This window comes from Crocodylus siamensis, chromosome 1 (genome assembly GCF_052110815.1).
Source record: "Crocodylus siamensis isolate JL-2025a chromosome 1, ASM5211081v1, whole genome shotgun sequence".
In the NCBI taxonomy this organism is placed as follows: Eukaryota; Metazoa; Chordata; order Crocodylia; family Crocodylidae; genus Crocodylus; species Crocodylus siamensis.
Window position 1 is genome coordinate 206,962,497 of NC_143395.1, and position 72,089 is coordinate 207,034,585.

Genomic DNA, 72,089 nt, shown 5'->3' on the forward strand with positions numbered 1-72,089 from the left:
TTAGGATACAACATAAAAAAAAACAAAGAAGTTGTTTGGTGAACAACAGAAGTTTTTGTTTCATAAAAATTTATTAGTGCTGGTGACTATTGTTCTTCTGAAATAAATGCTTTTTGCCAAAATATTTTTTTTCGAAGTTAACTGTTTCAGCTTCTATTTATGACAAACATCCCACTTAGGGTTTTTTTTCAGTTTTTGACAACGTTTTCCCACTTAGTGATTTTCAGTTTTTGGATGTTGAAGATTTTCTCACCTCTTTTGAATTTCCAGCTTTTTTCCCAACTGGAAAGAAAGAAAAAAATATTAAAAGGGAAACAAAAACACATAATTACCCTTTTTATTTTTTCAACTAAGAGAAATATGGAAAAAACTTAATAAAGAAAGGAGGTGATAACATTCTCTCATTTCAGTTTCTCTCCCTTTTCACATGACAAAAAATAAAAATGAGAGAAAGTACTCCCCCACACACAATTCCTTACACTATTTCTCCTTTTTCAGTTACTTTGCCTTTTCATATACACAAATAAAAAGGTGTGAAAATACTCCCGCCCACACAGTTTCTTACACTATTTTTCCTTCTTTCCTATTTTCTAGTGTAGAAAAACTAAAGGAGTGACAGAAAAATGTGTATTTCCCATGTTTTCCTTTTTACCTTTTCCCTCCTTCTTTGAAAGAAAATGTAATAGAGAATTATTAGAAAAACAAAAACTGAAATGAAACAAAGTTTTTCAGCTGAGTCAAATCTAAATGCAAATGTCTATTTGAAACAAATATTTTCATTTTATTTTTACTTGGAATTTCTTGTGGAAAAATATTATATGCAATTTTTGATTAAACATTTTAATACAGTTTGTCACTGGGTCGCCAACTAGCTGGAGGGCTGCACCCAGAGAGTGGTGGTGGACGGGTCATTTTCAACTTGGAGGGATGTGGGCAGTGGGGTCCCCCAGGGCTCGGTCCTCGGGCCCGCACTGTTCACCATCTTCATCAGTGACTTGGACGAGGGGGTAAAAAGCACCCTGTTCAAATTTGCTGATGACACTAAGATGTGGGGGGATGTGGGCATGCTAGAAGGGATTCTAGCATGCCCACATCCCCCCACATCTTAGTGTCATCAGCAAATTTGGGAATAGGCTGCAATCGGACCTAGACAGGTTACAAGGGTGGGCGGGTGAGAACAGGATGGGATTCAACACTGACAAGTGCAAGGTACTGCACCTGCGGAGGAAGAACCAGCACCATACGTACGGGCTGGGGAACTCCCTTCTCGTCAGTACAGAAGCAGAAAAGGATCTTGGAGTCATCATTGATGCCAAGTTGAACATGGGGCAGAAGTCTGGGGATGCAGTCAGGAAGGCCAACCGCACCTTGTCATGCATCCACAGATGCATCTCGAGCAGGTCCAAGGAGGTGATCCTCCCCCTCTATGCGGCACTGGTCAGGCCGCGGCTGGAGTACTGCGTCCAGTTCTGGGCACCACACTTCAAGAGGGATGTGGACAGCATCGAGAGGGTCCAGAGGAGGGCCACTCACATGATCAGGGGGCAGCAGGGCAGGCCATACGGGGAGAGGCTACGGGACCTGAACCTGTTCAGCCTCCACAAGAGAAGGCTGAGGGGGGATCTAGTGGCCTGTTACAAACTAGTCAGAGGGGACCAGCAGGCATTGGGGGAGTCCCTGTTCCCTCGAGCACTACCAGGAGTGACTAGCAATAACGGTCACAAGCTGGCAGAGGGTAGGTTTAGGTTAGATATCAGGAGGCGCTACTTCACTGTCAGGGCGGCCAGGATCTGGAACCAACTTCCAAGGGAAGTGGTGCTGGCTTCTACCCTGGGGGTCTTTAATAGGAGGCTGAATGAACACCTTGCTGGGGTCATTTGACCCCAGTACTCTTTCCTGCCATGGCAGGGGGTCGGACTCGATGATCTGCTCAGGTCCCTTCTGACCCTACCAACTATGAAACTATGAAAAATATTTTGAAATTAACACTCCAAAACTCTGCAGTCATATGCACTAAGACCATGGTTGAAGGCAGCCTCCATAAACTTTCACCCATATGTCCATAGTGGGAAAACAGTTTACCACAACATTGCTAAGACCATAAACTGAAGGTACAAGCTGCGGTAGCTGACAGTGTAGTTACTGATCTATGCCTATCAGTGCTTGGCAACTATTTAAACAACAATAGAAATTCACCGCAAATGGGAAGAACAGGATCAGGAAAACGTTTCGATCTTATTCCAAGATAGGTGATGGATGTGCCACCACCAATGAGTCCAAGATTGCAAGCATGGTAGCTGAACTTAGATTCAAGAGACGGTAATAAAAGCTTGGAAATTCTTCATAGGAAGCAGATATTATCAATGCATTTATTAATGCTCCTCCTAAAAGAAATGGATGGTTTTACACAACAGGGATTACAGCAAAGATGGGGAAATGCTAAAAAATAAATTCAGCAAGAAATCATGTAAGATTCTGATGTAATCCACTCTGGCCAGTTCTAAATCCCCTGTTTTTGTTTGTTCTGCATGAGCATCAGGGTAAGAAAGCTTTAACTCACAAAAATTCTTGCAGAAAGCAAATTTTAAGCTCACTTTCTCATCTCCTCAGATGCAGCAAATTTTAAATGTGTACCAGAAATGGGATGAAAGTGGAATGGGTCAAAAGTTTAAAAGAGTTTACTCCTGAACAAATCTTTGGGCTTAAATGGTTCATAACTAAAGTTACTAAGGCTGGGGGGGTGGGGGGTTCAAGAGATCATCCAGTCAAAACAGAAATCAAACCTCCAACCTTGGGGACTATCAGGACCATCCTCTAACCACCCGAGCTAACCAACGCCCCCCTTTTATTTCTAATTACCATTCAAGAGAAAGGCTTGTCATTATTGCATTCTATGACTGTAATGGTAGAACATTAAATTTAAAACATGCTCTCAAATAGTAAGTCTTGCATTACACTAACATTTTCTATGAATGCTAGATGTTCCAGGAAAGGGAAAAAAATTAGAATAGTCTTCAGTCCTCTAATCTTGCTTCTCTGCTAGCTGTGCCCAAGTTGCCCCTCTCTCTGAGAATTCAAACCCCAGTGCCTTTTTCAAACCCATCTAATTACAGAATGTATTGTTCATTCAATCAGTGAACAGAAATGATCCATACAATTTTGAAGTGAATCACAGTTAACAAGGCAACTTTGAATTTCAGCTGGGAAGGAACCAATGCACAAACTGTACAGAAACAATTCATGATGCATAAAAAAGTACTCATAATCATGAACTTGAGTAGGTCCAAAATAATAAATGCATTTGAAGAAATTACAATCTGCTGAGAGATGTTCCATATACAGGAACAAAAACTAAAGAGTAGGGACAAGCTCTCTAGTCTGCATTGTTAACTCTGCTCTTATCTGTCACATTCTGAACACTGTTTCACTGTCATTTTTGCATGAGCTGTCCTGGATGTTCCTCAAGTTGAATTTCCTTTCTTTACAATCCCTTCCTACACTAGGAGCTGGAAGGTTTCCTGACTCTGGGAGTATAAGAAGAGCAGAACACCCATCAGCTATAGATGGACTGTAATTACGCCTTCTTAAAATGAACCCCATACAAACCCTTACCTGATATGTAGAGGGGGAGGACAGACACAAAAAGGTCCTATTATTTCTGCAAGGATCTCTCAACCTGCCTCATGATTGCTGCAGTCAAAAGAGGGTGCCATCCAGTTATGTTAAGGCGTGAATACTCTTAAGTGTCCACATGTCTGCAGGCATATTTTAAACTTTCCTAGGCCCATAAAGGGGAAACAAACTTGACAAACTTTATCATGCTGAGGAAACATAAAATGAGGAGTGAAGGGAGAATGAAGAGTCCACTTATAAGATAACACCATAGTCTCCCAGCACAAGCCACCAGTCTCTAGAAGAGTGGTACAGAGTTCTTGACTTGATGGAAGACTCCAGATGAAAGAAGGATCACTGAATAAACCAACTGAGATTCTAAGCTCTGTCAGGGACTTATCACTGACATCTCAGAAATACTAAATTCCAATCAAGTCTCCCTCTCTCTTACTTTGAAGGAAAGGTACCCTGGCAACTTCACCCCTGCCAGTAAGGAAACAGGGACAGCCACTGTATTCCTTCACTTCTCCTTTGGAGATGGCAGTCTGAGGTCTGTGATACTATGACATGATGTAACCATATACCATGTCACACATAACATTTCATCATGGTAGAATCTCCTGGTGACATGCTCAAGCTCAAGGCCCTGGGTTTGATGGACAGTGGGTACATCTACACATGCAATTAATGCAATGCAATAAACTCCGAAGTGGCTTTAGCTAGAGTAAACTACTCCCAGGCATAACATCTACATGTGCACCCGGGACAGCAGCAACTTGAGCTGGGGCAGAGTAGGCCCCCAGTTGGCTGGGCTGACCGACTGCGATTGATGCCCATAGTCAGCATCTACAAGTGTATTTCAGCACAGTAAATGACTCCACTGTAAGGTAGCATTTTCTCCCACAGTACAATCTTATAATGAAGTTAATTAGGTTACCGCACCTAAAACCAGCACATGTGTAGACAGCAGAGCTTTCTGTAGAGCTAATTAGTCTACTTTACAAAAGAACACATGTAGAAGCACCCAGTGAGACTAACTCAAAAACCCTGCTGAGAGGCAGACGATAGCAACACAGGGTGCTTCAGCACTATATAAACCCCGACATGTAGTTACTCCACTACTGACCTTTACCGTCCAGAACACTTCAGGGTTGCTCTTAGACTGCTGCAGAGCAGGCTGGCACAGGCTGATGAAGAACTAGCCTTATGACCCAAGAGCCACAGCGGGCAATTTTCTGTCTGCTCTCCTCAGTTGCACTAAGTGATTCTCTGAGGTAGCTGATGATCAAGGCTCCAGAGTTATAAAACTGTGTGTATCCCAGTCCCATTACCAGCAGAGTGAGTTCTCCCATCCTGCTGTTACCCACCATATTCCTCATTTGCACCTTGGAGTGACAAGTCAAAACTATACTTAGGTTAAAACTAGCCCTAAGAGAAAACTGCATGTTATTGATCTAGTTTCTCCCATGGCTCCCCATAAGTGAAGTATCTCAGAGTCCATTGCAACGGGTATATGCAGATGTTCACTGTACCTGATCTATGATCACATGGCTTACTTTAAGCTGCATTACTGTAGATGGGGTATAGCATCAGCACACATTCACCAGTGCTAGAAGTCTGGCCAGGAACCTGATCTAAATAAGTTGGGGTGGGAAGAGGCACAGGCGGGATGAGGGGAGGTTGCTGGGTCTAAAGTGGGGAGGGTAGGTAGGTCCAGGGGAGATTGGTGGGTTTGTGGAGGACTGTCAAGTATGTGTTGGGTTGGTGAGTCTGATGGGAGGGGGTGCTGGTTGTCTGGGGGTGGAGGAGTTGCAAGGCTAAAAACAGCCCAGTCAGGATTGGGGGTGGAGGGAGGGACAGTAGGAAGAGCACTCCAGATATATGTAGACATTTGTTAGATCGGGCTAACTCACTCCTGATCCAAAAAAAGGATAACATCTGCACATGTTTATCATCTGGTCAGTAAGGAAGCTATGAACTACGCATCTTTCATCCCTAAATTTAAAAAAATATATATATTCATACACTCTAAGGAAACCAGAACCCAACTCTGCCAAGTCCTTTTTCTGTCAGAAATTCCTACTTTTTCAGTGCTGGCAAAAAGAGCCTGACAGTTCTGAAAACTGAAGTTTTTTGGTATATTCACATCGAACATACACAGAAACAGCCCAATCTTCCCTGTACAGACCAGCCTGGATTTACTGTTTTCTCAGACGCACCTTCTCCAGGAACAAGAGGCTATTTCAGCTTCCACGTTTCAGTCAATACTGGTTCCCAAGCTGAGTACATCATTTAGAGCCAGCTTTGGGCACTGGTTGTGTTATAGGGATATTTGTACCCTAGGAACTAGACAAAAAGATATCAACACACCTTGCACACGTCTTAAAGAGTTATGCTACTGTAATAGTTTTCAGTCACTATTAGCAGACACTAAATTTAAACAAGAAAGGAAAGGGGAAATGATGCACATTCTATTACAAAGTCCAGGTCCCACAGAGCTGAGTTCATCGGGAAAAATCTTGAAGACAGTAAGCATAGAAATAGATCAAAGTAGAAAAAAAGGAAAGTGCCAGCTTAATATCAGGAAATATTTGCTAAAAGGCAGCTTTATTCAAATGTCCAACCGCCTCCCTAAGGAAGTGATGGAAGCCCTGTCACTTCAGTCAGTTAGAACTACAGTTGACAATACTCTTGAGAACAATTTTCTTGTACTGGACAAAGAAATGGATTAGATGGGATAAGCGGTCTTTTTCCATGTCTAAGTTTCAATTTTTCTTCTTTAAGCTGTTTTTCCCTGCTTAGCCTCCACAGCATGGTTTAAGGGTAGATAGCTCAAAGAATATAAAGAGTTGAGGAGACTCAGTATGAAGTCAGCCTGAATTTCCATATGCGCTTGAGTCCAGAAGAGAAATGGTTTCCCTAAAGAATTCAGGCAAGGTCATTATTTTAGTGTAATTATCTGCTTAATATTAAACAGTTAACTACAAGAGTTATCTGTATACATGGCAGTTTTCTATTTTCAGATCCTTTCTGTTTAAAAACGTAGTTCTAATGCTATTAGCAGATGGATGTGTGTTATTGCAGTACAGGGAACTGGAAATTCTCCATATACCAAGCTATAAATATTTCCTTGACATTTATTATCCTCACTTGAGTTCAGGTGCTAAAATACTTGGACTGAAATCATGTTTGTAGCAGAAAAAGTACAGCTTGAAGCATACCTTGTTGCTGGCTAAAATATTAAGAACAGACACAGACAGCAGGGAGAGGGAGTCCCTCACTTAACAGAGGTCACATAACCCTGAAATCAAATTAGCCAAAATTTAGACCTGTTTACTGATCCTCATTCTCAAGTGATCCCACCCAGACAATGTGATAGATCACATCACAGCAAACTTTTTTGAAGTATGTATCCAGTAGGCTTGCATTTGTGGTCATGTATTTGAACCTCAGTGTTGCCAGCTGCATTGGATTGTAAACTCAAAGTCATATGAATCTCAGTTCTCATTGCCCTAAGGGGAAGTATAGGATTATGTAAACCAGGAGATAATAGTGCTTATAAAATCCCTTCAATAAAATAAAATCAAGGCGTATGTATCACAGCTGATTAACAGGCTTTTTTAATTTCAGTTTGTAGTTTGACTTTTGAAACATGCCATGAGTTAGGGGTACACATCACCTGTAGATGAAATAAATGCATGGGTTTTGTTTCCCGCCCCCCCCTTCAATATATTGCCTGTATCAAAGAGTAACTAGAAGTAAATAGTGAATTCTCTTTTTTAACATTTATAGCCAGATCAAGCAAGGGATACAGAGCTTGACATCTGTTCCCACACAATAAAGGGACACCAAATGAATACCGGAGGAGAAAGGAATGGCACTCAACAGCTATTTCTGAAACAAAGAGCACCTAGCAGAAACTGCAAAAGAATTTAATGAAACAAAATCTAATTACCGGATTTGATATTTGGCTAGGACATAAGAATGGGAATCTTAACCCTTCAAAAAGTGCTTTAATAGCCAAAACCACACAAGTGCCTTGGCTTTATGCTTCAAGTGAGAACTGTAACTCCAGCAGTACAGGATTCTATAGCTACCTGCTCAAGCAACAGTGCAACACAGGTTTTATAGGGGGTGTGCCACCTGCTGACTCATCAACACCACTTCCTGCAGAATGAATGTCAGGAATTTTCTGCTGAAATTGTTCCTTTACTGGAAGATGTGATGTCTGAAAAATATAAATTTTCCATTGAAAAATGCTGATTGCATTTAATTTTATTATTATTTCCAATTAGGAAGACCAGAAAGCCCCATTTCATTTTTGGTCAGCAAGAAGTTAATCTTTGCTTTCGCTTGAGCCACTGATGTGTCTCTTGACCATCCTCTGCCACCAGCTGGGCTTACTAACCCATTCTTTATCTCCCTAGATCTACCATGATTGGTAACATAATGCAATGGCTTCACCAGAGAGAAAATGCAGTGTATCATGACAGGTCAAATCCAAAAGGGAAGCAAATTCCTCCAAGGAGAATGTGGACATAAAGACATTCAGAACTCAAATGCCCAGGAAGTCTATGACAGCTCAGGCAAGGTACGCTGATACAAACTAAACAAAATATTTTAATATTTACAAACTGAAATTTCTCATATTTTAACTTTATGTTCTAATTGAGAATGAAGAAACATGGCCAAATTTCAGAATTTCCCACAAAAAATTGGTAATTTGCAACCAACATGAAGAGGAAGGTTTATTTTGGAGGTATACCCCCTAAACACTGGCCTATATTCAGCCTTCCCATGCTGATGGGATCTGGCTTATAACACAAGACTGGAACATTAGAGTTGTCTAGCAAACAGTTCACATTAATTCTGTCCATGCTGCTGAAATTCTGGGCTCCATACTATACATATCGGTACGCAAGCACTGTAGTCCCTGAACTGACAGCATTTCTTGGTACTTTAACTCTGGGCACCTTTTTCTCCGAGTGGTTTAAGAGCTCCCAGTGGCTGTCACAGCTCTGAGAAACATTCCACTTATTTCCACTAGTGTTCTGTCCAGTGAGCAGAAGGTGTTCCTTCATTTTTAATCCACACTGCATCCCTTCCCTCAGTTAGACAGCACATGCCATGCAGAAGAGATTTATTTTTTACAAATGCAAATCAATAACAAAGTAGGACTCCAGCACCTTTGATTCTCAGCTTAAGGTCACTAAACGTTTCATGTGGAGCTGGGTGAAATTTCTGTTTTGTAAACTGTTTATTCACTTTTAAAAAAATGTAGTTTGGGGGCAACTGAACTTGTTTGCAAATATGGATCAAAAATTCACAAAAAATTAACCCCCCCCCCCAATGTCAGATTTCTGGCATTTCTTAAAACTACACATTTCAATTTTTTCATGGCTGATTCACACACAGACTTGATTGCTTGTCATAAAATGAAGTTAGCAGGTAGCCCTCTATACCAAAATTCTGTAACTCAGTGGTGAGAGCACTCACCTGGGATACGAAGAGCCCATTCCAAATCACTCCTCACCCATATTTGGAGCACAGACTCATCCTGGGTTTTCCTGCCTTTCCAGGCAATTCTCCTAAATACTTGGTTATAGCATACTCTTTGGTAGGTTCTCTTCAAATCTCTCTTGTTAAAAGCTGTTCCTTTTATTGTAACTAACCTTTTTCTTTAATAGGAACCAGAACTAGGGTGTCCCTACCTTCCTCTCCAGGCCTGCAAGTTATATGAAGAGTACTGTTATCACTTCCTCAGTTTTATGAATGGTGCCTAAGTCACTTTGTGAATCTTTGCCCCCTACTTGCTCCCCAAGATTTCCTTTGCTTTTATTAAAAATGCCCAAATACTTGGTTTGGGTTAAATGTTTCATTTAACCCTCTGAGCTGAAAAAAATTGACTCCTTGTACAGCTCTATGTTCAACCATCATTGTTTGAGCTCAACCTCTAGAATCTTGAAGGTGAAGTAGCAGAACTTTGATTCTTTGGCCATCAGGTCCAGATCATTAGTGGGTGCATCTACACAAGACACTACTGCTCAGTAGAGCTAATTACTGTGCAGCAAGCATCCATGTCTACACGTGCAAAACACCTACTGTGCAGTAATTGGCTCTAATCATCAGTAAATTTGCTAACTGCAAATGCAAGTAGTGAATTTACTCATGATTAGTAACTGCAGTGGCACACGTGTAGGTGCCTGACCAGGAGCAAATGTGCTCCCAGTCAGCTGGGCATGGGAGATTGCTCTCTGCCCTGGAATGCTGCTTGCTGCCAGGGTGGACTCCGCCACTGGAGCCCAAGTGGGGACAATGTCCCCCTGCCCTAGCAGCAGGGAGGTCCCAGCCCCCAACTCCAAGATCACAATCATAGGGTGTAAATATCTCCCAGCTGTGGGACCTGGGCTGGGAGATATTTATCCTTAAGGATCGCCCAGGCCCCTCGACTGCAGAGCTCAGGCTGAGAGATGGACCTCTCAGTACCAGTCCCATGACCACAGAGCTGGTGCTGGGAGATAAGGATCTCTTAGCCTGGGCCCCAAAACCATGGGACTCAGGCTGAGAGATAAGGATCTCCAAGCCTGAGCCCTGTGATCACAGAGTTGAGGACTAGGAGCTCCCTGCTGCTGGGACAGGAGGACATTGTTCCCGCCTGGGCTCCTGTGTCAGAGTGCATCTGAGCAGCAGGCAGCTCCCAGGGTCTAGGAGCAATGTCCAACCCTTCTCCACCCTGAAGAAGCAACTGTCTCCTGGCCTTTGGGCTAGTACCCAGGGAGAATCTAGAGCTCTACCTTGCTGCTGAAGGGGCCAATTGTAGGGCAAAAGGGAGTGGGAGCAGTCTACTTCTAGGAGCAGCAAATCTGCTCCCATGTCCCTGCACATGTAGACACATGCCTGGAAGCCTGGCAGTAAAATGCTGCTGGATCTTTTTCACATGTAGCTGCACCCTGTATGTAAGAATGGTGCACATGCTCAGAGTTAGGGGATTTATTTTTATGGATTTATTCTTTGCTTAGGGCTGCTGACTACCTCTCTCAATGAAAATAGAAAACCATTACCAGATAAAAATATGTAGACAGCACAAACAGTAGTCAGATGGAAATAATCAGGACAGCTCATGAATACAAATCCACCTGGATACACATCCACCTGTACAGTGTGTTTAGTGAAAACTATATATTCTAAAACAACAAAACAAAAGGCCATATAAATAGGCAGAGTGAATGAAGGTTACTTACAGAATAAGGGAAGTATCCTGGGAAGCAGTATTTCTGGAAAGGAGCAGCCATTAGAGAAAACCAACTGAACATGTATGCCCAGAGAACTGCAATGGCTAAAAAGGATTAGTACAATACTTCGCAATATGAACAACAAGAATATCTAGAAGCTAGAGGTGAGCACCAATGAAGTTTTTTTTGTCCAATATGATGGCTGATTATTAAATCAACCATATTGGCTGATACCAATCTGATTGTCAATATGCAGCCCAGCAGCTTGGAGAGCAGTGTCTGGCAGGCAAGCCTGTGACGGGGAAGGGGCATGGGGGAGTGAAGGGGCATGGAGTGGGTCAGCTCAAGGCCCCCAAGGTGAGGGATGGAGTGGAGCTGGGGCAGGGCAGGTGCTGCTGGGGCAGGGTGGGGCAGGTCACAAGCCAGAACTGCAGGTGGCTTATTGGGGTGGGGGAAGCGATGAGCAGCTCCTACTGCTGCACACACCCTGGGGGAGGTATGGGGGGGCATGTTCTCCCCAGATCTGTAAACGGTGAGTGCAAGTTGCCTGTTGGGGCTGGGGGCTGTGCCAGCCTCTTCCTAGCAAGGGGGACTGGGCTGGAGCTGTGCTTGGGGCAGGCAGTGGTGGCACTAGGAGTGGGGGCTACAGGGTGGGCTATGGCCACCCTAAAATTCGCTGTAGCCCCTGCTCCCATAGCTCCCTCCCAGTGCCACCACTGTCCGTCCTGCCTCTGCTTGCCCCAAATGCAGCCCTGGCCAAACCCCTCTGCCAGGAAGAAGTCAGCACAGCCCCCAGCCCCAAGCTTGCAGTGGGCAGCCTGCCCTTACCCCATGCACAAATCTGAGGGGCACATGCCCCCATGCAGTGGCAGGAGCAACCCCTCCCTCCCCAGTCCCTTACACCCTTCAGATGAGCTGCCCGCAGATCCATCCTGCACTCCACTCCACCTCACCCCAGCTGGGTAATGCCTGCCCCTGCCCCAACTCCACTACCTCCCTCACCTTGTGGGCCCCTATTTGTCTCCCTCCATGCCCCTTCCCTCCTCCTTGCCTCTTCCCCCTCCCCCCCACAGACTTATGGGCCAGACACTGCTTTCCAAGCTACTGGTCTGCATTCCTGGTTGCATGTGTGCTGCAGCTGAATGCATGCTCATGGTATTTATTGGTGACATTATCAGCCACATCGGCGAAAAAAAGCCAATTGCCGATAATGTCAATTTTCATTTTATTGGTGCTGATATAATATGGACCAATGCATCAGTGCACCTCTAGTAGAAGGGGAAGTAAAATGAGTTATTTGTTTAAGGCAGCAAGGAGACAATTGCTAGAATAGAATGATCCATTCTGGTGTTCACGTCAGGAAGGCAAAAACCATGAAGTGTTCAGAGGAGACCCACAAGAATAATACAAAATCTAGCCTACCCTACAATGACAGATTCTAGAAAAACTCAATGTATTCAGAAGTATAAGTTCATAATTCATAACTACTGACACAGGGAGAAGATATCTAGTACCAGAGAGCTGTTTAACTCACATGCAAAGGAATATTCAGATCTAATTTGTGGAAGTTAAAGTCAACAAAGACCAAGCTGGAAATAAGATGAAAATTTTAACTGTGAAGCAATAAACCATTGGAGCAGATTAACAAAGGGGAAGGGATGTGATAAATTCCCTATCACCTTGCATCTTTAAAACATATCTTACTAAAAGACACGTCAGCTCAGCCAGAAGTTACAGCACTCAGTGCAGAACCACTTTGTGAAATTTGTTGGTGTCTGCTATGCAACAAGCCAAACTAGATAATCATAAGTCTATGATAGCTTTAAAATCCATTAAACAATTAATCTCAAACCCAAAGTCCTTGCACATAATCATGTTGCCAGGGACTGAAATCACTCCTGAAGGTGCAGATGGACCCCCTAGCTGCAGTAAACATCTCACTCTACAGAGCTCAGATTAAGTAAAGGTATCTAGCCATAAGGAATGACCATTGGACTTGCTGCTTCCATAGCAGCTCAGAGGTCTTTACTGGTGTCAAGGGGGCCATGCACATCAGTAGGATAAAAGCATGCTTTTGCATGCTTATAAGTTATTTAGTGCTGCTGACATTTATGCTTCAGCCCTGAACTGTGCAATTGCACCTCCAATGCTGGCTATTTAACATCTACAGCCAGACTCCTGCTGAACATACCAGCTTAATAAATAAAAACTGACAGTTGCAGGATAGACTGCTTCATTCTTAGAAATTGTTTTACCTTTGAGGCATTGGGAAAAGTAACTAAAATTTGGCTGAGAAACTGAAGACAAGCATCCTCACTCTCAGTGGCTCTTTCTTTTCCTTTCTCTACACAGTATTAACTCTGCTGTGAACCATGTCTATTTTGTCAGAAAGCTCTCTGCCCCAACAGTCTTCTGAAGCCTAATTTCCACCATCCACCTTGCTTCTGGCTAGTTACCCTTCATATCATGTGCTTATTTTTAACCCATGTCACTATGTCAGACTAACAAGTAGGATCTGGGAGGCAGCTCTGCTGAGAGCATGCCTGCCAGCTACACAACAGAAAAAAGTAGAAGTTACCCTGAAAAGAGTTAAGACCTTTAGCCAGAAATCTTCCCTTACTAATCCCCTCCATCTCTCTGCTCTCAATTCTGCTTGCTTTCAGGTGTCATCTGCCTGGGAAATGGTCAATTTCCTAAAGGTTAAAAACAGACATATATGGATGTCTGTTCCTGATTATTTGGAAAATAGTCTTATCATTTGCCATTTTACTTTTAACATTTCATTGACTTTATCTTACCTTGTTTTTAATGTAATCTATCCTGAGCCTTTTCCAGTGACAGTAGCATAGAAATCAAATCAAATCAAATCAGTAAATAAATGTAGGATACAAAATTTCTGTCTACAGCAGTGGTTCTCAGTCTTTCTGGACTGAGGCACCATTCCATAATTTTTGTGAATTGAGTGGCACTCAATTTCAAAAACTTAATTATGGATTATAGTGCTTCCATGAAGAGGGGCCTGGCAGTGGGGATGTGGGACTGTCCAAGCAGGGACAAGCCTGAACCTCCCCTTACCTACTTAGTTTATCAGCTTATCTCCTAAAACCTTACTTACCTCCTCAAATCTTATGGTACCCTTAAAAAAATCTGGCAGCATTGCAAGGTAACCTGGTACCCTAGTTAAGAGTCAATGGCCTAGAGACAAACTATGGTTTTATTGTAATATTTCTCACTTAAATGTTTGTGTAATAATAATATTGCTGAAAGTCTCTAGGGACTCACCAGTGTTGTTAGGGTGGATTCATCATCAGTGTTGTTTTTTGATTCTATTAGTATTATATGGAGTTAGGTGTTATATCAGTCACATCTATCTCCCATAGTTTGAATTGTCTGCGTGTAAGTGATGACAAGGAGGGAGTAAGGGGAGAGGGTCAGGATGATGTGCCCCTAACAACCACATTGTTACAAGAAAAAGACTACAGGCATTAGTTCCTAGTAATGAAAAGCTTGACCAGGTTTGCTATCTACAAACAAGCCTATAGAGTAACATCCATGACCAACCAGAGTCCATGATGCTAGCCAGGTCATTTGCAGGCCTGGTACAGGCAGGAACATAGCCCTCAAGCCCAGTACAAAGTATTAAGGGTTCATGGGCTCCTTTTGTATACACCAAACAAAACAACTTCATGTTTACATCATAACTAGCCTAATTCTGACCAATTACTAAAATATCTTTTGGGGCCATCATCCACTAGTGAGTGCAGTCTTCCCATGAAATAGGGACACCTGTTTGCCAGGTCAGTCTGATATTTGTTTTTTGTGTCCTGTAGTCATATTATCCACTCATTCTCTCTCTGTTGGCTTTGGAGGCACATCTAAAACTAACAAACTACTTTTCCAGCACTTCCATTCAAGTCATATATGGTATGCCTAGTTTCATGTTCATCGAGGCCTATTTTTGTTCATGATGTTATCAGGGCCTCTGTGATTTGTAGATGCACTAATCAATTGTTATACACCAGCAAGACCTACAACTGCATGTTTAAGTTTCCCTGACTAGCTTGTACATGGGGAAAGAAGGGAGTAACTGCATTTGGAGCCAGAACTGTGGTATCTGCCTAAGCACTATATTAGTGTGTAATGGGCTATGAAGCAACAAGGAGCTAATTAGCCAATGTTGACACATCAAGTAGATACCAACTCAGCACCTGGAGAGACTCCCTGCTGCTTCTGGTACCAGTGAAGGACAGTGCAAGGAGAGTCCTGTAGAGGAAGACTCTCAGGGAGCCTACAGACATTTAGATGAAGTGCCATATATTAACCTGCACCCTGCCCCACCCCTACAACCCAGCAGGCCTGGAGCTTGCTGCACTGGCCCTGGCCAGCAGGTGGGGGTGCTACAGCAGCCTCTGAGGAGGCTGCCAAACCACATCTCCCCAGCCCCACCTTCCAGCTCCCTGGCTGTCAGCAGGGGAGGTAGGGAAGGGGGAGTGGCAGCATAGAGCTGACCTCTGCTTTGAATGCCCAGAGCTGGAAGAGGGCCCCCCCAGCTACCCTGGATGCAATATTGAGAGGAACTGGGCTGGGCCCACAAGGAAAGGAGGCTCCGTTCCAACCTGGCCCACCCCCACAGCCATTCAAAGCAGCCAGTAGCTCTGTGCTGCCGCTATCCAGAGGCCTGAATGGGAAATGGGGAAAAGGAACCTCCCCCTCACCTTGAGGGTCCAACCTGGCTCCCTCAGTATCACAGCTGGGGGAATTCATGACAGCTCTCTATTAACATGGCAGAGGAACAGTGGGCATTCAGATATGTCTAAAAGTTATTTCTCTTTAAACGTTGCCCCCAAAATTTTATTTCTGGTTTAGTTCTTAAAATAAGGTAGCTTTGGAAAAGGGTGGGTTCTTTTTTAAATCTGACCAGTGCTAACACAGCAGGCTTGTGTGACTGTCACTCCACACTCCATCTCCTTTTCTCTAATGATGAACCTGCCTTTCATTTATTGCTTCCTGTTTCGTCACTGCCACTTCAACAGAGGGCACATCTACATGAGACAGGTTAATGCGCGTTAACCTAATTTAATGCACATTAAAGGTGCGCCTCTACATGTATGCCCCGTTAACATGCATTAAAATGGCAAATTTAGGCTAATCATGCCTAAACTTGATATCTACAAATTCCTGCAGTGTAGGTATCAAATTTAGACACAGTTAGAGCACATTAACACACACATAGATGTGACCTAGCACTAAATTTAGTGCTGGGTCTGCCCAGCCACTTGGGGGTCAGCCTGAGTCCAGCCCCAGGGCTCCTGGATGGCTGCCTCTCCTCACCCAGGGCTGAGCTGCTCTCTGGCAGCTCCTATCTGCAGGCTTTAAAAGCCAGTAGCCATTTTGTGCCACACACTGTGAATCTTCCTGTAAAATTTGCTTTCTAGTAACAGTGCTGTAGGACACAAATATATTGAGGTGTATATGTATCTCATCACAGTAGAGACAATTTGATAACATACACAACTTTAAAAAGCCCTCTGAGAGATTGCAGCCCCACAGTCTACTTACTGCAACAGGGAAATATTTGGTAAAAGTATGTGAAAGCCATGTGCACAATCCAAGTGATTCAGCACTGACCTTCTCCCATAGCGTTTATTAGCTCCTAACTATTAGCATTAGCTCAGTGTGCTTCATTGGGTGACACTGACATAATCCAACATAGGCCAGTGTGGCATCTGGAGAATATTATCACACAGGTATGCATGCATACACATGTACATACTCAGAACAAATCAAAACATTGAGAAAGGGGCAAAAGCAGAACATTTTTCTTTTTAAAATCTTATCTTAAAAACTGAGAAGGCAGAACAGAAACTAAGTTTCTTTCTTTCCCTTTTCCTAAAACAAAGGGCAGTCAGTTTTAAGCACAGTACTTCTGAAAGTTCCTGGGGAGGCACAGAACAGATATCAGGACTTTTATGTAAGTATTGTAAAGGGGAAAGATTCTCATGGAGTTGCAGGACAACATCAACAGAGAATGTATCCAAGACAGGCTACAGTAGCAGCAAGCCATTGATGGAACAGGACTTCCTCACACTTGCCACGATGTCATGCCAATGCCGGTCCCTATAAACTTTTCCAAGCACTGCTGGGCATTGTAAAATAGCCAGAGCAAAGAATTTACTCTTTTGTTCCCTACAGAGAATGTGACATCACAATGGCTATCACACAGGCCTGGATATCAATCTCCCACACTGCCACTGGGAGAAAAAAAAACAGATCATCCCCATCAAAAACTAAGGTCACCGTTTACATGGGACATAATACATGTAAGCTGCAATGCTTGCCTGGCTGAGTCGAGTGGGTGAGCTGTGCTTAAGAGCTCTGCAAGAAAAGGATGACAAAACTTTCCAGAGAGTGCATACGCTTTACTAGACAGGAGGGTAGGCAGTGCACAATGCATGCTTCTTATTGGTGCATTTAAATTGTGACCAGAGCCCTCATTACAAAACAGGGGCTCTGATTGGCTGCTTCTGAGCCATAAAATCTGAGGGAGGGAAAAGAAGAGGAGAAGCTGGAAGGAGCCAACTCCAGCCCGGGGGGGGGGGGGGGGGCCGGGGGCGGGGCACAGACTCAGCCCCTAGCCAGGGAAGACTGAGCTGACACTTGCCCAGGAAGCAGGCATCAGGATAAGGGAGAGTCTGCCCATGAGAAGTTGATTCCCCCTGGTTCAGAGCTGTGCAACCAGGGACATAGGTGCCAGGGAAAGAGTAGGGAGGGGTTGGTAAGCAAAGCTGGTAGGCTTGCTGGGCTGGGAGAAGAAGAAGAATCAGAGACCTGCAGAGAGAAACACTTTTCTGAGCTGGGAAGGCTGGAGCTGGAGGGTTAGAAATATGCAAAGGAAAATCCCTGTCCAAGCTGGAAAGGCTTCAGCTGCAGTCAGAGACCTGCAGAGGGAAAACCCTGTCTGACCTAGAAAGGCTCAAGCTGCAGAATCTGAGACCTGCAGAGGGAAACCCCTATCTGCAGGTGGATGTGCTAGGAAGGGGAGACAGCCCTGAGAAGGAATGAGCTGAGAAAAAGAAAACCAGCATGGGTGTATGAGGGAACACATAATCACTAGTGTTTGCAGGAAGTGTATTTCCAGAAGGAAACAAAAGGGAACCTTATTGCCTGCAGCAGCTGTTCAGAGCCTGTTTCACTGTGTTATCAACAAGGATTAAAGGAGTCCATTTTCCCCAGAGCAGCATAAACCTCACCTCTGCCATCTAGTGGTGGATCATAGTTATAGCTGTATTGCTGTTTATTGCTATGGGAAGTAGATTGTGACCAGAAAGAAATCAGTAGGGTTATGGTGGGGAAACTTTTAAAAGGTTATAACAAGGTGAATTTAATTATTGTTTATGACAAGTGGGACCACCCAGTGTGCTGGAATTATCTACCTAATGTTGTAGTTGTAGATTTTATCTAAATTGTTAGTTTTACTATTAAGTATTGTAATTTTTTTGTTTTTCTGCAAATAAATTGGTTGTGTATAATAAAGAATAACATGTTCAACAGGTTCTAAGCAGATTCCTGGGTGGTGAGGGTGAGGAACATACCTCTCCATGGGATACCTCAGTCAGTAGTCTTCCTGAGGGGTTCCCAGGGCTACTGGCCCCCTGAGCACCCAAAATCTGGCGCATCATCCAGCCTTAGCATGCCAGCATGGGTTACATGCACATACAATATGTGCTGCTCGTTTAGAGGATTCTCACCAAATCTCTGCTATTCTGTTTTATTCAGACTTATACATAACACCCTTGATCTAAGTATCTTAGGGCTAAAAGCACCTAGCTGCCACTTTACATGTCTAAATCCAAATTTTAGACATCACTAAACCTCTCTACATCCTGTTGGTATTCCTATAATAACCCCAAATTAAATTAAAACAAAAGTAACAACAAAACAAAATAATTTCCATTAATGAATCACCTTTAATTTCAAAAGATTCTAATTTTAATATAGGGATCACATCACTCTTTCCCATGTAACCATGTACCATCCACATATGGGGTGGGAAATGTAACCATCTACATCTGGGGTGGGAGGCACCTGCTGTTCAGCAGCAATTTAGAGACGGAAATAAGGAAGAATACTGCATCCAAATGAACACTCCTAGAGGCATAAGTTCTCATGTGGGTTGCAATCTGGCCAGAATAGGTAACAGAATTAGCATTATGATCCTGGGGAGATGGAAAATTCACTTCATGAGAAAGTGTTGTGAAGAAACAATGGCCCAGGGCACTTGGGACTAAATGCAGGACTCAAAATGAGCATGGAGAGGCTCTTCCAGAACTGTCCAGTTCATCAGTTTCTCCAGAACCCACATTTTTTTCCCTTGAAGTGGCTTGTTTTTCAAGCCTTTCAAGCGTGAGGCTGTGTAAAGCAATTCATGGCTATTTTCCTAAGTCACAAAATCTGAACCATTAACTATTAAAGACATGTACTGCCTTCAGTCATATCCACAAAGATTAACTCTTAACACCAACAGAAGGAGACTAAGATACCAATATTAACAAGCCAAAAAACAGCTTGATAGTTTGCTTATTCATTGCATTTGGCCATCATACAAGACATTAGAAATGTTGTAGGAATTATAAACAAAAAGGCCTCTGAGGTCATTTTACACACTCTGTGTGATCACTGAGAAGCTGTTCCATATTGCTTTCTCTAGTGCTCTGCCCAGTGTTATGTGCCATGCCTTAAATGAGTCTCTGGCTCTGCTGCTTACAAAGCCTGACAGAACTCTCACCAGCTGAAAGATCTGTCTGAGCTCCTAAGTCTCAGTTTTCATTTTTTTAGTTTCATGCCTTCATTATGACCAAGGATCCTGGTTTTCTCTGATAAACCCCACCCACCCAAATTTTTGAGTTAAAAAAGTAACCCCAAATCCACATTTTTCCATGATCAAAATGAAACACCACCATATCTATATCTATATTATTGGTGTTTCATTTTAATCATAGAAAAATGTGGATTTGGGGTTACTTTTTTAACCCAAAAATTGGAGATTTATTTTTTTTACCAGAGAAAACCAGGATCCCTGATTATGACCTAGGCTCTAGATGGAGAAACCAGGAAAGAGAAGAAAAGCAGAAGTGAGCGGAGATAGGGTAAGAGGTGAGCATCCATTGGGGCTGAGGAGGGGAAAGGATTGACATCAGCTGAACTGGGAAAAAGGGAAAGCCCATGTAGTATTACCATAATTCATGATTCTTCCATGAGTCTCACAGTTGTTGGTATTTTTCCCATGCTTTCTTGATTTCCACCTTCAAATTCACGAAGTTCTGTCCTTGTCCTAAATAGCCACAATTTCCAATTATTGTCAGTAATTCTAAACGAAAATACCTGTAATTCCACCACAGTTTTTGATTGTAAAAAGTTGTATCATCCTTAGTAAATTTAGTTTCTGTCTAACCCTGTAGACACCTGAAACTCCTGAGACACTTCAGCTTCTGACTGTGAATATTTCCAAAATTACCCAAAGCCACTGAGTACACCGAAAGCTAAGCTCCCACCTAACATTTGGAAGGAATCTCAAACTTAACATCCTCAACACCTCTCTCATGGCCTGGTCTGGGGGCCATGCTGGAAGTCTGTGTACTAGATTAGGCTCTGCACAAAAAAAAGGACAGACAGGGACAAGATTGCTGGGGGGATGCCTGCCTGCATTGCATTCTTCCAGTTCTCCAGTGATTAGGGTACTTGCACGAATTTCATACGCCTGATTTGGAACAAAGACTTAAATCCAGGGCTCCTACATCTCTGGAGAGTGCCATGTGATACAAGTGAAACAGAGACACATGCAGCCATTTTGTGTGTGTTGCAATCTGCCCCTCCTCCCCTACTGTCCATCCATCTTTATTACTGTATCCCTAATACAGCCCTTTGGTCCTCTCCAGTAGGTTTGGAGGACCAGCACCCTACGATCACTCCACATATCCCTCTCTTTATAACAAACAGCATGAGATTATAATTCATTATGCATGATTAACCTGTAAAACTGTTTACACTGCTAGGCCAATCAACCAATGTAGACACCTAAAACTATAAAAAGATGTTTAAAGATCAAGTCTCTGAGCAGGGCTCATCAGTTTCCATGGCAAGGATGAGGGCATTTATGTGGTATCTCTTCAGTCTTTCCGATAAAGCTGAAATCACCTGAAGCCATTCAAACCTTCTGATCCAAAGCCAGCTGCTTGGATTCCCAGTCAAACTTCTCCAGCAAAGCCATCTGTGTTATGGCCTCTGTAGCTGCATTGGACTCTCAGCTTGTTTCCTCATTGATGCAGTGCACAGAGGCTCTCCATGATTCTGCCTTCACTCTGACAGTTTAGGGACTCTGCTTTCTCTCTCTCTTTTTCTTTTCTTTTTCCTAGAAAGAAGGATCAGGCTCACCTCTGACACCATGTGTGCTGAGGGAGATAGAGACATATTGAGCCACTTTGTGTGTGTTGCAATCTGCCCCTGTTTCCCAGCTGTCTGACTTTGTAACAGTCCCCCTAATATAGTATCCCTGTGATTAGGGAACTCACATGGATTTCACATGACTGATTTGGAGCAAAGCATTAAAGGGCTCCAATACCTCTGGAGAGTGCCCTTGCCTGTAGGTATTCCTGGATGAGGCTCCCCTAGTCCCTCTTGCCAAACTCCACTGATATGATGAATTAAATATTCACAGGGGCCAAGAGGAAGGGAATTATGGAACTTGGTTGACCCTACAGCTCAGTGGATTTGGGCTCTCACATAGGTCAATGCCTGTCTACAATGAACATTTTATAATTGGTACAAAGTGAAAGAGCCCCTAAGCTGAGCATTGCAACATCTAAATCAATTTGAGGGTTGAGCCCTTGGCACCTACCATTTTGTATGACCACTCCAAATCTATTCCTTAAATAAAATAATGGTATACAAAGGAGGGAAAATTACAACACTTTACGGATAACAAAAATAGGGAAATAAACACTGTTGCTTTAGAAAGGATAGTCCATGCCAGACTTGACCATTCTTTTCACAGAATCACAGAAAAGTAGGGCTGGAAGGGACCTCAAGATCATCTAGTCCAAACCTCTGGCTGAGGCAGGATCATCCCTGTTTAAACCATCACAGCCAAGTGTTTCAGATGCCACCACAAAACGTGTGGATAAAAGAAACACAAATGCTGAACTATACATCTGTATTCTATTAAAATACACAATATGGTATTTTACTGACTGCTCTTTTGTGGCTTTGCCACAAGCCCCATACACAGAGCGACAGATGGATCTGTTTCAGTTAGAAGGTTTGGCACCTCCAACCTCAGGAGCAAGGATTTAAATTTACCAGGGGCATTGCCCTTGTGACACTGGGACTTTATCTTTTGCCCAGCCCCTGGAAAAATGTGCAGATTCAAATGAATGAGGAGCCCTGGGAAAACAGCAGCTTGCACATAATCAGTAGAAATCCATTAGAGCTTGGCTGCTAGATCCTTTACGAGTCTTATGTACCAATCATACTCCAGCCTGGGGCTTACAGGGAACATGCCTGGATGCTTCCTGGAACTGCTCTTCTGGCAGCTGGCTCCCAGCCAAGAAATGAGAGCAAATTAATCCTTCATGCACACTCAGGGCCCTCTTCATTCATGCCCAGGCAGTGTGGAGAAGATGGAGGAAGCAGCCTGACTGACGTGCAAAGAGATGGAGAGCTGAGCCAGAGAGTGGGAAGGGGGGGAGCTTAGAACAAGAAGCCGGGTATGGGAATAGATATGAGGGAAATTAGAGACTGTTGGGAGTGGAGTTTGTGGCTGAGCTGATAAACCTTAGTGATAGAAAAAGGACTTGGATTTGGAGTCTAAGGAGGGGCTGAGCTAGGAATTTAGAAGTGCCTAATCTTCTCTGGCCACACAGAGGAGGACTAAACTATAACTGCTGTTAATTTCACCATTAGTGGGCTGAGCTCTGAAGGGCCCAGCCCTGCTGTTGAACAATTGGATGCAAGGCGACAAACTTTTTAGCAAATTCATGTTGATTTTGCCAAATCGTTTCAGTTGGTAAACAACCGAAAGAAAAAACAATCATAAAATCTAAATGCTCATTTCAACATTTGCAAAATGAAAGTCTTTCTAATTTACATAAAATGGTCAATTAGAAAATAAATTAAATTGTACTAAACAAATAAAAACCTGGGAAATAAAATGAAACAGCAGGTTTGACCTTAAACAGTTAAGCTTAACAAGGTAGACTGTTAAATTCTGTGAGGCATGGAATGGATTGGAGGGGTGTAGGGAGGCCACAGTGGAGATTCATGATGCAGGGTGACTTGTCTGGGGACAGTGAATGGAGTGTTGTCTGCTTTGGATCAGAAGCCCTTTGAGAAGAACACCAGGTTGCCCTATGATCTGACAACGGGAGCCACCAGAATCTTCTGACCTAGACTGAGGGCCTATACCAGCTATTACTGTTAAAGGCATCCAGGCAGTTAGAAAGGCAATGGTGAATGAGGCGGGATCTAGACCAAGGGTCCCACCACACAATCTGTCACATCATACACAGCCTGATGTGCTGTTTCTCTCCAATATCCCCATTTTATTAGGTGCACAGCTTGCATGTTGTTTAGAGGATGAATCAAGACTGTGTTGGCTAGGAGTTTATGAGCTTCCGAATCCTTCCTCAGCAGTTGTAAGACTTGGAAGCTGCTTAGCAGATAAGGCAATAGAAAAATTAATGAGAAAGAATAGTGTCATGGTTAAGACAACTGAATGTCATCCTGATAAACTAGATTCTTCCCCTGCATCTAACACAAAGCTCCAGTGTGATGCTGGTCATGTCTCTTACAAAAAACAAGTGATTTCATAATTATCCTGGAGCCTGTCCTGATATCTCATGGCCTCATTTGCAGAAGACCTCAGCACTCACAGATGCAACAGCAGTCAATAGGAGCTGGGCTCTGGAGAGACCATGTGTTACAAAACTCTTGGGAAAATCAGGGCTTCACAGTCTCATATTAGCATTTACATGGTATGGTAATGAGCTCCCCAGAAAAAGGCTATATGAAGATCAATAAGTTTGCATTCACACTAGGACTTGGAAGTTGTGCTATAAACAAAGCCTGGACCACATGCTGAACAAAATACCAAATAAAATATTGAGTAGGTGCTCATTTACTGTATATCCAACACCCAAATGGGGAAGGGGTCCTGTAGAAAGAGTACAACGTAATCATGTAAGCAAAGTCTTGTAATAGAAGTCTCATAACATAAAGCATATGAACAGACCAACCTAATTCTGGCATTTCATAACATTCAGTGCTTGACTTTTCAAATGTAATGTTCTTGATACCAATTTAATATGAGTTGGTAAACCAATACAAGCCCATTTTAAACAAAGCCAGGGACAAATGTTAGTACAGCAGAGATTTGGTATGGTTTTCTTAAAGCCACATTGGTTTATGTATAGACAAGATTTTTGTTCCGTACTCCGTTTAGCTAAACTGAAATCAGAGTATTCACACAAGAGTTTGCAGCAATTTAAATGAACTGCTTTCTTAAACCTAAGCATTTCAGTAAACATCAATTTAAGCATTAATTCTCACTGATAAGAAATAAACCAACATATAACAGCACCACAACTGCTCTGACTTTACTTTGCTTTTCATAGTCCCTGTAGTTTCCTTCATAATTCTTCTGCTATTCTCCCACTATTTCAGATCCACTCATTTTATCATATTATCTTCAAGAAAGAAAGAATTTGGAAAGGGGGGGGTTGGGGGGTAGCAATTTATTAACACAAATGCTTTTACAGTAAAAAAAAGGCCTCACCTTAGACACATTCTTCATACATGAAGGAATCTCCACCATCATGAACCCATTTCAGCTGTCTCTTCTTTAATTGCTGCTCTGTATATCTTTCTTTTTCCTCTCTTTCATTCTCATGTTTTCTTTGTTTTTAATCAGTGACTCCAGCCCAGCCATCTGGAAACAGAAATGAGAGAGAGGTTACAAAGAAACAAACTTTCTGCATTTCAACCAGTGCTGTCCTCAGAAAGTTGCAGTGGGAAAAGGTATGTTGGCATTATCAACACCAGTAAACTTTACAATCAATACTTTGTATACAATGCCTTTTGCTGAAGGGTCTCAAAGTGGTTTTCAATGCCACCATTTTATGTGGGAATCTGAGGCAGAAAGAGGGTAAGTACTTGCCATATACAGAATAAAGGGCAGAGACAGAAATAGAATTCAGGTCACCTGGCTTCCAGATCCCTGCTCCTAACTCCACAGTGATGCCTCCTTTAAGCAACAGTCCTCAGACAACACTAGCTTAGAGACACATTTCCAATGCTTTCCAGTATTATTTGCATTTGAGTGTGCACACTCCCATACCCATATAACCCTCACCCTTTAATTGTAATCAGGAGGGTTTCTTTACTCTGCTTCAACATTTGCTAGTGTTGGTGGGGATGGCACAAACCCTTGGCAAAACTTATAACAGATGTGGCTTGCGTTTGCTTTGACAGCTCAGGTGACTTGCATAAGGGCCATGGTACACATTGGTTTTTGAGCTGCTCAGATGTTTATTGGTATTAGTGTTAGCTGGAGTTTGGAGCAGTCACACCTTAAAGATAAAAACTTTCTCTGACTGTCCCTGATCTGCACAGCTGTGACTTGCCACTAAAGGGCTAGTGAGCAGTGGCCTCACTAGGAGCTACAGGTGTGAGTTGCCCCTACAGGGTTGGTGAGCCAGGATAGGCTTCTAGCCCTGCTTTAAGTAGGGATGTGTGGGAGATGGGTTGGGGGAGGGCAGCAGAAACATGAAGCTGGAGGTGGGGAGTTAATGGAATGGGAGTGGGTGATGAAATGGGAGGTGGAAAGGAAATGAGGGGAAGGGTGGTGAAATGAAGGAAGTCAGCCATTGAAGAATAAAATAAAAAGAAGTTAAAAAAATTAAAAATTTAAATGAAATACATTTAAAGAAGCTCTCATGTTTTAATAAATTAGGACTGGGATCAAGGACATTATTCCTGGAGTAGTTGGGAGGTGGGAGTGATGAGAGAAGGTGCTTTTGGGGGAGCTACTGCCCCCACCACAGGAAGGAAGCCCTAGCTCATGGGGATCTGCTGTAGCCCCCTACTTTGGTTGCCCCCACTCCCTTGACTCCACTCCTGGACCTATCCATGCCTTGCAACCTGGATAGCTGGCACATACTCTGCAGGCTATTTGCAGGGGGTTGCACCCCTGGGGGTGAGAGGGGGAGTTGACGTGGTGCCAGAACCATCCCCTTTATTCAGGGTGTGGAAAGTTTGCCTATAGAACAGAAGGATGGGAAGGGGACAGCACATCCTGGGATGCTGAAGGACTGCAGCTTGCATGGCTCGTCTGGTGGGAGTGGCCACACATTAATGGAACACCAGCTGGGAAACACAGATCAGAGATAAACCTGCCCTGGAGTGGCTTCACTTTAAGCTGCCTAAAGTGCATTTAAAACTAGTTTCAGGAGTTAATGTATGAATGATCCAGAGGTTAAGAGCTCCAGAAGCCACCTAAATATAATGTGTAACAAGGCCCTATTTTTGCTCAACCTATACAATGGAATAATTAGTAAGGGGAAGGCTAAATCTATAGAAAGAGCATAAGACTGTCATCCACAAAGACTTAAAAAACCCCCCTATGGTACAGACTTAGTTATCCCTTGGGGAGCCCTAGTGAACAACTGTTCTCCCCGATTCTGGTGCACCCCCCTTATATACTTATAGGCTTCCAGCAAGTCCCCCCTGAGCCTTCTCTTCTCCAAGCTGAAGAGTCCCATGTCCCTCAGTCTCTCCTTGTAAGCCTTGCTCTCTTGGCCTTTGATCATGCAGGTGGCTGTCCTTTGGACTCTCTCAAGATTATCCATGTCCCTCCTGAGTGGAAGGGCCCAAAACTGGACACAGTATTCCAGCTGCGGCCTCACCAAGGCTGAATAAAGCAGGAGAATGATGTCCCTGGGTTTGCTTGAGATGCATCGGTGGATACATGCCACAGCTTGGTTTGCTTTTCCGGCTATGGCATCGCATTGGTGGCTCATGTTCATCTTGTGTTCAACCAAGATCCCCAAGTCTCTTTTGGTCATGGTGCTAGTGAGCATAGTACTGCCAAGCCTATAAGTATGATGCTGTTTTTTCCTCTGAAGTTGGAGCACCTTGTACTTCTCTACATTAAATGCCATCAGGTTTTGGTCTGCCCACCTTGTGAGTCTGTCCAGATTGGTCTGTATCCCCAGCTTATCCTCCAACGTCACCACCTTCCTCTCATAGTTTAGTGTCGTCCTCAAACTTTGCCAGTCTGCATCTGATGCCCGAATCCTTCTGCACACAAAGTTGCATGGACTTAACTAAGCCAGCTTCTGTGTTGATTTAGCTTAGTCCATTAAGAATGAAGTTCAATTAAATGGCTGTGAGGTGTCTGTTTGCTGATCAGAGTTGGTCCACAAGCAGTATGCATTGATTTAACAAAATTGGCTATAATCTAATTTATTGTTGCAACCTTTGTGCCCAGGTAAGACTTAACATTAATAATTTTACTTGTGTTTACAAGTTTGGGCCAGAGCAAGAAAGAATAATTGTTTCTATCCTCCCAAGCAGACTTCTCTGTAGAGATAGAAATAGTTTCTTTCTGAAGGTTTTCATCCTTCTGATAGTGCAAGGTAAATTTGGAATAGAACAACTACCCTCCTCAAGACTTCTTTTTGTAGAGAGGCATGTGCTTGGCACAGAGACTTTTATACTGTATTATATTTTCTTTAAGATTGCTTTCTCCAAGCTATCTGACATCTCCAGAATAAGATTTATTCCCAATCCCTGTATAATATACTTAAAATTATCTAATGACCCTTTCTTCCAAACCTTTCCTAACATATCCAGATGCAAAATGCTATTTTGTCAAATGGTGGAACCAAAAACATTGAACGATTCCTTTTACTTTGCATTCAATCAACACCAATTATAGAGTCAGCTACTCATCAGTTGCTAAGTATTAGATATGGAGGATGTACATTGCTGTATGAGAGACCAAATAACATTCAGGCAAAAATCCAGCCAACCCATCCTCATCAGCTTTTAAAAGGAATTTTCTCTTAATATATTTTCTTCTTTTAAAAAGAAAGACATTTTTAAAGGAATTCTTGGAAACTGAAAATTATTTGGTATGATAGAAATGCAAGATAGTCTTCATTTAGTGCTTTTGTACTCCACCCTCCAAGAAAAAGCTCTGCTTCGAACAATTTGCAGTATACCTTTGTCATCTATTGGATGCTGTAGGCAACTCAGTTATACAGTCCTCACCTGGAGGATCATACCCAACTGGCAGCTATTGAAAGAGGCATATTTTACCCTAATGTGTTGAAGGGGGCTGATGCTGTGTGTCTTCTCTCTTTTTACTCATTGCACAACAGAAGCTTCTACCCTAACCCCCTAGGGTAAGTTAGGGTGAGCCAAACATGCTTTAGCTCAAACAATGAAACAGTAAAATAAACCAGAAGAAAATGGGCAGACAGCATCAGTGCCCTCACTAGCCTGAACTTCTGGATTTTGAAGGTTCTATGAGGAGCATTGAGGTGAGTTTCAAAGATTTTTTTTTCGCTCAGTTTCATTGAAACACACAGTCATTTCACTTGGCCCCTTGAGGTCTTAACTGCATATAAATTTAGGGGTGTGATTGAGACCTGGTTAGATAATGTTCTGTTGTCTTTACTGAGCCCAGGTGATTTGAGGGAGAGCATAGAAGCAGAGAAAATTGCTATCATTTAGTTTCAGTTACCTCTTAATATAAACTCTAGATTGGACCAGGACCCAAGAGTCTTAACTGTTTATGCAATAAGAAAGTGTCTGTGTGTGAACTTGACACAACATGGTTCAGTCCATGTGAAAGACCTGTGTTCACCTTGTAGCAGCACCTTAGTTTTATTAACCTGAGTTAATAATAGTTAATAATAGTTTTTATTAATCTGCATGAGGTAGATTAGTATTTCCTCTAATACTATACTGCACTTGCACCCCCTCATCCTTTTCTCCTCATGTTGTAGCTCTTCCTTGGTCCTTAATGCCATTTTCTTTTTCCTTTCTTTCATACCCAGCTATCTGCTTTCCCACCTTTTCCCTCCCCTGGATTTTATTTTCTTTTCCAACATCCCAATTAATACCCCTCTAAACCAGGGATGGGCACATGGCTGGGGGAGGAGCTGGTCTGGGGCCGGAATCTTGTAGCAGTGACAGCATGGCCCAGAGCTGGGAGTTCAATATGCTAAATTTGGATGCTGCAGCCAGATGAAAACATTTAGGCAATTTAAATGTTCCTGGGAAGTCCTTCTAAAACCAATCACATCATGGAGGTAACTTAACTTGTGGCCCCCTACAAGTCTGCCAAAATCAAACCCATTAACCTTTGAAAGGTACTGAGGGAATTATGAAGACCTGAAATAATCACATTGCATTGGAAGGTCTGTTTTTATGAGAAATGTAGATGCTGGATGGTCTCTTGGATGCATCTCCACTTTTCAGAAGCAAATGTTTAAATCAACAGAGAATCATTGCACCCAGATCAATACATCTGAAGTTCCATCTTTTCCAGAATGCCCAGTTATTTTGCACTGCCTTTTCTTAAGCTTCTGGAAATCCATGCATAGACAGCTAGAAACATTTTTATACTTTCCAAGTAGTGCTTATCTTATTCAATCCCTATTTGCCTGTTGTGGAACAGACCCATGCAGGACTGAGATATTCTGATTTGTTTTCAGACAGGTTTGCTGGAGTAAATACAGATAGGAAAGACTCACTATGCTGAGCTTTTCTTTACTTACTGTGCTTGCTTTTCTGTTTACACTCTGAGACCAACCTAAATGGTGTGGGTTTTTTTACTTCCACCAGAATGAGAGGAGAATAAGGTCCATCAAGTCCAAGCATAGTCAAAATGTAGGCTTCAGACAAACTTCTTTCTGCTTTGGTAGAACAGGGGCAACACTGTATTCTAAATTGCCTGGGTTCTGCCTCTGTTGACTGTGGGTGTGCGTAGACAAAATGATATTTACGTTTATGCTGATGCAACTGCATTTGCATGCCCTGGTATTTCCAGTTGCTGTAAAGTCCATTTAGCACCTTAAACTAACACTACTCAGAGATGTGTTAATTTGTGGTACTCTCCAGTTACGCTGCTCCAACTGCGGATTTGTTCATGCAAATAGCCAGAGACTCCAAAGACTTCTTATTAATCCACTTCACCATGAGGGGGCACTGTATTCTGGTCTTTAGCCAGTAGGTGCCACTGTGTGTTCTTTTTTACCCTCCTTCACTCCTCACTTCTCCCTCACAGCATGCAGTTCAGATTGGGATAGGTCAGCTCAGACCAATTATTATTTTAAAATGGGGGATACAAATAATCCCTTAATTTTCTACCCCCTCTTAATTCTCCCCCCCACCAATAGTCTATGCCCTTCCCCCAGCCCATGTACCTCCTGTCCTCCTACCCCCCCCACATTTACCCTCCACCTGTGACCCCCCACACCCCCTATCATGTGCCGCCACTGCAGTGGACATAGATTCTGATGATAGCTGCAACATCACCATAATCATAAGGTTTTTGCAACTAGTTTGAAACTTTGTACAGAGTGGTTATATGACTTCCTTCAGTATTGCAAACCTTCTGAACTTCATAGATTTAATAGATTTCATAGATAGGGCTGGAAGGGACCTCAGAAGATCATTGAGCCCAGCCTCCTGCCCCAAGGGTAGGCAGTCAGCTAGGGTCAAAGAATCCCAGCAAGATTAAGTATCCAAACACTTTGTTAAAGGAGTCCAGAGTAAGTGCTTGCACCACCTCTGGAGGGAGTCTATACCAGGCCTTGGTGACTCAGACAGAAAATAAGTTTTTCCTTATGTCCAGCCTAAAATGGTCTTGGAGGAGTTTGTGACTGTTGGAAACTTGTCATCCCTTGGGGCACTCTGTTGAACAAGCATTCCCCCAGATCTTCATGCACACCCCTGATGTACTTGTAGCCTGCCACCAGGTTACCCTGAGCCTGTGCTTTTCCAGGCTGAAGAGTTCCATGTCTCCCAGCCTCTCTTCATAAGGCCTATTCTTTTGTCCTCTGATTTGTTTTTGGATCTCCTTTGGAGTCTCTCAAGATTATCCATGTCCCTCCCAAAGTGGGGGGGCCCAAAACTGGACACAGTACTCCAGCTGCGGCCTCACCAAGGCTGAGTACAGTGGGAGAATGACATCCTGAAATTTACTTGAAATCAACTATGAATGCAAGCCATGGTTTGGTTTGTGTTACCAGTTGTGACATTACTTTGGTGGCTCATGTTCATCTTGTGGTCAATTATGACCCCCAAGTCTCTTTTGGCCACGGTGCTAGTGAGCTAACATTGCCAAGCCTATAAGCATCCTGTGGGTTTTTTTCGCCCAAGGTGGAGTACCTTGCATTTGTTGGTATTATTAAATGTTATCATGTTTGTATCTGCCCACTTTTTAAGCCTATCCAAGTCAGCCTAGATCACTAACCTATCCTCAGGTGTGGATGCTCTACCCCAAAGTTTAGTGTCATCTGCAAACTTAGCCCATCCACTTCTGACACCAGTATCCACATCATTGATAAAGATGTTAAAGAGAACGGGTCCAAAAACAGAGTCTTGAGGGACACCACTGGTCATGGAGCACCATGATGATTCACTTCCATTGACCACCACTCTCTGGGTCTGGCCTTGGAGCCAGTTCTGCAGCCATTGAACTGTGATGTAACTGAGGCCACAGTTGGCCAACTGTTCCAGGAGGAGATCATGAGACACAAGATCAATGGCCTTTTAAAAGTCCAGATATATGATGTAAATCTCTTCTCCCTTGTCCAAGTGATATGTCACTTGATCATAGAAGATGAGATTGGTCAGGCAAGACCTACCCACAACAAACCTGTTCTGGCTGTGCTTCACAATGTTGCCATCAGCCAACTTGTCAAGAATGGTCTCTATGATAATTTTTTCCAGAATCTTTCCAGGGATTGTGGTCAAGCTGACTGGCCTATAGTTCCCTGGATCTACTTTCCTCCCTTTCTTGAACTTCATCACATTACATTTCAGAACCACAACCAAAAGTCCATGGGCAGGACACTGCCTGCCAGACCTGATGCCCTGGATATATAGTGTCCCAGGTGAAATATAGGTAATATATCCCACCAAACCTGGGTGTGGGAGAGGGGCAAAAGTCCGGTTTTCAACTGCGTGTGACACTGTGCTCCTCTTCCTCTTTTTCCTTTTTCCTTCTCCTCGCAGAAAACTTTTGCAGGTGGAACTTGCTGGGGGCAGCAACCAGCCCACAGCGCAGTGACAAGGACAGTAGAGTGAAGCTAGTGAAGAGGAGCAGAGTAAAAATATCTTCAGATTTTTTTTTTTTTACATTTTATATATACTTTATGTTGTTAAGTCGTATATAGTTACTGTTAAAGCTGCAATGTTTTCAGTAGAGTGTTTTATTTTTGCTCTGTATAAGTGTCATGTTTTCTTTGGGGTGGGTAGTTGGGATGGTTTTTAAAGACCGTGCCCAGCTCAGCACGGTGGGGATGCTCTGCTTGGGTTTTTTTTATGGAGTTATGGCACTACTGGAAAGAGTTGCAGGGTGGACTGTTATCCAGAAGGAGGGAAGTCGAATGCTTGTTAAGTGCTAGCTAGGGTGAGGTGAAGCCAGCATGTCTTGTAAGAAAAAAGACTAAATAGTCACCCCCAGAACCAAGCAGGGAATCTGCAAGACTTCTCCATGCATGGACCTCCCAGGGCCTTTAGCCTTTAGCAAGTCTTTAAAGATTTTAGTAAGTCTTTAATGCATTCTAATGCATTTCATATGCATGGTCACCAAGGGGAGTGGGACGTTGGGGTTAACACCTACTGCCACAGCTCCAAAACAGCTTCTTTTTTTTCTATTTATTTCTTTGCAGGCTGTATTGTTATGGGAGGTGAGATGCAAAAAACGATTTTTTTCCAATGCTTTCTTTGCAATGCAGTGTTTTCTTTACAAAATCCTACATGCAGCATCTTTTGGAGATGGTTTTGCAGAATTCCTCCTCCACTCCCCCCGTTTGGCTGCAACCCATTCCCCCTCCTGGAGATCTCATCAAATTTTATTCGGGATTCCTTTGTCCTCCCTTGCCATATCTCTCCTCTCAGCCTTCTCAAAGGACAGGGAGAAGGTGAGAGGGAAACAAGGAGCAGTAGTCCCAAGGTACCCCAGGGTAATCTCTTCAGCTACTTCTAGGCCTCTGCAGAATCAAGTGTATTCAAAGAAAGCATCATTGTGGGAGAACTTCTTTTCATCCAAATTCAAGAAATTTGTAATATCTCCTTCTCCTACACCAGGTATTGGCATGTCCTTATCAGATGGGCCTCAGCTAAGCAGGGGGGAGGGGAGGCCAGGGTTCAAAAAGCACTCTGTTTCCTATAGAGAGGTCAGAAGTGTTATGCAGTAGATAGCTATCCCCAGGCATATTATTCAGGTGCCTGGAGGGGAGGTCAACCAATCTGAAATATGGGCTGTGACCAGCTTTATGTTTAGCCTGTGAAGCTACTGCACTCCTGCCTCTGGCCAGCTGAAAACCGCTCCCCTGCTCCCAGGTCCATGCCCTGAAATCAAGCAAGAATAAGTACAAATCATATTTTTTGATCCTCATCTTTATTTTTTCACAATAAATTGAATTGCAAACAATTTGATTGAGAAATCACAATAAAGATAAAACAGTGTAGACTTTTTTAAACTCAACAATGCCATTGGTAGTCAACTGGTGAATACATTTTTTTACAGTACAGCCATTGCCAGCTAACACAATACAATAGGATAAAACACCAATTCAGAATATGCTCCCAAGGTCCCTTGAGTAATCCCTTGATATGATATGGATGGAGGGAGGGCTGCATGGTGGGAGAGCAAGAGGGAAGGAGGCAGGTAGTCAGCCAGCCTGGTTACTGGCCCTTCCTGGTTATTGATGACTGTGCAACTTTTATGGAGTCATGGCATTACTGGAAAGTTGCAGGGTGGACTGTTATTGGGTGGAGGGAGGTTGAATGCTTTGCCAGTGCTAGTGTGAATTCAGAATTTTCTTGCAAGAAAGAAGACTAAACAAACCCACCCACAAAGCTTACTTAGGGCCTCAGGTGTGGGGCCTCAGGTACAGTCCCCTAGGGGCCCCGTCAGGTGGAGATATATGGCCCAACTCAACTTGCTGGCTGAGTCAGGCCATGGATGGGTGGGGTGCGGGAGAGGGAGGGAGGCATCCTGCACCCTCTTCATGGTTCCTGAACATGTCCCATCAGGAAGATGTCTGGGTCAAGGGGGGCGACCCAGGCATGGTACCAAAGGGCCCTCTCAGGTGGGGGCCCCAGGCATAGTCCCCTAGGGGCTCCCTCAGATGAATGGCTCAATTCAGCCTGAGTCAGGACATACCACCCTCCATTACATAGTAACTTTGGAATCTTTGCTGGCCACAAAGCTTAGGAAGGGAGGGAGGGCCTCCTCAGGTGTAGGGATGGGGGGGACTTCTACTTTCTGTTATCCTTATTTATTTAAAATCTTCCTTCCTTCCATAAGTCAGAGAAGGAACTCAAGGAGACATAATCCTGAATAAGACAGTGGTGGATGGGTGTCAGAAGACATGTACCCCAGGATACAATTTCTGGGACATGGCCAGGAGGAGGGTGAGAAGACTATGAAACAGGCCTGCAGACCTTGTACAAATCGAGCTGATGCTCAGACCAAAGCCAGTGAAGAAAGCTCAGCTTCCTTTGTGGCCAGCAATGATCTGAAAGTTACTAGGGTGCAACAGAAAGGTGTAAGGCAGAGGTGGGTGGCTGGGGTGAAGATCCTGCAGGCCTGGGCCTGCTACCCAGACCCCAGAGGTCTTGGCTAACAACCAAGAAGAAAGCCTCCATAAGGTGTAAGGCTGAGGTGGGCAAGTGGGGCGAAGAGCCTACTACCCGTGTTACTCAAATTGCCAATTGCTCAAATCATGAGCAAGGCTTTATAAAGGGGGAGAAGGCAAGGTGCCACATTTATTGATTACATGAGTTAGACATAGAGGTTCTTACACACCATTCATACAAACACACACAAATCATCATACACATCATTACACACAGGCATACAGATACACAAAACAACCATTCCATCCACACATACACCAGATATAGTTACCAGCAATAGTTGCTCAATATCAGCCCAGGGTGGCCAACCTGGGCTTATTGAGTAGATGATGATGATTTGAAGATAGCAGATTTGAAGATAACAGCTGGAGAGGGGTGAACAGCTGAATCTGTGCTCCGATGAAACAGCAGTAGAGAAAGAGACTCACCCAGCTTGGCATTTTCAAAGTGTTCTTTTATAGGGAGTGCTTTGGGGTTTTTCCATACCCAGCTTCTGTTTTTGCGGTTGTTCTTCTTTTGTCTTCAGCTTATCTCAGCCTTGGAGTGTTCTTGCTGCCCATTTGGCAGGATGGGTACATTCGTTCTCCTTGTTATCTTTGTGCCCTGGGCCTAAGAGGGATTCTTCAATTAATTAGTTTAATGACTGGTAACTTACATTTGACATCTTTTTGCTTACATAAACAGTAAACTTCTCCTGTTTCTATGCCACTGTCTCACCATTCACCCTTTTACACACATTCATACATAAAGGCTATGCAGAGTTCATTCACTTATGTCAAGCAGAAGGATACAAAATGTAGTTTTCAAGTTGCTTAGTCTTGCAGGACAAGACTAATATGATTACATTTCACTACTATTACACTCGATGTTAACATCAGCTACATTAGTTCAGTTCATGCTACACCTGGACCCCAGAGGTCTTGGCCAGCAACCAAAAAGAAGGCCTCCACAATTCAGAAAAAACCCTCAAGCCTCAGCTTCCTTAGTGGAAGGCCTGACCTGCACACTGAACCCTGTGCAGCAATGAATGAAATGTGCATGTAGAACTTGTCCAGCTTGTGCTGATACAGGACATGGGCAGTAATCAGTAGGAGGGCAAGAAGACTATATGAAGTGGGCCTGCAGAACTTGTGCAAATTAAGCTGATGCTCGGGTCAAAGCCAGTGAAGAAGCCTCAGCTTCTGCCACTGCAGTGGTCATAGCTCAGGAGCACAGCTTCCTTTATGGCCAGAAATTATTTGAAAGTTACAAGGGTGCAACAGAGAGGTGACGAGGTGGGGTAAAGAACCTGCAGGCCTGGGCTTACTATCTGGATCCTCGGAAGAAATTTGCCAGGGGTCTTGGCCTGCAACCAAGAAGAAAGCCTCCACATTTTTGGCCATAAACAATCCTCTAATTACAATTCCATAATACACTCATTAGCAAACAGGGCCAGCGACCAGGAGGAGGACTATAATAATATAAAATGGATCTGCAGAACTTGTGCAACTCTTACCATACTCAAGCTGATGCTTGGGCCAAAGCCTGTGAAGAAAGCCTCCAGAATTCAAGTAGTACACAGAAGAGAAGCATCAACAGTACTTGTGGCCAGTAACTAGGAGAGGAAGTAATATAAATTTAGTAAAGGAAGTATGTAAAGCAGAAGGGTATATAGTTCTTCTCCATGGGAATAGAGGGACGTAGGCACACGCTTGAACCAGGAGGTGGGCATTTCCCTCCCCCTGCCCTCTGCCATGGGGAAAGAGGCAGGGAGGGCATATAATCACCTGCCTAATGCTCAGTATCTGTTTTCTCATCGTAAGGAATTGAACAGTAATTATAAGTCTATATAACATAAGTCTATATAATATATTGGCTATACATATATGGTGGAGGCCCAGGATTGTGTCATGTGTGCAGGGTGATAAGGCATACCTACCTGCTTTGAAATGCTGTGATAAGGAACTGAACCATTACAATTACTATTGGAATTTATAGAATTATTGACTCCTATTTTTAGTATTACCTGTTATTATAAGTCTATATAAGTCACGCTGAAAGTCAACTATAATTATAATGCATACTAGTTCAGTTGCTAACAGAATCCTAAAGCAAGTGTTGTCACCCTCTTCATCTTCTCTTTCTTCCTTTCTCTTTCTGCCTCTTATCACACCAACAGGGATCAATCAGCCTGTGGCTAGCAGTGGAAGGGGATCTAAAAACCAGAGGGAGGGAGGATAGAAAGAGCATTGGAATTTGTATTGGTGCCTCTTGTGCACATGCCCATAAAATTCCACCAGCCACGTTTACAATAAATTGAAACTAAATAATGCATCTCTTCCACCAGAGATGACCCTACCAGGGTGAAAGGCAGTGGCGTACCAATGGCAGCAGGTGGCACAGTCACCCCAGCATAGACACAAAGGGGGCATTATTGGCAGGTGCGAAGGGGGCACCACCACTCCACACTGCTCTCCCCTCCCCCCCGCCATTGAAACCACCACAGAAGGTGGCTTTTCTGGGGAGCACGGGATTGAGGGTGGCAGCATCCTCAGCTTGTCCCTCAGGCACCCACAGTACACCACTGGTGCAGGGCCTTGTGAAAATTATCCCCTCCCCACTGTGCAGAGTCAATCCTGTGTGCTACAGTGGTGGGAGAGGAGAGTTAGAGAACGTCTGGATGTGAGGGTGGTGGCAGTGCTGAGGAGTTACCTCGTCTGCTCTACCCATCTCTTTGAAGCCCCCCAAAGCACTGTGCCCAGGACAGTCACTTGCATTCGCACCCCCTAGGGTGACCCTGCCACCCTCAGGGCACAGACAAGTGTCAGGTGTCTCTTACCAAAGGTGGTGTGTAGTACATTGCCATGTCCTCTTTCCAGTTGCATGTTTCAGAGGTGCATGCATCAAAGAGCACTTGATGCTTCACTGCACCCCACTGATCAGCCTGCAGTCTTCTGAAACCCTGGATTCATACTGCTGTATTCCCCAGAGGCAAGTCTCGTGACTGGGATGAGTCCTTCTCTGTCCCTGCTGTGCTGTCATCCCTCACCCACCTCAAGCCTCCCCCATCAATACAGTGAACATGCATCCAGACCTCTGCTCCCACGATTTATAGTGCTTGAGTAGGGCAACCCCCGTCCCCACACCAGCAGCCTCGTTTTGGTATGCAAAAAATCCAGACACTCTGGTGCTGGGCTGGAAAAGAGTGTGGAAGGAAGGCAGAAAACTTTGCAAAATCCCTGGGTTTGTGTGCAAGCAAAGTAGGTCTTAAATCCCAAACTGTCCCCTACCTCCCACCCCTCACCCACAGCCTCACTTTCGTCTTCCAAAACAAAGGAAACAGTGCCTGGCACCTGGCTGGAAAAGAGTGTGAAAAGAATCTTGAAAAAGCGCGTTTTCAAAGTTTCCATCTAGAGAAAATGCAAGGAAAGGTTGTGAAGGGTGAGCCAAAGAGCCTGGTAAGGCATAAGCCCCTGTGGGCAATTTTGCAAAGTGGCTGGTGGCTTGCAAAAAAGCAAGCCAGGCTCTGGGGGGGAGGGGGGGTGACACACCACTTCCCTTCTCCCAAATAAGGGAGGTAAAAATAAAGAATTGCCTCAAAAGTGACTTTGAAGAGTGGGTGCTGCCTTTGCAAAATGCTGGTGTGCAGGCCAGCACTTGTGTGTTGCAACCCACCCAGGCAGCTCCCCCATTTACCACTGAAGTCCCCTTGTATATCCATGCAAGAGAGATTGCCAACCCCCCCTCCCCCCAAACTGGGACAATGCACCCAGTGGCAGGAAAAATGAATACAGATAAATGAACCCAAACAATGAACAAAATCCACCTTCACAACCAAGCAGTTTAAGGACAGATAGAGAGACAGACACAGGAAGCCAGGAAACCATGAGGTTTTATTGTTTGCAACACACTATTATAGTTACTTGTACTTCTTTGCCTTCACCCCACCATGACCCTGAATCTTCCCTGTCTCCCTGAAATGCAGTGATGCCCTCCTGCTCCTGCTGGCAGTCATAAAGCACCTCCTGTGACCCCACTGACTTAAGGGGAACAGGCTTAACTGTAATTCTCTGCTCGTCTTGCACAGAGGCAAGACGACCAGATCAACCTTTCCTTTTCAGGTGCGGTACCCATTTATTTAGGTAATTCTACACATTCTGAAAGGCATCATTGAAAGTGTTCTGTGACCTCTGTAAATCAACATGGGACTTGTCTACCACGTCTTTCAAATTCCACATGGTGTCTCACACTACCTCAAGGATGGCATCCACCTTATGCAGTGACTCACGGAGATTATCCTGCCAAGCAGCTGTGTGTTCCACTCTGGCTACTGAGGAGTCTGCCAAAACCTCAAGCAAGATTTCACGGGACCATCTCTACTTGCTGCAAAAATCTCTGCAGTGCTCTGCTGCAGTGTGAGCGGGGCACTGTTCCAGGAAGCCATGGGTAGTGGTGGCTGATAAACAAAGTAAAAAGCAATGGTTGCCTTCCCCCCAAGTGGAAAAAAGTACACCCCCACACCCCCTGCTATGCAGCGCACAAAATGCCAGCAGGCACAGAAACAGACCCTGCAACAGTGAGGCACTACTTGTACTCCCCAAAACTTAAAGCTACTCACTTTGGAAACAGGTCCATGACTGCCACTGCTTATGCTAGCTACACAAAATTAATTAAAGCAAATAATTAGTTTGGCATCTGTTACATTACAAGCTATCGAACCTGCCATGCACCACTACTGAAAGAACACTGCAACCTACCTACAGCAAAACATGAATTTCGTCCCTTCCCCCCCCCCGGCATTCAAACCCAACTAACATGAACTCGAGCATTGCCTGGCAATGGCAAAAGGCACATTACAAGAGATTTACCAGGTCCAGCATGTTCTTGGGTCTCAGCAAACAGTAGATGATGTATCGGCTGCATGGGTTCTTCATGACCCTCCACCTCCTCCTCTTCATTATCTGTGCTAATGGAACGGAGGGGTTAAGTGACACTAAGTGACCAATGGTTCTTCCTGCCATTCATGGTCATCAAGGAGCAGGGAGTGGTCTCCATACAGCTGAGACATGCTCATGGTTTCACCCTCAGGAGGGGCTGCTTCTCCTCCTTTTCCTTCTCTTCCTGCTCAACCCCAGTGCTAAAAGTCTCCATACCCAGATTGTCCTTCACATCCTTGGAGAGTAGGATGGACAGTTTGTCATAGAAGGGGGCAATTGTGTGACCTGCCCCAGAATGAGTGTTTGCATCGTTGGCTCTGTAAAACTCTGATCTAAGGGTCTTGCACCGGACCTGGGTCCAGTCATGATTGTGCCCTTGTGCCTGCATGCCTTTTGTGATCTTGACATAAACAGACTTATTCCTCCTACTTTCCAGCCAGTCTATGATCCTCTGGTCTGACCAAATGTCAGTTAAGTCCTCCAGTTCTTCCTGGGTCCATTTGGGTCCACAGGCATCGGAGATATCAGCCTCTTTTGCCATTGGCTCCATGCTGCTGGCCTTGGCTTTCTGAGACATGATGAAGCAGTTAATGGTCAAGAGCACAAGCAATTTGTGAAAGGGGGCTGGAAAATTTAGGGTGGGGGGCTTTATACTCAGGCTGTGCTTACATGAGGGTCTGGGAAAATGCCAAGGATTGTGAAGTCATTACCTGCAAGTGTCAAATCTCCCAAAGGGGATGAAGCACCCAGTTTAACAACAAAAAAGACCTGGTGATGGTGTAAATAAGGCCATTGTACTTTGGGATGGCTGCTCAATGGCCCAGAAGGTTGCAAAAATTTATACCAACCTGCCTGCTAGTGGAAAATAATTTTATTATAGAAGCATAGCCTGTTTTCCCTAAGTGGCAAAAGTTTTGAATAGCCTACATTACCAGGAGAGGAATAGGCAAAACTTTTTTTTGTTTGTAAGCTTGGTTACATCACCATTCCAGTGGCTGCTAAGCTCAGGATGAAAGAATGTGCAAAAGCCTCAATGCCACAGGGTGCCAGGGTGAAGTGCTGAAAAAGCAGCTACATCAAGCTCCAGACCACATAACATCCTACAGTCTCTGCCCCCTGCTTGGTGCAGATGGGTGAGAAGCAGCTGCTGATGGAGCGGGGCAAAATGGAGAGTGAGGATGAAATACATAACAATGAAGAGCAATACAGTGAAGAGTCCTTCGACATGTTGAACATGGAGGACATGCATGAGCAGGAGGAGGAGGTGGCAGTACTGCTTCTGTAAATGCTGTTCACCTGGGAATTACTGCTGCAATACTTGAGAAGGATAGGAACTGTGCTACAGCGTTCACTGGCAAGTTGTGTTCCTGTTTTAACAGCATTTATGACAACAATAAGAAGAAGATACAGGTACCCAGAGGACTTGGAATACACAGAGAAAAAACTAAGAAGTGAAATTTGATGTTTCTGTGGAGACACCTGAGGAGGACCAGAATTTGCATGGTGTGGGCCCGTGAGAGAAGCTGGGACTGGTGGGAGTGAATCAAGCTGATGATGACTTGGAATGCCCAGCAGTGGTTGGAGATGTTCTGAATGAAAAGGGAGACATTTTATCATATCTCATCAATGCTGGGGGCCCACATCCCAAGGCTAACTAACATGCATCGGGCCATCCCACCAGACAAGAGGGTTGCAATGGCCATCATGAAACTGGCCAGTCCATCCAGCCTCTGATACATCGTAAACCAGTTCAGTGTGGCTGCCTGCATGGTTGGGCTGGCAACTCATGAGGTATGCCAGCTGCTTAAGGAGATCACTGCAACAAAATTGTTGCCTGGCAAATCCACAGCAAGTTGTAGATGACTTTAATAAGAAGGGGTTCCCAAACTGCGTGGGGGCTTTAGACAGCACTCACATCCAAAGGCTGTGCCCTATGTGGAGGGGAGGGCTTTCACAAACAGGAAAATATATGCTTCTGTGATCCAGCAAGCCATAGTGGACCAGCGGGGCTGGTTCATGAACTTTTATACTGGATGGGTTGGCAGTGCTCATGATGTGCACATGTTCAGAAACTCCCCTCTGCCTGCCCTCGTGGAGAAAGGACACTATGCACCCAGAATGGAGGAGACAGTGATCTTCAGTGTTGCTGTTCCCCCAGTTATATTAACAGATGCTACCTACCCCCTAAAGCCTTGCCTCATAAAGCCTTATGGAGGGAACATCACCGACCCACAGAAGGTGGTTTTTAACTACTGTCTGAGCAGTTGCAAGATGGCCGTGGAATGTGTGTTTGGCTGACTGAAGAGGGTACTTACCTGCCGGCTCAAGATGGAGCAAGAAAATATCCTAGCCTTTCTAGTGACAATCTGCATGCTGCACAATATCTGTGACAGCTGAAGAGAGGTTTTAAAGGACTCATGGGAAGAAGTGTGACAGGCTGTGGCCAGACAACAGAGAAATGTCCGGGCAGCAGAAGCAGCACAGGGACTGAGAAGATATCCTCAAGGAGAGACTGGTCAGGCTTCCCTTGTGTGTGATTGTCATATATGGCTGACAAGAACACCTAGGAGTGCTTTGTTCTTTCTCTTGGTTATGTTAAAATAAATTCATTTACACTTTAAATCTGTGTCTGTCTACAGGGTCGTGCAGTGTTGTGGATGCAGGGTGGAAGGAAGGACAGTCAGGGGAAGGGGGAGAAAATCTGGACTGGGCTAGTTTGCTGTTTTCAGACTGTGAGTGGTTTGAGGAAGGGGGGCATTATGCACACATTACCCACATTTGAATGAGCCCCCCCCCAGGGGTTGAGAAGGTTAACTATTATAGCTCTTGGCAGGCTAGGTGGGTGGGGGACCAAGCCAAACAGCAACCCACATTTTCAAAAACATTCCAAAAACATTTATTAAAAAATTCACACACCACCAAAAGCCATATATGGCACTACACAAACAGACTGAGTGTCCCTGGGCAGGGAATGGGAGCGTTCCAATGGGAGCTCCCATTGGAAACTGTATGAAGATCAATGAGCTTGGGAATGTGGGAAATGTAGTTAAAAACAAACAACAAAATGCCAGAAAAGCTCACCACCGCCGACATCAAGAGCAATTGCCAATCAACCTGGCAGCAACAAACACCCACCCACCCACCCGCTACTCTAAACCCTGAATATTTTATGATATCATAGCGGTTATCATAGCAGCTATAGTAAATGAAAGAAATATATTTGTAACATGGTGGGATGGGAAGAGAAAGGAATGGGAGAGGAGGATTCAAACAGTTTGTCTTTGGGATTGGGATGGGGTCTTTGGGATCACATACTGACAGAAAGAGACCAAACTGACCAAGCAGAGGCATGTGCAAGTTACAAGGGTTTTGGAGTGATCATGACCATGCCCAGGGGAGACTCCCAGTGAGAGTCCAGGGGTGGGGACTGGGGAGGTTGGGTGGTTTACATGAGCCTCCTGCTGTAATACATTAGGAAAGACATTACAGGTGGTAAATTGGTATTTGACTCCCCCTACAGAAATCTTCAGAGAATGACAAACGAGGCTTAACTTGCTCGAAAGTGCCATTCGTGCAAACACAAATGCCATTTTGTGCAAACAAAAATGCACAGCACCAAAAAAAAGCCGCGTTAAAATTTTCAGGTGCTCTTCTTTAATTCCTGTGATAGCAACTGCGTAAGTCTCTGTAAGACCAGAGCTTTCTTTGCACCACTGAACAGTAATGGAACTAAGATAGTAGGGCACATGCCATTTCAGTATCTTCGCTGTGCCCTGTTTAAGTCTAAAAATGAAACTGCAGCTAGGGCCCCACTGCTACTTATACAAGTTACTACAAAGATCTAAAAGGTTGGGGAGTTTTAAATTACTTTTCTCACCACCCAGACTGCCTGTGTTACTCAGGCTTTTTCAAGAGTGGCCGGGTAGCTTTAATTTTACTTGACTAACTAGAAGCTGGTTTAAAGATCCGAGTTTTGCTTTTTTCAGTAATATTAACACTTTAAAATACTCCATCGCCGTACAAGCTGGGCATGAGAGAATAAGAGAAGCACAGCTGGCCTGGAGTAGGAAGAATGTAAGTTTTAAACAGCTTCACCCCTTCCCAAATCTCTTTTTGGTGGCATGTAGTGATTCTCTATCTATTTTCAGCTCTCACTTTCTTCTAAATTTGATTTTTATAATAAAAAATGATCTGGGAGTCACTGTTAGGTCTCTCAAATACTGCTGAAAATGCACTGGTGTTTATGCAGGAAAGGGCAAGAGAGGGTTCCTACTATTACAAGGGAAACAAGTGAGGGTGAGTTTCCCCTTCTCTTAAGTGTACGTGTGCTTAAAGTGTGTGTGTGTGTGGGGGGTATTTTTCTGTCACCATCTCATTGATTTTTTCATCTTACTAGCAACCATATATTCATAAAAAGAAGGTACATCACTTAAACCCCTCCAAGATTTTTTTTTCTTTTGAAGTGTTATTTATAGAAAGGCAACTGAAGGGAAGACACTCAAAAAGGAATATAGTACAACAGCTTGCACACCTGTAAACTAGTTGTTCTTCAGTCTCATGTACAGAGGTGTAGCTGGGCAGTTTTGCACCCTGGTCAGTGGTGGCAGATGAGGCAGTGATTGCAGCTGAGCTGCCAGCAGTTGTATAGCAGCTAGAAGATCAGCAGCAGCTGCCGTAGCTGCTATTTTTCTGGCCCTCCTACAGTGTCCCAGGTTGATGCCCATCTTCCCTTCTCCCTTAGTTTATGCTGCTGCTCACATCCTAGAGAACATACTCTATCTTGACGCAGCACTATTTTTTTTCCTAACCTTATCATGGGTCAGTCTGCAGCTGCTTACTACTTCCAGTTACTACCAAGCTAGTCATCCCCTTTTATATATTTATGGATTTGTTTTTTCTTCTCATATGAAGCATTTTAAGTTCATCTCTGTTGAATTACTCAAGACCCCTTTGAATTTTACCTTCTCCACAAAGTTGTTAGCAGTCCCTCCCAGTTTTGTGACATCTGCAGATTCGATCAAGAGGCAATCTATTCCTCCATCCAAGTAATTTAATAAACATATTATAACAGCACTGGACCGGAAAAGGCTCCTACAGAGCATCATATATGGGACCTGTCAGTTTGACAAGGGTCCAAAATAGTTGTACTCCCAACTTCTCTTTGCTTGTGAGTATTCAACTGATTGGGTATCCACTTAATGGTAATTCTATCTAGTGTGTACTTCAAGTTATGGGCATGATATGTGTGGTACTATGTCATGACCTGTACTGAAGTTCAGGTATTTGATATCAACCATTTCCCCTTATCAACCAAACCAGTTACCCTATTGAAGGATGTTTGGCATGATTTGGTCATAACAAATCAATGTTCACTATTCGGTGATCAGCCTTTCCTCTTCAGATATCTATCTATCTGTCTATCTATCTATAAACTGACTGTTTTCTTATTTGCTGTAGTAATTTTCCAGTTATAGATGCCAGTGTGGGTGATCCATAATTTTCAAGGACCTTGTTTTTAAAGACAGCCACTATATTAGCCCTTCCCTAGTCCTCTGGGACTTTGCCATGAATTTGTGATTATTGCCAGTGATTCCTATGTTTGTTCAGCTTGTTCCTTCACCAGCTTGGAATGAAGTCAGGTCCTGCTGATTTATATTTATTCAAAGTTGTCAAAAGTCTCTGACATGCTCTTTATTTGACATAATCCGCTCTCTTTCCCATTTTATTTTATATTAATTTAGCTAGGAATCCTGTCAAGGCTGAAACAAAAATAGGTATTGAGAAACCCCACCTTTTTTGTATCTTCAATTAATGACTTACCTTCTTGATAGAACAGCAGACCCAGTTTCTCCAGTCCTTTTCTGTATATCATATTTGTAGAACCCCTTCTTTTTGTCTGGCACATCTCTTGCTAGTCATAATTCTTTTTGTGGGGGGTGGGGTGGACATTGTTTGTTTGTTTATGTTTTGTCTTTGCTTTCTTTATCTTTTCTCTTTGTGCAATTCATTTGTATGCTTCCATAGTGACATGCCCTTCCTTCCACTGACTGTGGATATATCTTGATTTTTCAAATGTAGACCTTGATCAAAGACAGTGACTGATCAGTGCATATAAAAATCACATAAACAATCTGCTAAAGCATTGAGCAAGATTATGAAGTTCCTTGTGTATCCACATTGATCTTTTGTACTGTGTCTTATTTTAGCTCTGTACTGGAATAACTTTACTGATGAGTCTCCAATAGAATTTTTTTAGGAACTCCCAAACTTCTTGGATTTTTTTTCTGATTTTTCTGTCCATGTGACCTTATCTATTATTTCTAAATCTTTCTCTTAAAGTACAGTGTCCTTTATCATAGTTGCTTTCTCCCAGTTTTCTGATCATCTTCAAATTTGCAACTTATTGGTCAGGACTATAGGTAAATATGGGGGATCCCTATAGTGATCCTCAGGTTTATGAAATGGAAAATTGACACCTATAAGGCATAGCTTGAATCCATCTTCATCAAATTAACCAACTTATACCCAAAAATGCTCTTCCTACTCCTTTTTTTCAATGGGATTCATCCATGCATAGTGCTACTCTTTTCCAGAACTTCAAACCAGTATCAAAACAAGCCAAAATCCTCTCACCAAAGCAATCATCATAATCTGGTATTTAGTTCCATTATGCAACAGTCCCTGACTGGGCCTTTACCTTCAACCTGATGAGAAGAATTAACTTAGGTCAAGCCTCTTGAGCCTCTTGCCTAGAGCCTTATAGTTTCTTCTGATTTTTTCAGGGTCATTCCTAGCTGTACCATCAGTATCCATATGGTTGCCCCTTGGCACACAAATGAGCACGCTGTGTTCATTTGCCACAAAAGGGAGCATGTGAACAGGGTTGGAACCAACCATGACTTGTACCAACTGTAATGAGGCCTAGTCTCCTGCAGTCCTTTGCAGCATTGCCTCCCCCAGTGCAATGTAGGGAATTTCCTGTAGTGAACAGCAAGTATTGGAGAAGGCACCTGAAAGTCTCCAAGTTCAAATGGAAGCTCCAAGCTCATACTGACATGAGTCGGTATCACTCCCCCTACAGCCCCCACAGTCTTGCTGGTGATTCTCACCCTGCTCCCCCAGCTCTGCTGGTTTTGCCAACCACAGTTTTGCCAACCATGGGAACTTTTAGGAACCTAACCCCTGTGGTTGGTGAGGGAAACCTGTACAAGCCTTGCTAAAGTTAAGGTATATCACATCTGCTGCTCTCTCGTCTCAGGAGGAATGAAGCTTAAGAGAAATTCTATTTTTTTCCCTGCAAAAATCTTATAGGTGTAAAAGAGAAAGAGAGAGAGGAAAAGGGGCAGGGGTGAGGAGGGAAATATACCAGACATGCAGATCAAGAGACATTTGATGGGAAGGTGTATGAACATTTACTTCTTGTGAAGTAAATGTGTCAAATCTTCTTCTGTGCCTGAATTAGGAAGAAATGGATGCCAGCATCAGAATACAGTGTGAAGACAGTGAATACAGTGTGTTAGAAATATTACATATTTGTGCTACTACACCTCTAGTCTGTAGGGAAACAAGCATTAAAGCCATTTCCACGTGTGCCTTGCAAAATAGAATGAGAGTGGTATTACATGCATCAATGAAAACAGGCATAAATTGAGAAGGAAATTCCTGGAGCTGTTTTTCATTGTGTAGCTTTTCATGACTGTATCTAGTGGAAATGGGCATAGATCATAAGTGCTTCCTGAGCACTTCCGAATGGGAACTGTGGCAGATACCACTATGAACTTAAAGGCCTTCCCAAAGTTTCAGCAATCTAGATACTCAAGAACAGAAAGTCCATCCTCTTGGTCATTTTGTTCACAACCTTCTGTAAGAACTGGGGTTGAACAACCAATAAATGAATCTCATTTAAATTCTATTCTATTTATCTTTGGCCGTCTAAGTAGCATTTTTGACACTTCAGGTAGTTATTTTATTTCCTGGCAGCATTAGATCCATCAGTGTGTGCACAGAAGGATACTTACTGGTCAGCCACATACACAGCTATATGCATGCTCATCAGCATCCACTGCATGAAAAATCTATGAGTAGCAGGTGTTAGATGGCAGACCCATGTTTCAGCCCCAATGGCTGAGTGATTAGGGTACTCACATGGAACAGAAGCACCCTCCCACGCCCTAGCCCCAATAACTGGCTAGTTAGGAGACTTATCTTGGAAGAAAGAGAGCCAGCTTCTAGGCTTTCTTCACCCAGAAGAGTTATGAATGTGCATTTCTGAGTACACAGCACAGCACTTTAAATGCCACACAACTATGCAGGGCCTTGACCAGCAATTCTTTTGAAGCTGACCTGCTGGACAACCATGACAGGGAGACATGGAGGGCTATGAGAAAGCAAGACCAATTAACTCAATGAGGTGGCTGGAAGCAAGGCGGCTCTGGGTTCCTAGTGGGTGCATCCAGATAAGCATGCATTTGCCTGTTGCGGCATCTCAAAGCAGTTTGAGGTGCTGCAAGAGGTACACTAAGAATGAAAAAATGTTTCTGCACTGCATATTTGCAGGACTGACTCTAAATTTGATACCAGGAAATCCCAGTGTCAAAAAAAACACAACCAAAAAACCCCACAAAAGTGGGAAAAAAGCTACGCACGGCACTTTCCTGGAGTATGCCCTGAAGCAACAGGAGGCTGAGTCCTCCAGAGAGGTGCTCTGAGATCTGGCCAGAGTGTCTCTACAGCTTTTCCATGCCCCTGCTGCCCCAGCACACCGCCTCATTGTGCTGGAGCAAATAGGAGCAGGGCAAGGCTGCAGCAGTGACCCTAACCCAGGTACTGTCCCAGGTAATCAGGGATGTGGGGCTGGCGGGGGCTGTGTAGTTTCCGGGGGGGGTTGTAAGTGTGTGGATGGGTGTGGGGGGGCATGGGGGGTGTGGAGTGATGGGAGGTGTGGGGGGATGTGGAATGTGTGTCTGGGTGTGGAAGGGTTTTGGGATGTGGGGTTTGTAGGGGAGCATTGTGGGGGAACTGCCCACCCCCACCCACCCCCTGCAGTGCATAGCCCCTGGTGCTGGCAGCAGCAGCCAGTTGCACAATTGGGGCATACACTGCTGCAGGCACAGCAGTGCAGCACCACCTGACTCAGGGTCTGCACATAGCGAATGGAGCTGGCCCAACCTAGTCTGGCTCAGCCTAGCCTGCTAGTGCATGCCTTTGGACGGGACCAGGATGGCTCCTGCCACCACCCCTGGCTTGTATCCAAAGACATGCATTAGCTGGGCATGTCAGGCTGAGCTGGGTTGGGCTGGGCCAGCTCTGTTTGCCATGTGCAAACCCCAGGTCAGAAGGCACTGTGTCATCCTGGGGCTGTGCCTGCAGTGAGCCATAGTGCCAAAGGCCTAGTTGGCTGCTGCTGCCAGCACTGGGAGCTGTGTGCCACAGAGGCTGGGGGGGTGGCACCCCCTACTCAAACTCCACAGCCACAAAACTGCCTACAAGCTTGACACCTACACACACAACCTGCATCACCCCACACAAACGCACCCCCCCACACTCCACATCCCCCTATATTTAGACCCCCTAAAAACCCACCCAAAAACCTCTGGATATATACCTGTGCTAAGTTGCCTGAGTCTTGGACTGTGAGGAGTATGTTGTCAACACACACTGACAGGGCCAGCCACACCACAAGCTCCTGGAGCGTCAACCCCACCACCCACCTCCTCAGGAGGATGAGGAATGACTCCAGGGTGAAGGCATACAGCTGGCCTTGATGCACCTGAAAGGGATGGGCTCTGTTAGGGTACAGTTGAACGTGACCAACAAGTCTGCAGAGGTGTACAGTACCTGGAGAGCCTGTACAAAGCAGAGCCCAATGCCAAAGGCCCACTCCATGCCTGTGAGGTATACCCATGATCCACTCTGTCAAATGCCTTCTCCTGGTCCAGAGACAGAAGGGCTAAAGACAGGCCTTCCCAGCAGGCTAGTTCCAGGAGGTCCCGAACCAGGTACAGGTTGTCAAAGATGGAACATCTGGACACCATGTATGTCTGGTCAGGATGGATCATGTCCACCAGCATGGACTGTAGGTGCAGTGAGATGGCCTTCATTTCCACCTTGTAGTCCATGCAGAGGAGGGACACAGGACATCAGTTCCTCAGGTTGCAAGGATCCCCCATCTTTGGCATCAGGGTCAGCAAGGCCCTCCAGCATGACAGAGGGAATTCCCCACTTCCCTTAGAGTTGGCCCAGACTATGGCAAAATCTGGACTGAGGGCATCCCAGGGGGCCTGGTAGAACTCCGTGGTCAGCCTGCCAATGCCTGGCACCTTGTTGTCAGGCATCAGGTGGAGGGCAGCCGGAAACTCAGCCAGAGTGAGAGGAGCCTCCAGCCCATCATGGTTGCCTGCACTGTTGGTCAGATCCAGATCAGTGTTGATCAGATCCAGGGAAAAGAGCTCTTTGTAGAAGGCCTGTGCACCATGGTGCATTTCTACTGCATCCATGAGGGGGGTCCTGTCACCTGCCAGAAAGCAGGTGATGTACTTCTTGGTTCCCTACCACCTCTCAGGGCACAGAAGAAGTCGGAGCTGATGTCCATCTCCCAAAAGAGCTGGACACGTGAGTGGACAAACACACAGCAGGTGTGGTGGTCATCCAGAGCATGAAGCTCTTTCCACTTCTCCCAATACTCTCCACAGAGGGACAGGTTGGTTGGGTCAGCAGCCTGGCACATCTCCAGCCCCAACACTTCCCACTTGAGCTGCTTCTGGACTGCCTCCCTCTACCAGGTGTGCCCCTGAGTGTAGCTGCAGCAAAAAAAACTAGATGCACAACTTCCCCATGCCCTACCATCTCCAAGCCGAGAGGAAAGCTGCTCCCACCGGGCCAGCCAGAACTCCTGAAAGGCTGCCCTGAAGCCCACATCCTCCAGCAGACTGGCACTGAAATGCCAACAGACTGATCCCTGGATGTCCAGGCCCCAACACGGCCTGGGCCCAGACAAAGTGGTGATCACTGAAAAGAGTTGGCCAAATGACAGAGAAATGGGCCTGGGCAAAGTGCAGCAAAGAGATATAAATCCAGACCAACCAGTCCCACCCTCACATACATGAAGGGAGGAGGGCCAGCAGAGTGACAGGCATGCCAGATACCCACCAGGGAGTAGTCCGTTAGGATCTCCCCAAGGATGCCCATAGTGGCCTGGTTCTGCTTCCTGCCTGACTGGTCTTGCTAGAGTGATGTTAAAGTCTCTGCAGAGGACCAGGCATTCGTGAGGGTTGAGGGTGCCAATGGAAGTGGCCACATGATGGAAAAAAATCCACCAAATCTGGGTTCTTCACAAGGGTGTACACATTCAGAAGGTTCAGGACCAGCCCCTTCACTTGGACATGAAGGTGCAGCAGGCAGCCTGGCACGACCTCTAAGTCCTGGAGAACCTGCAGCTGCAGGCCTAGGGAAAACAGGGTGGCCACCCTGTAAGAGGTGGCTGAGAGGTGACTAAAAAAGACCCTGCCTCCCCACTCCAGCCACCAATTTGTCTCTTCAGATGGAGTTGTCAGGGTCTCCTGCAAGAATACCATGGGGTACCTTGCCTCCTGAAGGAAGGAGAGCACCTGGAGATGCTTCCTGCAGCCATGGACTCTAAGGGTCATGATAGTAAATGACCTAATGGCTGGGGGGGATGAAGTAGATGGTTCATTGGGGTCCTCACACATCTCAACACCTGGTGTGGGGCCCGCCAGCTCATGTGGCACCCTTTCAAAAGCACAGAGGATGTCTACAAAACTATGGACACACCTACATTGCACTGCAGCTCTTGGGCCCCTTGCTTTCCCTTACCAGTGCCTTCACAGCAGTGAGGACGCTGTCAAAATCTCTCCAGTGGTCCAAGGTGAGCTGTACCTTGCTGTCAGACTGCCAAGTGTAGCTGTGGTCAAGAAATGCAAGTAGCTCACCCCTGGGGACCGCCAAGACCGAGAGGTCTGTAGGCTTCACAGAGCCTGCCAGTTCTTAGTTGTCCTTCTCCTGGTCCTGGGGCTCAGAGGGCTCCTCAGGCACCATCTGAACCTTCCAATCCACTAGGACCCCAGACTGTGGTTGGGATTGGGAGAGTTCTGCAGCCCCTTGAGACAGGGGTTGGGGCTAGGGTTGGGGTGGGGATCCTTCACAAGATGGTGCGGTAGAGTCGGAGCCCCAAGGGGTCTGTGCAGGGCCCCCAACAAGATTGGCCTGTTGATTAGGGGAACCCACCCTGACCTCTCTGATGCAGGACCATGGGGCAGTCTGGAAGTGGGTTTTGCTGGGAGGGGGAGGAAAGAGACCCATCAGACACCAAGGTGGTTTTGGTGTCTGCCTTGGGATTCTGGGAAAGGGGAACTCCCTTCTCAGGACTCACAAGGGTGAGCACCAGGGATCCTGTCTTCCCCAGATCATCAAAGAGGAAGGCTCCACTGCCAGGCCTTCCTTTGGGTCAACTTCAGCCTCAGCACCCATGGTCTTAGGGGGTAGGCCTGGGTCAGCAGAAGGAGGGGTATCCTCCATGGTCTCCTGTTTGGGTCTGTCCAGCAGCCCCAAAGTCTCCTTCATTGGGAAAACCCATCTTTTCCAGTGGTAGGGTGCAGCTGGGGAGGCCTCCCAAAGCTGGGCCACTCTTTCTCCCTATGTGATGGCCCTGGGAGAGTGGGGGGAAGGTCCTCCACATCAGAGGGCTCCAGCTTCACCTGGGCCTTCCTCTTGGCTTTGCACCCAGAGGCGACCTGCACCCATTCAGCCATAGCATAGTTCTCAGGTGGACAGGCTCCAGTAGGAGAAGGTGATGGTGGGGTGGGGCCAGCAGGTGCATGACTAGGGGAAGGGGGGGCCTATCTCCTGTTGGTTCCTGCTGTCCTCCCTGTGACCCCACCAAACTTGGTTTGGGGATGGGGTCCCCTGAGCTTGTAGGCAGGCTGGATTATGCATCTGGGGTGCCAGGGGGCCTTGCCAGTGGGACCCATAGACACCCTCTCCTCCTGGCCCATGAGGCACTCATGATGCAAGTGCCCCAGGGCACAGAACCAGAAACACCACCGATCCCCTGGCATATAGAAAACCTTCACCAGGGCCCCCTGAAAAGGAATTCCAAGGCACCCTTCAGCCTCCAGCCATGCTCCTGCCACCAGCTGGATCATAACCTGGTGATGGAATGAGTGCACAGGTGGAGGCTGGGGTCTTGGCACTCCAGTGAGAGGGCCATCACCGAGGAGATGACCCTCCCCAGGATTTGGAGCTTAGGGATATAGGGAGGGCTGAAGCTGAGGGTCACCTGGGTCCCTAGGCCTTCTAGGGGCTTGACGGAGGTGTACTCACCCTCCACCCTGAGTTCCCTCTCCACCACCTTCTGTGCAGCAGCTTTGCCAAGGAAAAAGACCCCCTTGCCATGAAAATGGGAGGCCGCCAAGATCTTGGGACCCCCCCGCTACCCGAGCCAGGGTCTGCACCCAGGTCTCAAAGTGCAGGTTCTCCCACTTGGATAATTGGCACTTTTGTGCCTGTGGGTGAGTGCCAGAAAGGGGGCCCCACCATCCAAATTGGAAGGGCCAGTGGTGGAGGGTCCAGGCCCCACAGCTTTGGGTCACCCTGCAGCTGCTTGTGCATAAACTGTGGTTCCTCTGCTGGGGACTTGCCTTGGTGGGGCCAGAGCTAGGGCCAGGGACTGGCTGAGTGGGTCTGCTGGCTGATGTAGCGCACCTGGTCCCCCTCAGGCACTGGTGTTTTAGGCTTGGGGGCTGGGCTCTTGCCCATCTCATCCCCAGCTATGGAGGAGGCTGAAGAGAAGCCTTTCTCACAGCCCTTGCCCTTGGTCCCTGATGAAGGGGGAGAGGGCTTGGGAACCCCTCTGGATGTTGCCTGGTCAGGGAGGACACCCTGGCCCTGATGGTGTCTTGCCTGCCCCCTCAGCAGAGGATTCAGGCTTCTCTACTCCTGGAGAAGGTCGGTTGGTGTCTGCCTCCAAGGTAGGGGCTGCAGTGGCATGTGCTCTCACAGAAGGTTGGCTGGGATCTGCCCCCATAGTGGGGGCTTCAGGAAGTTCTGTGGGAGTATCTGCCCCTCCAGAAGGGTCCTGCTCTGCCATGGGTTTATAGAAGGAAGAGGAAACTAATGAGGAAAAACAAAACAAAACAAAAAATACAGTGGGGCTAGTGAAACCAATAGGGGAAGGCTTGGGCTTTGGGAGAAAAGGGGGCAGGGTGGAGGGAAAAGGGGGATGAAGCTCACTGAGCTACAGCCCCACAGAAAATCAGGTGGATTATGCCTGGGGAAGGTGGGGAAGGGGACACACACACACACACGGGCTGGGAAGACTCAAGCTGGCTTACTCAGCCACACACCAAACACCAGTTCAGGGGGAGTGGACCACAGGACTTACCACACATGGGCAAAAGCACACAGGGAAGGTTGCTGAGGCAGATGTAAAAGATGGCTGAAGGAACTTTGTGTATTGGAGCTCAGTCCTCACCCCTGCCCCCCCCCCATTGGGGCAATAGCAGCAGCCTGATGCAGGAAGGGGTGTGGCTAGCTTCTTTTCTGAGAGGGCTAGCAACAGCAGTAGCAGCCTGAAGCAGGAAGGGGCATGGCAAACTTTCCCCAGAAGCTCCTGAGAGTAGGCTAGCAATAGCAGCAGCAACAGCATATGGTAGGGAGGTGCATGGTCTACTTCCCCTAGAAGCTTCTGAGATCAAGCAGCAGCAGCAGCAGCTTGGGACAGGATAGGGGCATGGCCAACTTCTTCCCAGAGGCTCCTCTCCCAGCAGCTCCTGTCTATTTGTAACATTCAAAATACCATGGGCTCTAAGGCCCACCTGGCTAATGAGTCACCCCTATTATATGGGGGCTAATGGGTGAATGTTACAACAAAGTACTTGGGACAACTAATGAAAAAAACAGGATAGGAGCGTCACCCCAGAAGCTCCTGACTATTTGTATCATCCAATAATCATGGGCCCTGAGGCCCACATGGCTAACTAATAGCTCCTATTGTATGGGGCCAATGAATGGATGACACAACTGTGGCAGGCCAGTAGGGGGTGCTCCTGCGTTGAGCTGCCCACCTCCCTGCGCCCGACCACCTTCCAGACTCCGAATGCCTCCCTAGGGGCGCCTTATGCTTGGCCGACCCCTCTCCCGGAGCACACTCGCTAGTCTGGGGGTAATGTCGCCGCCACCACCCCGAGAAGGGACTGTCTTGGCCCTGTGTCCTCGGGGAAACACAGGCCTAATAGTCCGATGGGTACTCGACCCAGTACAGGCACTTGGGGCACTTCCCCAAGTCAAGGGGCAAGAAGTAAAGTCTCCCTTAGTCCGCAGACCTAAGGGGTCTCTTAGGCATTATTTAGACCCACCCCTCAATAAGTCTCCCACACCAGTCAAAAAGGAGAACTTTATTGATTACAAGGGGTAGGGGAAACTAGGGTACAGGACTGAGCAATATCTTAGAAATCCTAAAGAGCAAACAGTCTGGCTGAGGTAGTCTTTTGATTACACATCTGTGTTACTGCCAGCTAGATATCTAACCAGATCTCGAGTAGCTTACTCACAAGCATCTTCCAGAGTTCTCCAGTTTCCCCTCTGGAGTCTTGGGGTGAGAGAGAGAGCTAGGTCCAGATGGTAAGGCTTCTCTGTCTCCCCTGCTTTGCTGCTGCTCCACCTCATGGCTGAAGAGCATGAGCCTCCTCCCCTCCCAACCTATATAGCCCCTGTGACCTCATTCACCTGGTCCAGTGGAAGTCAGCCCCAGTTGGCTGTCAGCCAACCAGTTTGTAATACATCACCTGTTACTGGGCAGATTCCAGCTCCCCAGGTAGATGCGCCTCACCCAGGTAACAGATGCCAGTCATGTAGGCAGAGGGAGCAGGTTCCCCCCTCCCTCAGGAATGCAGCCAGTTCAGGTTACCTAAAGAGACAGGCTGAGGTGTGAATCCTCTGTGCTGGCCCCTCTAATCACATAGTCACAGGGCAGAGATTTTGAGGAGAAACCAAGGTTGCTTTCTGCCACAACAACAAAATACTCAGGACAACTAATAAAAAACCAGGATAGGAGTATCATGTGGGTTAAAGGGTCGAAATTTGAAAATAAGTGCAACTGAGGAGGATACTGAGCAGAGCCCCCTGGGCTGCACCCGCATCTACTCAAAGGCATCCAAGGAGCTGGTGGACGCCACCCACTGGTGCTCTGCTTGGAGATGTGCATGGAGAAGTGAGAGGGAAGCAGCCCCACAGTCTCCAGGCACCTTCCCAGACAGAGCCTCCTTCCTGGTCAAATACAGGGCCCACTTGGCCAGGGCAAGGAAGACGTTGACCAAGAGGTCCTGGGACTAGGTGGGACCGTGGATGGGGTTACCAAAAACAAAAAGGTGGGGGGTGAAATTCAATCAGAACCTCAAGAGGAGGCTCTGGAGGTGGAGGTGCTGCAGCCTGGTGCACTTGAGGGTCATGTATGCCAGGGTCTCCCTCTGTCTGCAGAAGAGGCAGGAGACCAGGGTGTCCATGAAGCTCACCACATACACACCCATGGTGATGGCTCCATGGAGGAGTCATCAGCTGAGGTCCCCAGTGGCTCATGGGATGAGGGTGGAGTACAGACTCAGCCACTGGGGTGCCCCAGCCATGCCTTCGCTGATAAGGTCCCACCACTTGGTCTGGGTGGGACATGAGGGCAGTATGAAAGACAATGTGGTGCATGAGCATGTAGAGGTGGTGGTGATGGATGGTGGAAAAGTGGACTGGTTTGGTGTCCTCCAGCCAGCTCAGGTGGTGGAGTGAGGAATGCTGTGAAGCCAGGAGAGACACCAGCCCCATGACAAATTCCAGTGGGCTGGAGGACACAGAGGGGCAGGGACCACCACCATGCAGGACCTGGTCAAAGGCAAGGGCATTGGGAAGTAGGGCATGTTTCACCTACTGGACCAGATGGCAGGTTGCACGTATCATGGGTAGACCTATGTGACAGGCCAGCGCAGTGAGATCCACCCACTCCTGCCTTTAGTAGTCCAGGAGGTCTCCAATATGGGTGACACAAGCCAGGACCAACCTGGCACCTCCAGCTGGGAGTTCCAGAGGAGGGGCTCAATGAGCAGGTTTGTCTCCTGGGCAACTGCTGTGGGGGACCTGGAGTCGGAACCCAGCCTCCAGGCCTGGAGTAGGTCCTGGTAGAAATCTGGCAGCCCTTGCAGGTCCTGCTGGGAGAAGCCTCACAGGCTAAGGAGCTGCCAGTTGTATTGGAGCCCCTGGAAGTGGCAGAGGAAAGTGTGCCCTAGGTGGCCTCATGCTGCGTGACTGCTGACACTGTATGCCAGGTCTTGGCATTCCACATAGGCAAGCCAGGCCCTGGTCGCCCACCTGCAAGGGGATACTCAGGACCTCTGCAGCGACACAGTGCCGTCCTGGCCAGAAAAATTCCAGTGCCCATCTCTGGAGTCCCTCCAGGACCTCAGGAGGCACAGGCAGGGTATGTAAGCAGTTCTAATGCATGGACAGGAGCAGCTGGTTCAGCACCAGCACTCTTCCATACAGGGAGAAACATAGGAGCCCTGACTGTGCCTGGAGCCACCCCACCACGCTTGCCTCCAGCTGGAGCCATTTCTCTGGCAGGGAGGGGTCTTGGGGGACAGGTAGACCCCCAAGTAGAGCAATGAGCCCATGCTCCAGTGGATTCAGCGGAGCATGGGTGATAGTGAGTCCACCTGCCACCCATCATCCACCGCCAGGCCAGTGCTCCTGACCCAGCTGACCCAGACAGAGGAGGCCACCGAGTACAATGCCTGGCAGGCCTCCACCTGCACCAAGTCACCTGGGTTCTGGACCATGAGGAGTACATTGTCAGCATATGCTGACAGGACCAGCTGCACCGCTGACTCCCAGAGCATCAACCCCACCACCTGCTTCTGCAGGAGAACGAAGACTCCAGGGCCAAGGCATACAGCTGGCCTGACAGTGGGCAGCCTTGACTCACCCCTCTCCTGATTGGGGTGGGCTCTGTCAGGATCCAGTGGATCCTGACCAAACATTCTGCAGAGGCGTACAGCACCTGAAGAGCCCACACAAAGTGGGGTCCAAAGCCAAAGGCCTGCAGTGTGGCTGTGAGGTGTCCATTATCCACTCTGTCAAATGCCTTCTCCTCATCCAGGGATAGAAGAGTAAAAGACAGACGCTCCCAGCTCACTATCTCCAGGAGGCCTCAAACCAGGTACAGGTAGTTGAAGATGGAACAACCAGGCTCTGTGTATGCCTAGTCAGGATGGATCACGTCCTTCAGCACAGACCACAGGCACAGAGAGATGGCCTTCACTACCACCTTGTAGTCCAGGCAGAGGAGGGACATGGGATGCCAATTCCTTAAGTCATGGGGATCCACGATCTTTGGCAGGAGTGTCAGCACAGCCCTCTGGCATGACAGGGGTGGTTCCCCACTTCCCTCAGATTGAGCCCAGACCACGACAAGGTCCAGGCCAACGAAGTGCTAGAAAGCCTGGTAGAACTCCAAAGCAGCCAGACAACAGGCAGAGAGTGGCCAAAAACTCAGCCAGAGAGAGGAGCTTCCAGCTGGTTCTGGTCAACCACGCTGACCTGCAGTCTCTCCCACAGGGTCTCAAATGCCTCTGCATCGGTTGGATCCAGGGAGAAGAGCTCTTCATAGAAGGCCTGTGCATGCTGGTGCATCTTGCCTGGATCCATGAGGAGGGTGCTGTCACCCACCAGAAGGCAGGTGATGTACTTCTTGTCCCCCTGCCTCCTCTCCAGGGCACAGAAGCCCTCTGCTGTGTGTGCCTCTGAATGCAACTGCAAGAGAAAAGCCAGATGCGCACCTTCCCCACATCCCACCATCTCTGAGCTGAGGGGAAAGCTTCCTGTTGCTCCTGCCAGGCCAGCCAGAACTCCCAGAAGGCCTCCCTGAATCCCCCATCCTCCAGCAGACTGGCATTGAAATACCAGTAGGCCAACCCCGGACACCCAGGCCCTAGCATGGCCTGGGCCCAGACAAGGTGGTGATCACTAAAAGGGGTCTGCCAGATGCCAGAGGACTGGGCTCGGGCAAAGTGCAGCAAAGAGATATAAACCCAGTCTAACTGGGAGTGGCATGCCTGCTCCTCTCCCACCCTCACATAAGTGAAGGCACAGGGTTCAGTAGGGTGACAGGCATGCCAGATGTCTAGCAGGGAGTAGTCCATCAGGATCCCCCTAAGGATGCCCACAGTGGCCTGGTTCCACTCCTTGCCTGACCGGTCTCATGCATCTAGGGTGACGTTAAAGTTCCCAGCAAGGACCAGACACTTGCAGGGGTTGAGGGTGTTGATGTATGTGGCCACCTGGTAAAAAAAATCCACTAACTCTGGGTCCCTCGGAGCATACACATTCAAAAGGTTCAGGACCAGCCAGTAGGGTCTTTGAGTCACATGGGCTGGAAAAATTCCCCTATGTCTGAGCAGTGTGAAGCTGCTCCAGCTCAGCTTCCAGGGCTAGACAGTGTGGGCTGCTCCTACCATCTCCTGACACCCAACTCCTACAGCCAGGGGGTCACAGGGCTTCTCCAGATGGGTTCCTATGTTTAGGGGGGAGGGGAAAAGAGGGGGAAAGGAGGAGGGATGTTCCAGATGCAGCAAAAGAGTATTTGCCCACTTCCCCCCACCAAAAAAATTTTTTGTCTAGGGTCCCAAAATGTCTGCTAGAGGGAGGGGAGAAAAGACACAAACATCTTGTTCCCCCAATCCCTATCTTTAGTAACTTCTGGTATAGCCTGTTGTAAAATTCTGGCAAAAGTAAAAGGAGAGTCTGTTCCAAATTAGAAAAACTTTGCTGCTAAGAAGGCCCTTGAGGCCTGAAGGGGAAGGACTACAGATGGGCTCAGTGTGGCCAGCATTGTGTAGATAATGAATGAGAAACCTGTACAGTTGTGTACACAGAAAGAAAAACACTTACTTCTCCTGCTGAAAGGCCAGATGAAACAGGAAAGTGTTATAATTCAACAGAATATAAAAGACAGCAGCAGGCCATCCTTTTTCTTGAAGACAGGTTACTATATCACTTTTCCAAAAATCACAGCAGGGATGATGAATTGCCTGGAAGGGGGAAAGAAAAAAAATCTGAGCCTGAGGCCAATTTCAGTGTCTAAAGTTGTCCAAAATCCCTCATAGCCTTCACCCCAGTGTGAAACCCTGAAATGAGCACAGGGAATTGCTAGGGGCAAAATGTGCTCTCCCAAGTTACTTCTTGAATTCCAGGCCTGAAAGAAAGGGCCAGCTTTCAAATGGGCACCACAGGCAATGGTTCATTGCCTCTGCAAAGGAGAGATGCCTTCAGATAAGATTTGCCACATTGCAAATAATTGTGGTGAGTTTTTGTCATGGGAGATGCAGGTTTTACTCAGGGATGTGTGACGAAGGTTTCTCAAGGAAACTTGCAAATAACTTTGTGTGTTTGAAGATGAAATGAGATGCATGGAAATGCATGAGGTGGAGGGACATGTAGAGGAGGCACAAAGTGGCACATGCTCCCCCGCACCGCGAGACTGGCCATTGCTGAAGATGCTGCTAGCTTCTGCAGGCAGTTGTTGCCACTCTCCCTTGCTGCTGGCATGGCCGTTGGCGGCTGTGGGTGGTCCCTGGTCACCGCCGACCACTCCCCCCCTCACTGTTGACACTGCCATGGCCTCCTGTGGGGGGAGGGTGTCCCTGCTTTGCCTGCCCTCATCACTGATGTCACTATGGCCACCTGAGGGCAGTCCCTGCTCACTGCCACCGCACCCCCACTGCTCACACCACCACCACCACCTGCATGCATCAGTCATGGCTGAGACACATGCTCAGCAGTAGGAAGCCAGATTCATCACCTGAGCTGGTGATGTAGCAGGTTAAGGTCAAGATAGGATGCTTTCATGGTACGTCCTATGCGGTTTGAAAATGGAGCTTTTTAGGAAGTTTTTTGTTTCATTTCATTTTTTGACAACTGACTCAAGTGCTGTCCTATGTACTCAGAAATGAACATTCATAACTCATCTGGGTAAAGAAAACCTAGAAGCTGGCTCTCTTTCTTCCAAGATAAGTGTCCTAACTAGCCAGTTATTGGGGCTAGGACATGGGAGAGTGCTTATGTTCCATGTGAATACCCTAATCACTCAGTCATTGGGGCTGAAACATGGGTCTGCCATCTAACACCTGCTAGTCATGGATTTTTCATGCAGTGGATGCTGATGAGCATGCATATAGCTGTGTATGTGACTGACCAGTAAGTAGCCTTCTGTGCACACACTGATGGATCTAATGCTGCCAGGAAATAAAATAACTACCTGAAGTGTCAAAAATGCTACTTAGACGGCCAAAGATAAATAGAATAGAATTTAAATGAGATTCATTTATTGGTTGTTCAACCCCAGTTCTTACAGAAGGTTGTGAACAAAATGACCAAGGGGATGGACTTTCTGTTCTTGAGTATCTAGATTGCTGAAACTTTGGGAAGGCCTTTAAGTTCATAGTGGTATCTGCCACAGTTCCCATTCGGAAGTGCCCAGGAAGCGCTTATGATCTATGCCCATTTCCACTAGATACAGTCATGAAAAGCTACACAATGAAAAACAGCTCCAGGAATTTCCTTCTCAATTTATGCCTGTTTTCATTGATGCATGTAATACCACTCTCATTCTATTTTGCAAGGCACACGTGGAAATGGCTTTAATGCTTGTTTCCCTACAGACTAGAGGTGTAGTAGTACAAATATGTAATATTTCTAACACACTGTATTCAGTGTCATGATTCCTTGTGCTGTTGTAGTTCAAGCACTGAACTAGCCCCATTGGACTCTCTATAACCATTTTTTATTTGTGGACTGGACGTGAGTCGAATAACCTGGATTTTAGCAGGAATCACCACTTTGTTTTAATGGAGGCAAGGATTTCTGTGAATTTTATATTTTTATTAGACTAACCCGGTGCATGTTTGGGACAGATTTGCTGGCTGGCTTCGTATCCTTGTCTTGGAGTGTCCAGATCAAGAAGAGCATCCATGAATGCCCTGACAAAATTAATCCCATCCAGGATCTGATTCAGGATTATCTGGAATACTTAGAGGCATTCCAAAAGTAGGCATTTGAAACTGCCTACCAAAAGGTGTGCCAAGGATGAACTCTCTTAAGTAAAGCGAGTTAACCATAACCATTTTGAATCGGCTCTTTCTCCACATGTAAGTGATAACCTTCTCTTATGATGCTGGCATCCATTTTCTTAATTCAGGCACAGAAGAAGATTTCACACATTTACTTCACAAGAAGTAAATGTTCATACACCTTCCCACCAAATATCTCTCAATCTGCACATCTGGTATATGTCCCTCCCCGCCCCCCTTTTACACCTATAAGACTTTGGCAGGGAAAAAATAGAATTTCTCTTACGTTTCATTCCTCCTGGGAGGGAGAGCAGCAGATGTGATATACCTTGACTTTAGCAAGGCTTGTACAGGTTTCCCTCACCAACCACAGGGGTTAGGTTCCTGAAAGTTCCCATGGTTGGAAAAACTGTGGTTGGCAAAACCAGCAGAGCTGGGGGAGCAAGACCTGTGGGTGGGGTGTGAAGATCACCAGCAAAGATTTGGTGGGGGGAAGTGACAGGCACGAGCAGGGCCGGGAGAGCCATGTGGGTTATTTTCCAACAGTACCCCCCGCCCAGCCCCATTCTCTAAAATGTGGATAGTCAAAACCATGGTTGGCAAAATCATGGTTGTTGAGGGAAACCTCTGCATTGTTTCCCACAAAATTCTCATAAACAAGCTAAGGAGAGGCAGACTAGATGAAAGTATTGTAAGGTGGATACATAACTGATCAGATTATTATACTCAATAAGTAGTCATCAATAGCTCAATGTCTAGTTGGAAGAAGGAATCAAGTGGGGATCCCCAGGTGTCTATCCTTGGTCTGGCATTGTTTAATATTTTTATTAATCATCTGAAAAATGCTATCAAGTGCATGCTTAGCAAATCTGCAGATGACACCAAGTTTAGTGAATCTCCAGATACTCTAGCAGATAGGGCTGGGATCCAGAATGACTTGGATAGACTGGAGAAATGGCCTGTGATCAACCAGATGAGATTCAAGAGGGACTAGTTCAAGTGCACAAATACAAACTGGGAAATGACTGGCTAGGCTGCAGTACTATACAGAAAAACCAAAGGGTTACAATAGACCACAAGCTAAACATGAGTCAAAGGTGTGCTCTTGTTGCAAAAAAGGCCAGCAATATACTGGGTTGTAACAAAAGTGTCACTTGCAAATCAAGGAAAGCAATTCTTCCACTTTATTCAGCAGTAGTGAGGCCTCACCACAGTTCTCCATCTCATTTGGGGCCCTAGAGTTCAAAAAGGATGTGAACAATTTTGAAACAGTCCAGTGCAGAGCCAAAATGATCAGTGCCCTGGACACAAGGCTTATGAGTAAAGGTTGAAAGAGCTAGGGTTATTTAGCCTGGACAAAAGAAGACTGAGGGGTGGGAGATATGACAACAGTCTTCAAATACCTCAAGGATGATTACAGAAAGGACAGTGATAGGCTTCTTTGTGGCCATAGGGGACAGGACTAGGAGCACATATCACAGATAAATTGGTAACACAATCCTACCTACACTGAGTGTGTTTAAAGATGCCCATGATCATTGGCTGCATAATCTGTGTGGCAGTCACTTGTATTTACGCCTGTTAGTGCTGTGTAAAGATTCAGTCATTGATTTGTTTCAGGGGAGATTCAGCTTGATTTGGCCCGAATCTCTGAATCCAAATCAAATCAGAAGCCTTCGATTCAATTTGGAGAGATTCAATGATTTGGCCATAGACACAGCTTTATATGTTTTTTCTACATACCTCAAAAGGTACCAGGAGCAGCTCATGAACACTGAGATGGTGGAACAGATGGCACACTTGGCAGCGGCCCACCCCCTAGCTCACTGGTGTTTCCTGGGTTTGGGGGGGGGCACCTGGGGTCTTCCCACAGCTGATCACCAAGCCAGGGAGGTGTGGGGGAGGGTGCCCCGCTTGCTCAGCAGCAGACCCAGAAGTGTACTTCCAGTCCACTTCTGGGCCCTCCATTAAGTGCATTGGGGATCCTCCATCCACCCCACCATCTCAGCATTCCTGAGCCATACCTGGTACCTTGAGATACATAGAAAAAAAACAAAAACACATAAAGATGTGTCTATGGCCAAATCGCTGATTCTCTGAACCAGAATCAAATCTTCAGATTCAGCTGCATTGGATTGGGACAGTGATCCAAATCATTTTCCCCTGAATCAGGCTGAATCTAAATATTGCCCACTTCACAGACCCCGAGTACCGGTCTATTTTTATTCACAAAAGCAGCAAAGAATGCTTTTAGTCAACAACTGTTTTTTGTTTTTGTTTTTTTAAATAAGATTGGTGGAGGCAAGAAAAATGAGAATCTGTTCCCAAATCCATCTTCTTTATTGAATGTGTGGATATTTCCAGAATGGTAATGCAAGGTCCTTAGGCTAATTTGGAATATGAACATTCCCCTCAACAAGCGTGACTGTCAGATGGCAACTACTGTATGCATGAGGTTCAGAAGGGTTTGGGAGGTAGGGGACTTGGTAATTAAAACAGGTGTGCAGTAAGTTGGGGCTTGAAAAATTGTTTCTTTTCTGTTTGTAAAGAAAAAATGAATAAAAAATTTTTTAAAGATCATAATAGAAAAAAAGTGGAACAACAAAATTAGCATCTGTAACATACAGTACAACAATAATATACAGATATAAAACTATTTGTTAACATTCAGATGGTTAACTAAAAGCAAATCACCACTTTATCATTACTGAAAGGACAGCATAGCCAAGCCATGGAGCAGGTGTCTGGAAGAAAAGAGAAAGCGGGGGAAGGAGGCTTTGACCAGTAATGGAGCCTTGAACAGTTTCTTTAGTCAAAAATTTCTAGAAGTTAGTATCTGTAGTGGACAGCAATCCTCTCTTTGGCCACTAATTCAGAAGTGGTCTGAACTGTACAGACTCTCTGGTCTGTACGGTACAGTGGTTGCCTTTCCCACCTCTGTGCAAATATTTGCTTTGTGATCATGACTGCTCAAAAGACAAAATTCTGGGTTATTCAGAAGCCCATATTCACAAATGAATACCCCACTACATAGTTTGCAACTGAAGTATGATTGTTAGAGACCCAAATAATTCTAATTCCAACATCAACATTTTCCTACAGATCTTTAATTTAAGAACATTTCCACATGTGCAGAATACAACAGGGGCAGATCCAGAGGGGGTGCAGTTATGCAATCACTGCCTCACCACCACAACAACTCCTTCCCCGCTTTCACACCATGCCATGGGAGCAGCCAGGGAGGTATTTTTAGGTCCCTGAATCGAGTAAGAATTCACCCCTCTTTTCCTCCTCCATGCTCAGTGACACATCCCCTTCTATCCCCTCCCATTCTCTCTAACCCTCCTGTCCACTGCTGCCTCTAGCTGATCCAAAGGCTGGGGAGCTTCAGATCTGCTGCTGCATGACTCCAGCTGGTTTGCACGAGGTCAGCCTGGGACAGTGGTATTGGAAGTTCACCCTGTAAGGCTGTGGACCCTGCCTCCCAGGGGTCCTGCATGGATGCACCCTTAGGAAGGAATTCAAAAGTATTACTCTCTCCTATCTCGGATGGTCTGCTCTCACCTGCCACATCTTGATGGAATACTCCATCTTCTTGGGAGCTGGAGTTAGTGGATGCAGGGATGGATTATTACATGCTGGGACCTCAAGCTAGGGGTTCCCAGCCTTTCTATGCTATGGCCTGGCAAACTGCAAACTGTAAGTGACAGTGGTCCAGCAAACTGTGGACCATTAAGCGGAGCCCTGAGGTCAGAATTTCCTGCCATCATACAAGTAAAGATACTTCTATGTGGGCAGGGAGGGTGGGCCCAAACCTAAACTGTGCCTGCTGCAGGCCCTGTGAGAGGAGTTGCAGTCTCTCTACCCGGCTCTAGGGGGCTGTGGTTTTCCAGTCCATGGTCTCTTCTGGTCTGACTGCTAACCCATTGCGGTCCAGGGGTTGGTTTAGAAACCCCTTATAAAATGTGGGGCCCTAAGAGGAAGCTTACTTAGTTCATGCCTAAATCTGGAACCAAGTTCACTAAACAATAACTCTGGAGCCCTTCCTCAGGGCTTCTTCATGGGGCTTCTCCTCCCCTTGACACCCCACCCTTATCACATCAATACCATTGGTAAATATTTCGTAGACATTAGGGCTGAAAGGGACCTTGGAAGATCGAGACCAGCCCCCTGCCCAAAGGGCAGGAAGTTAGCTGGGGTCATAGAATCCCAGCAAAATAAGCATCCAATTTGTTCTTGAAGGTGTTCAATGTAGGTGGTTGAACCACCTCTCATGGCAGGCTGTTCCTAACTTTCCTTATGTCCAGCCTGAAAATGGTCTTCTAGTAGTTTATGACCATTTGGCCTCGTCATCCCTTGGGGCTCTCTGGTGAACAAACATTCCCCCAGATACTGGTGGTCACCCCTGATAAACTTATAGGAGGCCACCAGATCACCCCTGAGCCTGCACTTTTCCAGGCTAAAAAGCCACATGGCTCTCAGCCTGTCGTCTTAAGGTCTGCTTTCCTGACCTCTGATCATGTGTGTGGCTCTTCTCTGGACTCTCTCAAGCTTCTCCACATCCTTTTTGAATTGTGGAGCCCAAAACTGGGTGCAGCACTCCAGCTGCAGCCTCACCAAGGCCGAGTACAACAGGAGAATGACGTCCCGGGATTTGCTTGAGAAGCATCTATGGATGCAAGCCAGCATTTTGGTCACTTTATTAGCCGCAGCATTGCATTGCAGGCTCATGTTCATCTTGTGGTCAATGATGAACTCCAAGTCTCTTTCTTCCATAGTGCTAGCCAGCGTAGCACTGCCAAGCCTATAAGGATGCTGCAGGTTTTTCTTCCCAAGGTAGAGAACCTTGCATTTTTCGGTATTAAACAACATCAGGTTCTTGTCCGCCCATTTGCGGAGCCTGTCCAGGTCAGCCTGGATCACCCAGCTGTCTTCTGGCATGGATGTTTTGCCCCAAAGTTTGGTGTCATTGGTGAACTTGGCCAGTCCACTCCTGACTCCCATGTCCACATCATTAATGAAGATGTTGAACAATATGGGTCCAAGGACAGAGCCTTGGGGGAACCCACTGGTCACAGGACACCATGATGAGTGAATTCCATTAATTACCACCCTCTGGGTCCGACCATGGAGCCAATTTCCCAGCCAGCAGATCGTGGCAGACCCAAGGCCACAGTTGGCCAGTTTCACCAAAAGGTGATCATGAGATACCAGATCAAAGGCTCTTTTGAAGTCAAGATTTAAGACATCAATCTCTTCTCCCTTGTCCAGGTGATAGGTCACCTGGTCGTAGAAGGAAATGAGATTGGTCAAGCAAGACCTACAGGCAACAAACCCATGCTGGCTATCCCTTAGGATGTTGCTGTCGGCCAGTCCATTAAGGATGGCTTCTTTAATAAACTTTTCTAAGATCTTCCCCAGGATAGAAGTCAGGCTGATGGGCCTATAGTTAGCTGGATCCACTTTCCTCCCTTTCTTGAAGATAGGCACCACATTGGCCTTCTTCCAGTCTTTGGGCACTACACCAGAGCTCCAGGAGTTCTCAAAGATCCATGCTAGGGGCTGGGCTATGATGCTCGCCAGCTCCTTGAGTACTCTGGGGTGTAGATTGCCAGGTCCGGTTGACTTGAAGGTATCCAGCTTCTCAAAGTGTTCCTTCACGAGGTTATGATTAACGGAGGGCAGGGGACCTCCCTCACCCAGACCTCCCTGTCCCATAATGGGCATGGGCATCCCATGGGACTGATGAAAGACCAATGCAAAGTGCCCATTTAATAGGTTGGGTTTTTCCTCGGTATCAATTGTCAGTTGCCCCATCTGGTTCAGCAAGCGTCCAATGTTGCCCTTGCTTTTCCTCCGGCTCCCCACATATCTGAAAAAGGACTTTTTATTGTCCTTGATGCTCAAAGCTAGTTGGAGTTCAGTTGCAGCCTTGGCTTTCCTTGTTTGCTCCCTGCAGGACTAGACCAGTGCAGAATAATCCTCCTTCGAGGTGAATCCCATCCTCCATCCTTTGTAGGCCTTTCTTTTTAGCCTCAGGTGGTCTGCTAGGTCTCTGGAGAGCCAGGGGGGCTGTTGTGCCCTCTTGCTGCCTTTCCTCCAAGATGGAATAGACTTAGCTTGTGCATTGAGGATCGCTCCCTTGAGGAGCAACCGCTCTTCTTGAACTCCCCTCTTCCTGGGGTCATGGTCCCTTAAGGCCTGACTGACAGGCCTCCTGAGCTTGTCAAAGTCGGCTTTCCTGAAGTCAAGGAATTCCGTGATGCTGACTGATTTGCCAGCCTTATTGTGGATGGTGAAGGTGATCAGCTCATGGTCACTGTCACCCAGCTTCCCATCGATCACTATGTCGCCAGTTAGGTCATCCCCAGGAGCCAGTACCAGGTCAAGCAGCGCTTTGCCTCTCATTGGCCCATAAACTTCTTGAGTCAGGTAGAGGTCATCCATGCACAAGAGGAAGCTTTGTGACCGCTCAGATTTTGCTGAGTAACCTTCCCACAAGATGTCTGAGTAACTGAAGTCACCCATGACAACCATGGTCCTGGAGCATGCGGCCTCAGCCAGTTCCCAGGTGAACTCCTGGTCAAGCTCAGGACTCTGGGTGGGAGCTCTATAGTAGGTTCCCACCATTGTGTTCCCCTTGCCATGTTCCCCATGGATTTTAACCCAGAGGGTCTCCAGTCATCCACCCTGGTCACCAATATCAGCTTGCAGGGACATGTAGCTTTCCTTAACATAGAAAGCTACACCCCCGCCCCTTTTATGTACACAATCCCTCCTGTACATGGTATAGACAAGGTCCAGTCACGGGTGGAGTCCCACCAGGTCTCCATTATCCCTATGACATCATAATTATTTGCATTGAGCAGGAGGATGAGCTCCTCCTGCTTATTCCCCAAGCTCCTGGCATTTGTGTACAGGCAGGCAAGCGTCCTCTTGGGGGGTCTTGCTTTGCCCACCGATTGTACCAGGGCTGGGGCAAGGGTGGGCTCCCTTAAGGGCCTTGGCTCGCTGGCTTTGCAAGTGTTTCTCAGTGGGCCAGCAGTGGCAGTAGTCCCCCAACAGGCTTAGTTTAAAGCCTGGTGAAGCAGGTCATCTAGTCTGGCTGAGAAGAGCCTCCTCCCCAGGGGAGAGAGAGGGGGAGGCCATCTCTTTCCAGCAGCTCGCTGCCTCTCTCGAAGAGCAGGCTCTCTTGGAGCTTAAGTTTTCTTAGCCTGGTAACCCTCTGCAGCAATTCTCCCTCTCTGGGGAAAATTACAGCTGGCACATTGACAACATAAAGGAAGTCAATATGTTCACGGGTTTGTAAGCCTCCATCTGGATCCAACCCATACCCACCTGGCTTAACTCACAGTATGTTAATTTATCAATAAGTCCTCAGGCAATTAGCAGGGTCAAGTTATCCATGATTTTCTATCAGTTTAATAAGCAGTGCACTCCTTAAATAGCCTAGGACTCTTAGCAAATATCCACTCAGTTGTTGGGTAATCAAGTCCACCCAAGGATACTTGGTGTTGGGGCATCCCCCAATCCTTAGAAACTGTTCCTAAGGAGTTTAAATTGAATTTATGGCCATCAAGAAAGCTGCTGACCCTTCCCAGGGTGGTCAGTACCCTAGCCAGGGTAGTTCATCATGTCCCCAAAGGAAATTAGGAAACAAAAACAACTGCTTCCTTTGCAGTCCTCTGACTAACCCCATGCTGGGGCTGTTTCAGTCCCTAGCTGAACGTCTTCCCTCACCAGTGGAAGTAATGGCAGCAGATAGGCTGGTGTGGAACACCCAATGGGAAATAAGACAGGGAGGAAGAACCTGAGAGCAGGTTCAGGGAAGGGGTAAGTCTGCCACCAGAGCTGGGTACAGCAGCCATGGCAGAGCTTGGCTGTTTGTTCAGCATCACTGGAGCAGGGTAGGAGCTGCTCTGGAGCTCCCCCTACTCCCTAGGAGTAGCTGAGGACAGTGGCAGGTCAGAGAGGGGGCAAAAATGGGAGGTGAAGGGAAAGGAGAGAACATGCAGAGGAAGGGAGTGAGTGCTGAGAAATGGGGGTGGGATTCTTACCCGATTTGGGAATTAAAAATAAAAAGTCTTCAGCTGCTGTTCCTGTGGCATGATCAGCCTGTCCTGGAGGGGTGGGGTGCAGCATCCTCACAGTGCTGGCCTCATTGCTGTGCCCTGCTTTACAAAAATCTTGGATCTGCCTACGGACCACAGCACCAGCATAGGTTCAATAGAAAGAAACCCCCCCCCCCCCCGCCAAACTTGAAAGCTCAGGAGATTTTGTAGGAAGTTATACATTCTAAATATTGTTAATTAACTAACTAACACCATCCCCCACACAGAGACGCATAGATAGAGCTAGAGCTACAACTTTTCAGTGCACAGTGAAGTTGATTTTTGCAGGGTTCTTAAAGAAGTTCAGGATTTCAGTTCTGACTTACAGGATCTTCTCTTCTCCTCTCTAGTTTTAAGTACCTAGAACATTTAGTAACACCCTTTATCCTAAAAAGTTGAAACAGTCAAGTGAATTTTTTTCCAAAGTGGCATGTGGAGATGTGGCCAGCTACCTTTCTTGGAAAAGAATGAACACAATCCCTGCAAGCTGTATACTTTATTGCTAAACTGATATGAATCTTTGTCCGAGGTCATTATGACTTCTTAAATTAATTTCTACTATAGAACAGTAGATGAGGGGTTGATCATCTTCCAGTTTGCTTGCTTCACCTTGATAAAAATCAGTATAGTAACTTACTGCAATGCCAATTTACTCAGAAACTACCCATCTACTTGCTGTCTAGCAAGCTGGTTGATTCTGATATAATTTAGGTAGGTATGGCAAGATGGGAAGATGCAATTGGTTGGAATGTTCAACTCACCTCAAATGCTGGAAGTAACTTTTATTGTAAAAAGTGTTCTTTTGGGCCACAGTTAAGTCATTCTTAGGTTGTGTAACCCAAGAAAGTCATTTCAGCCCAGGTAAGCTATAATATATACCTATTACCACCCTACTGGCCAAGGTAAGGCAGTCTTACTAAGCATTAAGACAATGAGAAAAATCACTATAAGACTGACAGAAGATAAAATAAAAACCTGAGGTAAAATGTTCAGGAGTACTGAACTGTGTTAGGAGACTACATTCCATCCTGAAAATATACTTAGGACCCATGTTTTAAAAAGGGGAAATTTAAGCATCTAAAAAAGGCATATAGGCATCTAGTGAGAATTTCAAAGGCACGACAGAAGGTTAGATAGCTAATGCTCACTAATATCAATAGAAATTTGGAACAGCACTCATCTTGTCTCAGCATTTTTTAAAATCTTACTAGTTGGTTATCCACATCTTTAATCCACCTAAATACCCTTGGCTCTTAATAACCCAAGTCTCACTGAACATCAGCAGGACATGCATGTACATGGAACCCTAATACTTACAGCTCCCCAAATCCCTTTTCAAAAGTGGCCCCACCAGGAATTCAATGCCTACATCACTGTAGCTTTTTTCAGAACACTACCCCCAAACACTGCAGAATCAGCCTGAAGTCTAAAGCACATTAGAAATGCAGATGACTTTAGGGAACACTGATAAAAAAAAAATGGAGAATAAAGCCAGGATGAGCAAAGAAATGCAGGTGTTCAAGAGCCAAACCCTTATTTAAGATGAAAAGTCATGCCTTACCACAGCACAGACTGTCTCATGGAAGTATAGAATGGAAACAGAAAGGAGAGAGAACTGATAGGAAAGACATAATGCCCAGAGATATTAAATCAAACCATAAAAATATAATGCATCTGACACTTTAAGTAGAAGGCTCTCTCAGTGACTAGTTCTTTTGGGCTACCAAGGGAAAGGAGAAAGAGATTCTAGGGAACAGAGGTAGCAAATAGGTTAAATGAATTTTGTGTGTGTATTAATTGTTGAAGATTATAGCAATTTCCTGGTGCTTTTCATGAGAGTTTGGAGTGTGACCGTGACAAAAAATTAAAGTTTCCAAGGAGGAAGTTGCTTCAAATAAGCAATGTGATAAAACTCAGATGCAGTAAGTGACTGGGACTTGATCGTACTATCCAAGGGCTGAGAAGGAAATAAGGTGTAGAACAACAAGGTTGTGGAATTTAGCCTCACAAACAACTGCTTCTAAAAAGATATTTAAAACAAACAAACAAACACACACACACCAACCACCAGCACAGTTTCCCTCTCCTTTACCAGGAAGTAAAGGAGAGCCTAGGGGTCACAGACCACTAGACTCACCTCAGTACTAGTGAAGCTAACAA